This window comes from Pelobates fuscus, chromosome 2 (assembly GCF_036172605.1).
Source record: "Pelobates fuscus isolate aPelFus1 chromosome 2, aPelFus1.pri, whole genome shotgun sequence".
Classification (NCBI taxonomy): domain Eukaryota; kingdom Metazoa; phylum Chordata; class Amphibia; order Anura; family Pelobatidae; genus Pelobates; species Pelobates fuscus.
Genome location: NC_086318.1, coordinates 47,805,374 through 47,877,462, shown reverse-complemented (window position 1 = coordinate 47,877,462; position 72,089 = coordinate 47,805,374). Strand labels below are relative to the sequence as shown.

The window sequence follows — 72,089 nt, the reverse complement described above, 5'->3', positions numbered from 1 at the left end:
ACATCCTTCCCCAGAAGAAAATGAAAATGTGGACTTCAAAGCAATTGCCTTTAACGATCTCCTCAGCTGTAGGCAATACAGTGGATTGTGGGGTTTTGAAATCTTGAGCCTAAAAAAAGTCATGCAAAAAAGTCATGCAAGATTCGTGGGATATATAGAGCAACCATAACAACTGGACGACCAAGCTTGGACATCTGTACTATAAATTTTTCAAAAGGAATGTCACCTCTCTACGCAAAACACTTATATTTAATGTGGTTAGTTGTTCTGGGAGTTGAAACGAGAAGCAGACAGACATGGTCTCTGCTTGGCAACGAGCGTCTATAAATGTATCCGTTTTATACTGTATCTCAAGCTTCATTAACTGTACGATAGCTTCGCATTCCTTAGGGGGACATTGCCAAGACAGATGTGCAGAAACTGCATAGTCCAGGTATAGGAGTTTTAGGTCAGCGTTTATGTGGAAGTAGTAGTGGAGGTGATGAAAGAGGGTATGTGGGAGAGGCTGAATTGAGTGTGAAAGACACTACAACACAAGTCTTCACTTGTAGCATAGCGTGTTCCCTGTCCAAATCAAACAGCAGACATTACTGATGTCATCTGAATGTTATTAGCAATATTTGGTACAGCTCTTTCCTCCCCGTAAAAGTCCAAAGTAAACATTTCAGGTTTTTGGATGCCCTCGCTGTAAAAGAAAATCAGTGGATTATACGCACTTCAATAAAGAGAAAGCAAATGTCAAAATTTCTACAAAGTAAAAGATACAACGTATTTGACATGAAACATGCATCTCCGTGACTTAACAGCTTGCTTACTGAAACGTGGCACCTAAATTTTTTCCATTTTATTTTTGATCGGCTGTATCCAAATTTGGCCCTCTGGCTATTGTTGAACTTTAATTTCAATAATTCTCTATTGGCCAACATCTGGCAGAAATAATGGAAAGTTAATTCTGGTTCTGGAGAGAGCTCCACCAATTTGCGTACATGTTTCAGAAAGGTATAGACTGCAGATGATGTAAAGAACCATAACCCCTGCAGCGTTCAGTCATATTTTACAAAGATATTCACAGGTGACATGCCTGTATGATGTGTGGTGACCTTGGGGAGAATAGAAGACTAAAGCTCTCTTTGTAAGGTTGCCATAATTTTCCTTCAGCTTCACCCTGCACAGGACAGCACAGAGGTTTCTGGAAGATCCCGAGAGACCAAGGGGTCCTCCATAAAACCTTTTACATCATATGTAAGAATATGCCTTTTTCCACAGCCGTCACTTGCAACATCTGATGGAAATGGACAGCGTAAGCTCCACCTTTCTTCAGCTTTGGCCTTACCTTATAGACAAATAGACACACAATTCTTCTTATAATATTTCTTGCTTTTGCTGGAATTTCAAAGATATTTTTATGAAATACTCAGAAGTGACAGAGACACTTTAAACTGTGTGGGGGAAAAAAAATATTCTCAACACTCAAAGATACTGTCTTTACTGGAGATATAACAAGGAAGTGTCCTACCATCATCACTATCCTCAGATTATTTAGAAACCTCGAAGGGCTGCAGAAGGTTAAAGGAGCACTATAGTGCCAGGAAAACGCCCCCACCCTCCCTCTAGGCTTAAGGGGATAAGTGGGCAGTAGATATATGCAATATATGACTTTTCCCTAGTAATGTGCAGTTGGTACAATGTATGACTCTACCTTAACAACATGCAGTGTGAGTGTAGCAATATTGTACCGTGTGTATAGTGGGACACTATATTCACCTAAACAACATTAGCTTAACCCCTTAACGCCGTACTATGCCACCATGCATTTAGTGAGCTTAAACGTCGTTAGGGCAGCATAGTCCAACCTAACGATCGTTAGCTCCCCAGCCACAAGTTACTTACCTAGACAGGCGATCTGCGGCGATCCTAGTCCGGGGGGGGTGCCTCTCGAGAAAAGCAGCCTCCCTGCTTCCATTTCGGCCCTCCAGGGCCATGACAGACGTTGCAAAATGCACACAAAAATAAAGAATTACAAAAAAAAAAAATTACAAATCTAAATCAAACAGACTGTGTAATAAAGGAAGTGTAGATCTCTCTTTACAGGAAGTGTTTTTAGGAAGAATGCAAGTCACAAACAGGGAGGTGTGACTAGGGCATGGCTGCATAAATACAGTGGTTTACCTTCTTTATGACAGAGAATTGAGCAGTGAGACTACCTGGGCATGATTTACACACCAAAACGGCCTTATTAACCCCTTAAGGACACACGACGTGTGTGACACGTCATGATTCCCTTTTATTCCAGAAGTTTGGTCCTTAAGGGGTTAAGCTAAAGTTGTTTTGGAGACCATAGTGTCCCTTTAAGTATGAAACATTTCTTTATTTAAAAAAAAAAAAAAAAAAAAAAGTGGAAAAGGTAGTCTTTTCTCTTAAACATTCCTTGCATTTCTGTAACTTTACTATGTGTTTTTTAACAGTCCCTCAGTGTGTTTGTGAAATCTATCGACCATACAGCATTATATTAATAGTACTATGTATCTGTGATGTGGTCCACTCACAGTGTGCTCAATAATGTCCTAGACAACCTTGTCAAATGAGTTAATTTACTAGAATATCATCAAATGGTAAGCTGCCAAATATAAAATTAACATCGCTCAGTTAAGTTAAAAACCTGAGAATTTTTTTTAGTTAAAAGCCACATACCAAGGCATCCAATAACTCTTAAATGATCCATTTATATGCTTTATTCATCCAACTTGTATATTTTGAAAAGGCCACACTGAATTACTCAACCAGTACCATTCACATCAACAGTTTTATTAGGTAGGGAAATAAATATCACATTTCATTTTAATCACAGTGAAGAAAGGACCCGAATGCCCTGCAGAGGCCTATATCAGAATAAAGAATATATATTAGAACTATATACTGAACTCTTATTTACACATACTTATGGCAAAAGCACATCAAACTTAAACATGAATTACTCTACAGAATTTCTGTGCAAAACGTCTTTCGAAAAGTAGTGGTTTAAAGTCACTCCTTTCCATATTAAATGCATGCACGTAATCTTAGGCTAAAGACATGCTAAAATACGAACCTCTTAAACTATTTAGTAAGGAGCCTTCACTTTTCAAATTGCAGACTATATGAAATGTCCCCAAAACTATGTGGCATTGTAAACCCACCTCCTCCAAAATGAGTATTTCATAAAGATAAAGTCTTTCTGAAATACTTATATCTACTGTAATTCCAAAACAGTCAAAAGATATACTAAGACAAAGTACGGTTGTCAAAACTTGGCAAAACTACCTTTGTCTCGCATGCACGAGAGTCCAGTATTGATGTTGACACCTGGCACGTGATGAGCAGCGGCTGCTGCAAACGACAGGTTCATGTACGTATAACTCACGTTCCCCTGCGCTCACTTGATGGCTAGCAGAAAAGTCACAATCGAGAGTCTTTGCAAATTATACAAAGACCACAGATCGTGATAGAGCCACTTTAAAAAAAAAACAAAAAAAAACTGCATTAGAGGACACATACATTTTATTGGAAGAGTTTCAATAATTGTAGTGAAACTGCAGAGAGATTTCACACAAAACTATGTTTAAAGGAGATTGCTCACCCATCTCCAACCGCAAAGTTGCAGATAGCCGGACATGTTTTCAGCAGACTCGTATTATTGTTTAATGGGACACTCCAGGCATCCAGCTGTTTGGCGCCATTTATGGGTTAGGCTAAAGTAAGTCAGGCTTGGCGGGTTCTTTTATTAGTCTTCTTTAGTTTATTAGTCTTCTTTAGTTAATCCTATTCCTTTCTAACTTTCTATCATGCAGTATATCTTTTATTGTTTGCTCCAAATGTACGGCTGTACATGATGTCATGTTACAGGGTTCTGGTAATAACTTGTAGTTTGGTTGTTCGCTTTCTAGAGCAGAAAACTGACAATTGAACTTCAACTGAGTGGAATCCTTGCTGTGCCTTTATACTTTTGTGAATAACTCAAAAACGCTGAAGTGCATTTTTTTCTTTTTACCATTTTTCTTTTTTTTGTATATTTCTTTAATCATTACCTATGTAATACACAAAAATGTCTGAAGTGTCCCTTTAATTTTGAGTTCGAATACTAGGGGGGGAGGATCAATTATATATCTAAACATAAAAAGTGGAATTTAAAAATAAACAAGTACCGTATATACTCGAGTATAAGCCGACCCGAATATAAGCCGAGGCCCCTAATTTTACCCAAAAAAACTGGGAAAACTTATTGACTCGAGTATAAGACTAGGGTGGGAAATGCAGCAGCTACTGGTAAATTTCTAAATAAAATTAGATCCTAAAAAAAATATATTAATTGAATATTTATTTACAGTGTGTGTATAATGAATGCAGTGTGTGTGTATGAATGCAGCGTGTGTGTATGAGTGCAGCGTGTGTATGAATGCAGCGTGTGTATGAATGCAGCGTGTGTATGAGTGCAGCGTGTGTGTGTGTGTGCAGTGTGTGTATAAGTGCAGTGTGTGTGTGTATGAATGCAGTGTGTGTATGTGTGCAGTGTGTATGAGTGCAGTGTGTGTGTGTATGAGTGCAGTGTGTGTGTGTGTGTGTATGAGTGCAGTGTGTGTGTGTATGTGTGCAGTGTGTGTGTGTGTGCAGTGTGTGTGTATGTGTGCAGTGTGTGTGTGTGTTGCAGTGGTGGGGGGGTGGGCAATTTTATTATTTTATTTATTATTATTTTGTATTATTTTAATATATTTTTTTCCTTATTATTTTTTATTTAATTATTATTTTTTTTTCGTCCCCCCTCCCTGCTTGATACATGGCAGGGAGGGGGGCTCCTTCCCTAGTGGTCCAGCATTGGCAGTTCAGTGGGGGGGGTGAAGGGGGCTGGCAGAGATCTTACTTACCTCTCCTGCAGCTCCTGTCAGCTCCCTCCTCCTCCGCGCCGGTCCGTGCAGCTCCCTCTGTCAGCTCACAGTGTAAGTCTCGCGAGAGCCGCGGCTCTCGCGAGACTTACACTGGGAGCTGACCGAGGTGCTGAACGGACGGCGCGGAGGAGGAGAGAGCTGACAGGAGCTGCAGGAGAGGTAAGTAAGATCTCTGCCAGCCCCCTCTCCCTCAGTCTGTATTATGGCAATGCAAATTGCCATAATACAGACTATTGACTCGAGTATAAGCCGAGTTCCGGTTTTTCAGCACAAAAAATGTGCTGAAAAACTCGGCTTATACTCGAGTATATACGGTACTTTTGAGATGTCTATAAAATGGTTAAAAAAAAAACCTTTCCTTTATTAAAAAGCAAAGGTTTTTTTTTTTTTAAGCATTATCCTTAACATTGACAATTATATTTATAGAAAGACACCTGTTCACAGTGCCTCTGTTGTTGGTATGCTTTAATATGTGTGCCTCCACTTTAGTAGAATAGTTTAAATGTCTATCTTATAAGCCCAACCATAATTTCACTGATATCCCAGAGTTTTCGAGCTACTAAATCATCCATGGCTTTGGGCAGTAACTCCTCTTCTTTGCAATCACCAAAGTACTTCCCAGATACTCCCTCAACTTCTGGACTGGTAGCCAAATATATAGATGTCTGAGCACCTTCCTCTGGCGATTTAAAGAAGGCCCATGACACCACGCTAAACAAGGGCTTCATCAAAATAGGAATATTGATGTATCTCCCTAAATTAGTTCTGACAATCCCAGGATGCAGAGCATTGACTGTAACCCCCGTGCCTTCCAAACGTCTGGAGAGTTCTCTAGTGAACAAAATATTGGCCAATTTGCTGCGACTGTAGCCAAAACTTTTACTGTAACTCTTCTCACTGTTCAAGTCGTCAAAGTTGATTTCACCGTATTTGTAAAGTTTTGATGAAACAACCACAATCCGACTAGGAGCAGAACTTTTCAAGAGGCTCAGAAGCAAATGAGTGAGGAGAAAATGGCCCAAATGGTTGACACCAAACTGCATTTCAAATCCATCTTCTGTCTTCATGTAGGGACACTGAAAGATCCCAGCATTATTGATGAGGACATCCAAGTGAGGTTCTTCCTTAAATAAGAAAAGAAAGATTGGTTAACAGCCAGAACATATCCACAAATGGTTTTGAAATGCCAAGTTTTATCCACAATTCATCTCCATGCCAGCAGATACCACCGCTATGCTCATAAATAATGTTTATAAAGTGATCTACGAAGAATATTATGATTTTTGCTTTCTTTTATTACATTTTACTTCCAGAAAGCACCTTTTAATGAAAATCATTGGATTATAAACAAATACTTTAATAAGGTGCAACAGAAGCCTCATAAAATGACCAGTATGATCATAATGCCTAGTGGTCTCTGATGCTTGAAAATAAAATTTTACATGAAGTAACAAAAGAAAAAAAAAAAAAAAAATATATATATATATATATATATATATATATATATATATATAAAAAAATAATATGTAATAAATGAGGGCTTGCACTCACGATCTGTAGATAAGTAAAACAATTCTTGTTTATTTCAATTCGATTAAAACATGGTTGCTGCCATCAACGTTTCAGCCACTCCTGTGGCTTTCATCAGGATCAATTCAGCATGCTGAATGCTGAATTGATCCTGATGAAAGCCACAGGAGTGGCTGAAACGTTGATGGCAGCAACCATGTTTTAATCGAATTGAAATAAACAAGAATTGTTTTACTTATCTACAGACCGTGAGTGCAAGCCCTCATTTATTACATATTATAGTAGTTTTTGGCTATGGCTTTTATGCACCCGGCATTTTTTCATATTTTTGAGTGTGTGTGCTGGGTAACATTGGACACTATATATTATATATATATATATATATATATATATACACACATATATACACACACACACACACACACACGGGAGTCAAGCACATTAATTTGTAGATTATATATATTGGAGGGACATGCCAGGCATCCAACACTTTGGGCACGGTGTAGGCACGGTGTATACCGTATATACTCGTGTATAAGTCGATCTCATGTATAAGTCGCGTGCAGTTTTGTGACCAACAATTGTGAAATATGCTATGACTTGTGGATAAGGCGAGGGTAAAACTTGGGGCTATGAAATTCTGTGATTTTTATAATTATATACACACACACATACTCATACAAACACACTCTGCATTATATATGCACACTCTGTGTGTATATAATGCAGAGTGTGTGTGTGTGTGTGTTTGTATGAGTGTGTGTGTGTGTGTATATATAATGCAGAGAGTGTGTGTGTATATAATGCAGAGAGTGTGTGTGTGTGTATGAGTGTGTGTGAACTGGGTGGGGGGAGGGCATTTTTATTATTTTTTATTTTAAAATGTTTACAAAAATTATTTAAGTATTATTTTATTATTATTTTTTTTTTAATTATTTAATTTTATTTTCGTCCCCCCTCCCTGCTTGTTAGATGGCCAGGGAGGGGGGCTCTCATTCCCTGGTGGTCAAGTGGATGGGCTATGTAGGAGGGGGCTGGCAGAGAGCATTAACTTTCCTGCAGCTCCTGTCAGCTCCCTTCTCTCACCTCCGGTCCGGTCAGCTGCCACTATAAGTCTCGCGGTCTCTCGCGAGGAGAGAGAAGGGAGCTGACAGGAGCTGCAGGAAAGGTAAGTTACAGCTCTCTGCCAGCCCCCAACAGGACCGCCGGGCTTGTAATGAGCCTGGCGGTCCTGGTCTGTATTATGTCAAAGTAAGTTGCCATAATACAGACATTGACTCGAGTGGGGGGTTTTCAGCACAAAAAATGTGCTGAAAAACTCGACTTATACTCGAGTATATACGGTATTAGTTGGGAGGGTGGTTATTTTGTTTAACTTTAACAGATTTTGCTCCATAAACTCACCTTGTCTGCCCCATCCTATTTAAATGTGTATTAGACAAAAAATATATACTATTTATTTCTACAATAATGTTTTGAACAGAAACCCATAGAAATTATGAAAGCATGCAAGAAAGACTGTGGTGTTTTATTATTACTTATTACACCCTCTCTTTGGAGGCCCTCACTTCAAACTCAGATAAACTGTGTTCCTGCTAAAACACTTTCTCAACAAATCCCAAATAACTCCGCAATGCCAGGAATGGAAACGGAACAAATAGAATCCCTCACATTGTATATCAGTCATGAATTAATTTACTAGTTAGTAGTAATGTATTCAAAACGTGATTTATAAACGTAAAGGCTCATTTTCATAATTATCTTTAATATTTGCAACCAGTTGAAGATTTCATATTTGAAATAACTTTTATTGGCAGAACTGGAAGGTGAGAGTGGAGTGTAACCCTTTAAGAGCGACCAAGAGACAGGCATGTGAAATATGGACTCTGGGAGTCCATAAGATTTTCTGAAGAGATGGGTTTTGAGGGACTTCATAAAACAAGCATGTCAAACTGCGGCCCACAATGAATATCTTTGCAACCCAGTGAGCCACGAGTGACATGTTAAGGCAGAGTAGCCACCTGCTCTCTCCACTTTGCAGAAAATGACATTTTTCCAGCCCAGCATCACTAAACTGCGCGCGTGAGGGAGCAGTGAGGAGCAGGAAGGGAAACCTGCAGAGAGAAGATGGACCCCAAGGAGAGGCCCCACACCAGCTCCCAAAAGTAGGAAACAATAAAAATGATTTGTCAGTGTGTGCAAGAATGAGTAAATGTGTGCGTCTGTCAGAGTGTGTGTTGGCCAGTGTTGCGATGGCCACGGATGGACAGTGGAGGACCTGGAGGTGCATGGAGGCATGCAACGCCTTATTCAGACAGGACGTGCTCCACCATCATAGGGTTTCAAGGAGTATCAGGAGGATCCGCTTTGGCACAGGATGCGGACGGCGCCATTGAGGGTATAATACCAGAGGCTGGACTGCAGGGTCGCATAGTGGCAGTGGCAATGTGAGTGGAGTCTGCTTGTTGGCTAATATTGTGTTTTTTTTTTTTTTTTTAAGGTGGGGGACCAGGATTTAGTTTAGAGGGGGATGCTGGATTTTTTTTTTTTTTTTTAACTGGATTTTTCTAAATAAACATACATTTCTATGAAAGTTTGTTTTTGAAGCCCACAAACTTAAACCTGGTTTATTTGGCCCGTGCTAGCATTGGGGTTTAGCATGCTTGTCTTAAATAATTGCAGACTAGGGAAGAGTCTGATGGGGGCAGGCAGGTTGTTCAAAGGGAAAGGATCCACCCGCGAGAAGTTCTGCACGTTGAGTCATCAGTAAGGGGTGTGAGCAGCAGACAGGAGAAGGTCATCAGCAGAGCGGAGAGACCGGGAATGGGCATATCTACAAATTATTGAAGAAATGTAACAGGGGCAAGGGTTGTTAAGAGGTTTATATGTAAGGGTTAGTATTTTGAATTGACTCCTATAGGCTACAGGAAGCCGATGTGAGGATTGACAGAAGGGCGAGGTTTGAAAGAAGCGACAGGAAAATCAGTCTAACAGCAGCATTCATTACAGACTATAGCAAGGCAGTACGGCTTCTGATTGCCGTAATCAATGCGAGAAATATCCATTGGTCCATGGTTGGATGCAGGCAACATTTTCAAGGTGGAATTGACAAGTTTTAGCCACAGATTGGATGTTAAGTGTGTTCAGTTTTAGAGAGATTGAGTTTCAAAATTAGGGAAAACATCTAGTCAGAGATGGAAGAAAGGCAAGCAGTGACACATTGTAGGACGGCGGGGGAGATATATATCTGGGTGTTGTCAGCATACAGGTGGTAGAGGAATCAATGTTTGCCAAAAGAAGTAACGCGAAAACAGAAGAAGACCAAGAACAGAAGTCAAGATGCATTTTCAGTAGAATTTGGGGAAACCACTAGAAGCATTTGTTGTGCTGAAACATTTAAATTGCTTTTGTTTGGTTTGTTCATTGCAAACAGCTAAAAGTCTGTAACATTAACAAACCTGATTTTCCGTGGGGGTTGAATAATTTTGATTACAAATGTACTCTTTACAGGAAGCATTAAGGAAGGCTGTGCTAGTCACATGCAGAGAGGTGCGACTAGGGATGTACTGTATAAGCAAAGTGATTTAACTCCTAAATGGCAGAGAATTGAGCAGTGAGACTGCAGGGGCATGATCTACACACCAAATCTGCTTCATTATGTTTTTCTGGTTAGATTAATGGAATTTACCAAACATGTAAACATTGAATGAATATAGAGCCTCATACTACATAATTAACTTATCCCTTTCAGGACCAGGCTTCATTTGCCTGTTTTTTTTCCACCTCAGGACCACAGAAATGTGTGCGTGTGTGTGTAACAGCAAATTCCATCTTTTTTAATTATTTCACCAACACATATTATATACCATTTTTAAAGGACACAAATATCTTTATTTGATGTGACATACATAAATTCTCATTTATTATAAAAACAAAAGAACAAAAAAACATTTCATGTTTTACAGTTATTTTGATTAATGGATTTAATGGGACCATCTCTCATTCTGAGGCATTATAGCAATAGGATTGTTCGTATTACCCTACAAATGCCAACCATTTGTAAAAGTAGACACTCCAGAGTATCATATGGTGTCTATTATGCCTTAACGTGCCAACATTATTTCACCAGTTAATCTCAAAGTTTGCAGAAAATGTTTTATTTTGCATTTATTTACATGCTCGTATTATGCTCAGCTACATCTTTTAAGTACAATACCCCTGATGTGTGCCTATATTGTGAAATTACACCGCCATATAAGAGAATATATATATATATATATATATATATATATATATATATATATATATATATATATTACAGTTAAAGTGCAGAAATCAGTTAATCTGCAGATTAACTAGGGCGATCAGTTAAAGTGCAGAAAATTATTTCTTTTCTCAAATATTTCTCACATTACCTAGGTAATCTGCACATTACCTACCAGGCACTCGTTAAAGTGCAAAAAAAACCAAAAAACCTCCGGCCATCTCTGAGGGGCTCACAGCTCTGGAGGACACCATGGTGTGCACAGGCTGCTGTTCTGTTCTTGTCTGGACCACATAGTCACATACCTCTTCAAACAGTTATCCCGAACTGGTAAGAAACGAGGAGCCTCCACCACCACAAGAGAGCGAGCGCTTCCTGCACATTATGCAGCAACAACCTGAAATGATCTCAGCAGATGCTCTCCACTGTTCGCGATGATATATATTTGAAGACTGTGGTCCAATCAGTGGTCCATGAGCAGACCTCTTCTTGGTTTCATTCTCCCCAATGAGAGAAGTATTTCTCGGACTTACAGAGCAGCATTGTTAGTAGCCAGCCCCCCCCCCCCTTTCTGAGAAGCAACAAGCCATGCGTCTATGCTTTGAGAATTTGATGGTGGAGGGCATTGAAAGGAACATGCTCACAAAAAGAAATTGAGACAGGTTCACACAGAATCTTTCTGCCTTCAGACGAGAAGTGAACGACTCTGCAGAGACTGCACTGAAAGGGGTGAAACAGGTTCTGCAAGGACGTTTTTGTAATAAATAATTTCCTCTTTACCGAGGGAAAGAAACAAACATTTTGCACTTTAACTAGACGGAAGCAGTTAATGTGCACATTACTTAGGTAAATTGTGGAAAACTCTTGATTCCGCACTTTAACTGAGCAAATCAGTTAATTTGCAGATTAACTAGTTAATGTGCACATTAACTGATTTCACACTTTAACTGTAACATACACACACACACACACACACACACAAGCATTTCCACTTATTTTCATAGATGGATTTAATTGAGCTATGTCCCATTTTGGAGCATTCCTGCACGTTCAAACTACCTCACAAAGGCCAGTTATATGTGAACGCGTAAAGCAGGGGTCCTCTAGATCTTTGAGTTCAGCTCATGAAAAATGGGGGCAAAAACAAAAAAGTGTTGAGTTTATAATTTTGGTGTGTGTGTGCGTGCGTATGTTTTTTGCTTTAATTTAACCCCTTAAGACCGCAGGACGTACTATGCCGTCCTTATTTTGGTGGCTCTAAAAGCCGCAGGACGGCATAGTACGTCCTGCGATCTTATGTACTTACCCGGTCGCCGGCGATTGCGGTATGGGGGACTTACCTGGGAGCCCAGGGAGTCCCCCTGCGTCCTCTTCAGCCGCCCAGGGCCATGTGATCGCGAGGTCCTTGCGAGGACCCCGCGATCACATGGACGGCATAGCCGTCCAAGGCATTGCCAGCAGGGGGAGTGCCTGTAATGACAGGTACTCCCCCTGCTGTCTGAAAAAAAATAAAAAAATGTTAAAACAGTGTAAAAATAAATTATATATACTTCGATCATATATATATTTATTATATATATGATCTAAGTATATATATACACATATACACACACACACACACACACACAAATATGCATACACTGTCTACGTGTATTTTAATATTAATATATACATAATTATATATATATATATATATATCAAAATACACGTACAATGATATTGATTAAATATATATAATTTTCATTATATATATATATATATATATATATATATATATATATATATATATATATATATATATATATATATATATGAAAATTGAAAATCCCCCGCACTCACGCTTAGTTGTGTGTCCAATTTGCCGGGTGCCTGGCATGAACTCCCATAGAAAGATATTTGCCAAAAAACTGCCGCTCACCGGTCTTGTAAAAGTCCAAAATAGTCCAAAAGTCCAAAAAGTCCAAAATATATAAATACGTTAAAAAAATAAATAAAAAAAATAAAAAAATAGATAAAAAATATATAAACATGCGTAATTTCGTTCTAACTGTATTTTAAAATTAATATATATATATAGATATCAAAATACATGTAGAACGAAATAATATATATATCTATATACATAAGTATATACGTATATATCACTATGTATATACCTATATATAAATAAAAATAATTTTAAAAAATTATATACATATATACACACACACACACACACACACATACATACATACATATATAATAATTCTACGCATATATTTATGTAATAATTTTACATAATTAGGTCATTTTATTAATTACAATTTGCAGGACCTGCCTGCCAACCCAGGCCAAAAGTTCAGGGAATTACATTGTCTAGCACTATATTTAACTCTGTAACTTTCCAAGACACCATGAAACCTGTACATGGGGGGTACTGTTTTACTCGGAAGACTTCGCTGAACACAAATATTAGTGTTTCAAAACAGTAAAATATATTACAACGACGATATCGACAGTGACATTTTTTGCATTTTTCACACACAAATGGCACTTACACTGACGATATAAATTGTTGTGATACGTTTTACTGTTTTGAAACACTAATATTTGTGTTCAGCGAAGTCTCCTGAGTATAACAGTACCCCTCATGTACAGGTTTTATGGTGTTTTCAAAAGTTACAGAGTCAAATATAAGGTTTGCGTTTCAGTTTTTTCACATTAAAATTTGCCAGGTTGCCTTTGAGACCGTATGGTAGCCCAGGAATGAAAATTATCCCCATGATGGCATACCATTTGCAATAGTAGACAACCCAGGGTATTGCAAATAGGGTATGTTCAGTTTTTTTAGTAGCCACTTAGTCACAAACACTGGCCAAAATTTGCGTTCAAATTCGTTTTTTGCATTTTCAAATATTAACACTAACTTTGGCCAGTGTTTGTGACCAAGTGGCTACTAAAAAAGACTGGACATACTCAATTTGCAATACCTTAGGTTGTCTACTTTTGCAAATGGTATGCCATCATGGGGGTAATTCTTATTTCTGGGCTACCATATGGTCTCAAAGGCAACGTAACCAATCTGGCGAATTTCAATGTAAAAAAACTGAAATATGTAACACGCTATATTTGACCCTGTAACTTCCCAAAACACCATAAAACCTGTACATAGGGGGTACTGTTTTACACGCGAGACATCGCTGAATACAAATATGTGTATTGTATTGCAGTAAAAGCAAACAGTATTATGACATTCACAGTTAGAATGTCACGTAGAACTAAAAAAATTTAAAAAATTCTTATTTTCTCCCATTTTTTTAATATTGTTTTCATATTAAATTATGTTCCATACCTAAATATTTGATGTTAAACGAAAGCCCCGTTTCCCCTGAATAAAATGATATATAATAATGGGGGGTGCATTTAATATGAAAGAGGTGAATTATGGTTGGACAGACATATAGCGCAAATGCCAGGTTTTGTTTACGTTTTTTTGGATCACAACTTGTACATTTGGCTGCGGTCTTAAGGGGTTAAACTTGTTTTGTTGTTTGTTTGTTTTTTTTTACATCTAACGCAACAGAAAATTTCCCAATTTCCCACTAACTTCCACCCAACCCTGCTAAATCACCAATAAAAAATAAAATAAAAATATTATCCATTGATGGTAAAAAAAAAAAAAAAAAAAAAAAAAATCACAGTAAAGTACGTACTGTGATCTGTATTCTGATCACTGCAACCAATGATCAAAGGGCAAAATTTGGATTTACAGGGCTAAAAGGAGTTTTAATATTACTGAATATGTAATCACTAGCAGCGCACAAATAACTGAGATCAGTTTCTCCCCACTTCACAACGAGATGGGAGGTGGATCAGATATCCCAGCAGCACTGTGATCGCAGTGACTGGATGTCACATTGATCACGTGCTTGGACAGCACCATTTGCTGTTGCTGATCTGCCTCCGACCTCGAGGCACCCAGCAATAGCATTAAACCCACGATTGTCGCAATTGTGGTGATCTACGTTATTTTGAACTATTCTGCGATGGGTCATGTACATTATGTCAAGCATTTGGTTTATGGGAGTTGTATTCTAGCTGTAAGCTTTCTACAGCAGACAGCTGAAGATTAAAATTAACATGTAATTGTCTAACTAAAATCCCATCGTCGGTACTACATCAAGCAGCGCAATCCTCCCACTGCCACCACATTGATCAGAGTGACAATACTCCGTTCCTATATTTCTCTACCGCAGAAGTCATCACAGCACAAGCTGCGCATTGGTGACGGAGAACCACCTGTATGAGGGTTCTCCTGCTCTCTAATATCAGTTAATGACATATAGATCTATGTTGACTAAACTGTAGAACTGATTGACCTGTGGAGGAAGGACATTTTAAATAGTTTTTTTTCTTTCAATGTATATATTTTCTATATATTGTACAAGCACAATGTATTGATGGAATTTACTTCAAGATTAAAAACAACTTGTGTGTAAAATGATAGTTATAGTCTGAAACTCGCCAACACCCTAAGCTTTGCCTGTTAAAGGACAACGGTCATCAAATTTCCACTTCTCGTTTATTTAAAAGCTCATTGTATTTAATGTTTCAACTCAGACTGCTGCGCAACCTAACTTGTCTGGTTAGGCTAATGGAATCTGACCAAAGGCAGGTGCTCACGTTAAAAATGCTCTTAAAAAAATAAAAGTCATTAAATATAAAAAACATTTAAAAAGAAAGAATTGAAATTTAAGAGAAGAAAAAGAAAAATCAACAAAAGCATAGAAAACATCTATAAGTCACTTCCTGGTTTTGCAAGGGCGCACTGTGACTCATGCACAGTATGGAGTTGTTGGTTTTTAAAGGAAAGGAATCTTTATTTTAAAATGTAATGGTTCTTTCATTAAATAGGTCAAATCATGCGTGTAGTGATAGTTCATTATTCTACCTCCGTAAACGCTATTTCAGCATTTTCTGGGGTGAATAATGTACTTACCTTCCACTGCACTGTCTACCCCATCTCATGATGTATCTAAAAGAAATTCTGGTGACACAGCACTGCAAAAGTTAACTGGGCCTTCGCTGGCAAAGTATGTAAAAATGTAAAGATAGAAATGTCATTTAAAAAGCAGCTTTTAATCAGCTATACGGTTGTGTTAAAATCAGCCATGTGACAGTAATCTATCGTTTTGGCCTACATATACCAAAGGCTTGCTGTGACTAGAAGGTGCGATAGAGATACCCCATCATTAATACTTGCCAACAGTAGGCCAGTGCAATAGGATGTCATAGAAGAGCATGTAACTGCAATGATGCAGTAAAGTTCGTAAATAAAATGCTCTGTTAGTAAATAAAAAGTTCTGCCTGCCCAGCTATGTGTGCGTTGGGTAGGATATAAATAACAGGCTGAAATTAACACTGATTACAGCCCTCTAAGGGTCAGGTGTTAGCAACCTTCAACGCTCCAGATGTTGTGGACTACACCTCCCATGATGCTCTTACAGCCATAATACAGACAAAGAATTCTGACATGACGAGAAGTATAGCACTTTGGTAAATACTGGGAAATAAAGCGCGGATGCAAGACCTCTTAATGGTTAACTTCCTATAACTGGCTAAGATTGATAGGACTTGTAGTCATCAATACTAATCATCAAATGGTTGTCAAAAAGGAACAGTGTCATTATTATTGGGGTTTTTTCTATAGGAAAAGGGGTCCCTAAGCTGAAGCTGTGGAGAGAGCTACAGTAAACCAACAGCTGGCTGTGATTGATAGGACTTGTCGTTATAAACTTTATTCAACAGATGTTATTAAAGAAGAATAGTGTCATTATCATTGGTTGTATTTACTTTATATAGGTAAATGGTGGCTACGCTGAAACTACAAAGAACTACGGCAACCAGCTGGCTGAGATTGATAGGACTTTCATTCCAAGCAACTGGCACGCTTTGAAGAACCCACACCCCCAGTGAGCAGCCTGGCTGAGCTGGACTAGCACCCCCAGCCTGGCTGAGCTGGACTAGCACCCCCAGCCTGGCTGAGCTGGACTAGCACCCCCAGCCTGGCTGAGCTGGACTAGCACCCCCAGCCTGGCTGAGCTGGACTAGCACCCCCAGCCTGGCTGAGCTGGACTAGCACCCCCAGCCTGGCTGAGCTGGACTAGCACCCCCAGCCTGGCTGAGCTGGACTAGCACCCCCAGCCTGGCTGAGCTGGACTAGCACCCCCAGCCTGGCTGAGCTGGACTAGCACCCCCAGCCTGGCTGAGCTGGACTAGCACCCCCAGCCTGGCTGAGCTGGACTAGCACCCCCAGCCTGGCTGAGCTGGACTAGCACCCCCAGCCTGGCTGAGCTGGACTAGCACCCCCAGCCTGGCTGAGCTGGACTAGCACCCCCAGCCTGGCTGAGCTGGACTAGCACTCCCAGCCTGGCTGAGCTGGACTAGCACTCCCAGCCTGGCTGAGCTGGACTAGCACTCCCAGCAGTGGCAGCCTGGCTGAGCTGGACTAGCACTCCCAGCAGTGGCAGCCTGGCTGAGCTGGACTAGCACTCCCAGCAGTGGCTGCCTAGCTGAGCTGGACTAGCACTCCCAGCAGTGGCTGCCTGGCTGAGCTGGACTAGCACTCCCAGCAGTGGCTGCCTGGCTGAGCTGGACTAGCACTCCCAGCAGTGGCTGCCTGGCTGAGCTGGACTAGCACTCCCAGCAGTGGCTGCCTGGCTGAGCTGGACTAGCACTCCCAGCAGTGGCTGCCTGGCTGAGCTGGACTAGCACTCCCAGTGGCTGGCTGGCTGAGCTGGACTAGCACTCCCAGTGATCAGGCTGAGTGAGCTGGCTGGCTGAGCTGGACTAGCACTCCCAGTGGCTGGCTGGCTGAGCTGGACTAGCACTCCCAGTGGCTGGCTGAGCTGGACTAGCACTCCCAGTGGCTGGCTGAGAGTCTTTACCTTGACCACCTCCTGGCAGAACCTGCGGACGGATCGCAGTGAGCTGAGGTCCAGCTCTTTGATGACCACCTCCCCGGGTCCCTCCAGCCACAGCTCCCGGGCCGCCTCCTCCGCCCGGCCCCGGTCTCTGCATGCCAGGATCACCCGGGCCTGCTCCCGGACCAGCTCGGCCGCCGTGGCTCGCCCGATGCCGCTGTTAGCCCCGGTGATGATCACCGTCTTCCCCCGCATGAGCCCGGAGCCGGCCGCTCGAGCACCGCTGCTGCTCATTAGCCTGCGAGCCACCAACACTAGCCCGCCGCCCAGAGCCACGGCCGCAGCCACCATCAGGGCAGAGGAGGAAGAAGCCGCCATCACAGTCAAGGGCAAGAGGCGGCGTCACGGATCACGTGACACTGCGCAGGCAGGACAGAGCGCTCAGACGTGGGCGAGGGCGTGTGGTGTGAGATCGCTGAGCATGCCGGGAAATGTAGTCTCCGGCAACACGTGCGCATGCGCAGTAATAGTAGTACCTAATGTTTAGGTCCTTTGACCCACTCAAACACATATCACATGACTAGGGCTCTTTAAAGGGAAAGTGTCACTTTCAGGAGTTATTAATTATTGGTTATTTATCCTTATATTTAATAAATGTATATTTATGGCACATGGAAAAATAAACGTAAAAATCCACACATGTTTACCCTGCAGACTGGATGCCTCCATCTTAACTCCCGCCATTGGTTGTTATAAACTCTTGTCTTTGACAGCATTGAGAAAACATACTGAGAAGAGGAGAAATTAAACAAGGTTTTGTGTTTTTCTCGCCATTTGATGCTCTAGCTACGGAGTTTCTCTAAGCTTTTGTCCTCGTATTCTCTGTTTCTGTTGCAATGCAGCAACTTAGCTCTCCCCAAGTTAAAAGGGTAATCCAGATGTGGACCCCGTGCTCACTGCTTAGAGGGGTATCAGCTACACCTCACTGATGAGGCCCAAAAAAGGTAAAAACTATCGTCTGGTACCTCTTGTGCAGAGAGAACTGGCATTTCACTTCGGGACTCACTTAAAGGGGTATCTGCCTGATATGCTTCAAAATATATTTTGTCTGTAATGGCACAAGTGAGCAAAAACCATTTTGAGACTTACCAAAGGGGAAGCTTTTGTGTTCTTCTAAGCTAGTCTTACAACCAGAGTTTAGGCTCCCCTTGGAACTCTTTAAAAAAGTTTTTAAACTTACCTGTATTCCAGCATTGCATGGCTAAATCCTATCCCTGCTCTGCCTCCCTGGTTGAGATCATCAAAACCTTTTGGAAAATTGTTGTTGGTTGTATCGTGACTTTTACCCAGCTGAGGAAGCCGACAGAAGCTTGTCGAAACGCGTCCTGGTGACTTTCATACTATCACCTTTATGCCCTTATTTTGATATTATTTTTTAATATATTTTAATGTTTTTGATTTTATGTAATATTCTAATTGGCCATTAGAATTTTATATTTACGATTACCTTAATAAAGTATTTTAATTTGATCCATTGGGCTTTTGGTTCCTGCTATATAAGAGTGTAGTCCTTAACTACACAACGTGATAACAACGAGCCTTATTAGTGGCTCCATCCTTGTGAGTACAATATACTTTTATTACTTATTGAAATACTGGTTCCAGACTATATTGCACCATATGTTACTTTGTTTGAGCCCTAGCTAACATCGTGGGGAACTACCTAATTTGAAGAAGGGGAAGGTTGCCTTTACGGATCTGAGACCGTTTATCCCTGAGCTTGGTTGATAGCTCAGAAATATGTGAGTGATATAGAGTGATATTGTGTATATTTGACTACAGTTTCACACTATGAGAATTTAACTTCTCTTTCAGATTATTTTTCATATTCCATCAGCACTGTGGCTTTTTTGGAGTTACACTCATTCAGATTCTGGACGAACTAATATTTGTATGTAGCGCTACACCTTCTTTTGTATTTGGTTTTATGTGATTAGTGTATGAGGAAAGATTACACTTGGTGTTACAGCAGCTATTGTATTTATTTTTGTATATAACATTGTTAATTTCGTGTTAAAATTGAGCGCCAGTATATATTTCTACTATTGCTTAGTTCCTATCCCCGCTCCGCCTCCCTGGTTGAGATCATCAAAACGAACGATCTCAGCCAAACCTTTTGGAAAATTGGAAAGCATTTTAAGGCTTTTGCGCATACACGTCAAAATGCCACGCTGTGTCAATCAGCACCTCTTCATAAAAATGCATTAAATCAGTGCATCTCTATAAGGAACGTTCAGCGTTATGCAACACTGACACAGGAAACATCTGTAGTGGCCGTCTGAGTGACTGCCACTAATGGTGTTCCTAGGCTGTAATGCAAACACTGCCTTTTCTCTAAAGGGACATATTACACAGACCGGAAGAACTACATTAGGCTGTAGTTGTTCTGGTGATTATATTGTCCCTTTATTGTGCAACTTGTCTCAACCGCTCTTGTTTATACCTCACCGTGCTGTCTTTTGTGAGCTCTCTTTTGTGTCCCCCTCTTCAAACCACAGTTTTAAGTGGCCTAAAATTGCACAATTATGTATTTGATGTAGAATTATTTAAAAACCTTCAGCACTTTGGTTAATCTACCTTTCCACAAACAGGAAGTTGCATGGCATTGGTTTATAAAAAGCATATTTTCTACAAAACATAATTTATGACGGTTCCTGTAATATGTATATGAAGGGGTTGCCTGCACTCACCTAAACATGCTTAAATAGGGTGCTGCTGGGGGTCAATAAGTACAGTAAAAATTAAAATCTAGCGCACTCCCTTATCTACTAAACAGCTTGTTTTTTTAAAAAACACCTAATCTAGACAAAAAATAATATTGGGGTTTAGTAACGTTATATGATCATACATTGCATAAGCCTGCCACAACGTAAATGTACCCCATCTATGGGCATCTTATACTGACACGGTTTATGTATCTTACATCCAATCACGGCGCTCATGTTAGTGGGAGTGTAGGGACACAGCTGCTGATGATAATTCCGGTATCGTGACGTCATCACGCACGACGGCTCGTGCGTGTGACGTCACACGCGGAAGTGAAACCTCTTGTGTGCGTCCGTCCCACAATACTGATAAGTCCGAGGAGTGTTGTAGCTCCTCCAAATGTCCGAAGATGTCTCCTCCTGCTTCCTATCGTGACGTAGGCGTGTCGATCCGCACGATAGGAGTCGGCCATTTTTCTTGAGGGCAATGTGCTGGAAGTCAATGTTCATATGTAGTCCAGTATAAATCCAATATTAAAACATGTTGTTTTAATATGGTGAATTCTCAGAGGACATAGTCATAATAAGAGAGGAGAGATAAAAAGAAAAAAAGAGAAAAAGAGAAAAAAAGAAGAAAGGAGTTGGTGTTTTATCCAAAGTAAGGGAATACAACAATAGAGAATACCTTCTCATATACATATCCCCACTGTGTAAATATATATCATAGTGACATCATTACAGAAGTGCATAGTGTGGAACTAGAATGGTGACTTCATACATTTAAAGGCATATACAAGTAAAAAAATATATATATTAAAAATATATAAAAAAATATATATATTAAAAAAATATATATATTAAAAAAATGTATATAGAAGTTAAAAATCACTATTAATATGAATAAATAAAATTATAAAAAGTGACAAATCTCAAAGTCATCATTCAGTCCGTGGGGTTGCATGGTATCCAAATTAAATATCCATTTCATCTCTGTTTGTCCTATGGTCTTAATTAAATCACCCCCTCTCCAGTTTGTGGAAACCCTTTGAATACCCATGAATTCCATATGGCTGGGGTCACAATTGTGTCTCTCTTTAAAATGCATAGAGACACTATGTTTTTCAAAACCGTTCTTTATGTTATACTGACACGGTTCATGTAATATGGTATCTTATACTGACACGGTTCATGTAATATGGTATCTTATACTAACACGGTTCATGTAATATGGTATCTTATACTGACACGGTTCATGTAATACGGGCATCTTATACTGACACGGTTCATGTAATACGGGATCTTATACTGACACGATTCATGTAATATGGGATCTTATACTGACACGGTTCATGTAATACGGGATCTTATACTGACACGATTCATGTAATATGGGATCTTATACTGACACGGTTCATGTAATACGGGATCTTATACTGATACGGTTCATGTAATATGGTATCTTATACTGACACGGTTCATGTAATATGGGATCTTATACTGACACGGTTCATGTAATATGGGATCCTATACTGACACGGTTCATGTAATATGGGATCTTATACTGACATGGTTCATGTAATACGGGATCTTATACTGACACGGTTCATGTAATATGGGATCTTATACTGACATGGTTCATGTAATACGGGATCTTATACTGACACGGTTCATGTAATATGGGATCTTATACTGACACGATTCATGTAATATGGGATCTTATACTGACACGGTTCATGTAATACGGGATCTTATACTGACACGATTCATGTAATATGGGATCTTATACTGACACGGTTCATGTAATACGGGATCTTATACTGATACGGTTCATGTAATATGGTATCTTATACTGACACGGTTCATGTAATATGGGATCTTATACTGACACGGTTCATGTAATATGGGATCCTATACTGACACGGTTCATGTAATATGGGATCTTATACTGACATGGTTCATGTAATACGGGATCTTATACTGACACGGTTCATGTAATATGGGATCTTATACTGACATGGTTCATGTAATACGGGATCTTATACTGACACGGTTCATGTAATATGGGATCTTATACTGACACGATTCATGTAATATGGGATCTTATACTGACACGGTTCATGTAATATGGGATCTTATACTGACACGGTTCATGTAATATGGGATCTTATACTGACACAGTTCATGTAATACGGGATCTTATACTGACACGGTTCATGTAATATGGGATCTTATACTGATACGGTTCATGTAATATGGGATCTTATACTGACACGGTTCATGTAATATGGGATCTTATACTGACATGGTTCATGTAATACGGGATCTTATACTGACACGGTTCATGTAATACGGGATCTTATACTGATACGGTTCATGTAACATGGGATCTTATACTGATACGGTTCATGTAACATGGGATCTTATACTGATACGGTTCATGTAATACAGGATCTTATACTGACACGATTCATGTAATACGGGATCTTTTACTGACTTTCCCTGCACTACTTCTAATACCATTCATTGCAGGTCTGTACCACCCTACTCCATGAAACAGGTGTTTTCTTTATAAATTTCCTTTATATGGTCACAGTAAATACTTATTGTTTTTACTTTGTTCTTAAAGGGATACTATAGTCACCTGAACAACTTTAGCTTAATGAAGCAGTTTTGGTGTATAGAACATGCCCCTGTAGCCTCACTGCTCAATCCTCTGCCATTTAGGAGTTAAATCCCTTTGTTTATGAACCCTAGTCACACCTCCCTGCATGTGACTTGCACAGCCTTCCATAAACACTTCCTGTAAAGAGAGCCCTATTTAGGCTTTCTTTATTGCAAGTTCTGTTTAATTAAGATTTTCTTATCCCCTGCTATGTTAATACACTGCAAGAGCCTCCTGTATGTGATTAAAGTTCAATTTACAGATTGAGATACAATTATTTAAGGTAAATTACATCTGTTTGAAAGTGAAACCAGTTTTTTTTTCATGCAGGCTCTGTCAATCATAGCCAGGGGAGGTGTGGCTAGAGCTGCATAAACAGAAACAAATTGATTTAACTCCTAAATGACAGTGAATTGAGCAGTGAAATTGCAGGGGAATGATCTATACACTAAAACGGCTTTATTTAGCTAAAGTAATTTAGGTGACTATAGTGTTCCTTTAACCAGGGGCATCCTATTTAAATATTCAAATAAAACATAATTCACACTTTCTTTCTATCTTGCATTCTTTTACTTTCCCATTTTTATTTTTTGTTCTTTTGCCAGTATAACACATATATACACACCAATATGAAAGTTATTTCAGCAACATTGTACTGTGATCATATCTATATATTTAGTGATATTTTCTACCTATTAAAATTCAGCTTAACAGTTCACTTATTCCTCCATCCTGTGTAAAAGAACCCGTCCCTATCGACCCATATTGGTTACATTTAGACATCTTAACTTTTGCCTGGTCTGATCTTATATTCGATTTTATCCAAAGCTGAGAAAGATCATCTTGGCACGTCCGGTGAAATTATATCAATGGAAGCTAAAGTGAAACATTACCTTCCTTTTCTTGTGATGTTTGGTGCCAGAATTAGCGCCTTCATCTTGACTCCTGCTGGAGGGACTTTTATTGAAAACTTCTAAGAGAATCGTGCTTGGAAAAAGTGTGATAAAGGATATCTCTTTTCAACTGCAGGACCTGTATGCATGCGCTTATTCAGATTATCACACATATTGTTTGTATGTAAGACTGAATAACAAGTATCTTTGTGGTATGAACTGTTAACATCTGGTTGTATGTAGTGGTTACACTAGTCCATGGAAGACCTCATTAACAGTACAATGCTACGTCTGGCAGAGTCGAATATCGCAACAGGAGATTATTTTTTAAAGTATAAAATTAACTAAACTTAACCACATTTACTCCTCAATGTCATTCCAATTCATTTTATGTCATGCTCAAATCTTTTTCCACTTTCAAATCAATTTTGTTCTCCTCCACCTCACTCCTCATTGTGTCCACTATTCTCTATTATTATCCCATCTTTTACCCTTTTTCCTCAGCTATTTTACCCTTACTCTATCCATAAGTATATGTTTTGTGTCATGGCAGGTTCCTTCCTCACCATTTTCTGTTCACCTATTATCCCTAGCAGTATTAGTTAAAATAAAATATTAAAAGATGAGAAAAATGTAAACATCTGTTTGTCTTGTTATACATATCATACAGCGCTGTGGAATATGCTGGTGCTACATAATAATTGTAATTGTATAATTGTATTTGTCTTCCTAATTGGATGAATGGAGCGTACGTACTCAGCTCATCAACCACAAGCTTTATTTTAATTACAGTTATTTGAAAAACACTTACTTTATCAGAACTGGTGGACAATTGCCATAGTTAATCCTGGGTCATAGTACAAGTTTATGTTTATATTTGTCAGCCTTTACAAATACTTGTTGCTTCCACTGTAATTAGAATGACCTTTCCTTGCATATAATTATATTATGTTTCCAGATAGCAAATTCAAATCCGAATGGGAAAAAGGACACTCCAGGTACCCAGACCTCTTCTGCCCATTCGAGTGGTCTGGGTGCCAACTCCCATCACCCTTAACCCTGCAAGTGTAATCTTTGCAGTTTTTATAAACTGCAATAATTACCTTGCAGGGTTAAGTCCTTCTTTAGTGGCTGTCTATCAGACAGCAACTAGAGGGACTTCCGAGCTCTTAAAACCTGAAAAGTGTTTTAAACAACGATGGACGTCCTCACACTATGCATGAGGACCGCCAGCGTCGTCGGAATCCCCATATAAAAGCATTGAATTATGCTTTCCTATGGGGAGGTCTAATGCGCGCGCGGCCATTGCCACACATGCGCATTAGGTCTCCCCCGCCGGAACCTGACCCAGCGCCGAGAGACATCGGCGCTCGATTCAGGTAAGTCACTGAAGGGGTTTTAACACCTTCAGTAACATGGGTTGGGGGGTGGGAGCGAGGGTGGTACTGCAGTGCCAGGGAAACGGATATGTTTTCCTGGCACTGGAGAGTCCTTTTAAGGGGGAAAAAAAGCTGATATTAAAAATGTTCCTCCTCCAAGAATCTGTGATGTTTAAAAAGAATACCCTTCATATTGTTCATCAGTTATTCACAATCATGTCTTTGTTATTTTTTTGGGGAACAGCTGATACACACCGTCACATGTTTTATATAATGGAATCAAATGAAACAAAAAAAAATCATTTTAAATGACTCAATTTTGTTTATCGTGCTCAAAAATAGAACGTTTGTCAGAGAAATAGCTTTCAAAACAAAAATAAAGTCCAAATCTTACAGAACTATCATAGAAATCTAAATTCCTTATTACTGATCTGAATAAATAAAAAAAACAAAACAAAAAACACAGTCTGTATGCATTGCCAAGTACTGCATCAATTTAGCATGTTTTAGAAACATTTTTTCATTAACCCCTTAAGGACCAACATTCTGGAATAAAAGGGAATCATGACATGTCACACATGTCATGTGTCCTTAAGGGGTTAAAGTTTTTGGAGTGAAGAAAGAAGTATAGAATTTTCTCACAGTTCATGAATACTTTGTGTCTGGGTTTTTATGTTTTTTTTTTCCCCCATAGATAATAGAGCTTAACTGGTCTGCTTGGTGTTTGCTGATTCTCGTTAGATGTATATATATATTAACAGATGTAACAGATGTAAGGCCAAATATGTTTATTTTAAACTGACATCCAAAATATTTTTAATGTGTGTTTATGAGGTGGTTAGTATTATTAAATAATATTTCAAATGCTTTAAATTCCTTTTCCCTCCTTTTTTTTCCCCCCTAAACATTTTATTAAGTAGAATAGTGTTGATTAGTCTATGATACAATACGTATAAGTATGCAATAGAAGGCTTTGGATTCATTATCCAGATTTTAATAGGTAAAGCGGGATATGTGATAGACATGACGGTTTTTGGAAAAATATAAACATAAATATAAATGGAAACAAAATAGGCCAATACGGAGATATAATTCACCTCATGTTTTAATGTAGTTTAGTTTGAATAATTACATCCAGGTGTTATTGGAAGAAATCTCAATGTAATTCCACAGGAAAATGCAGAAATTAATTTCCCTAACCTGCATTTTCTGTTCTGTATAAGTTTTCTCTTAGTTGCTGGTACAACTCGTTAATTATTTATGTCTCTGATTCCCAGTTCTCATTATGAACAAGGCTTTATAGTTTAGCCTATTTTATTGCCATTTGCCATACTATTTTTAGGTTGACTTTATTAATATTTACTGTACCACTTCCTTCAATTAATGCCACAATTCATTTCCTCTGTGTGAAATTCTTCCACTTGATTCCAATTGATTTCTCACTTCCACTTGTTATTTACTTAAAGGGACACTATAGTCACCTCAACAACTACAGCTTAATGTATTTGTTCAAGTGAGATCTATAGCTCCCTGCAGGCAATCTAATGTAAACACTGTATTTTCAGAGAAAATACAGTGTTTACATTGATTGACAGGAATACCTCCAGTGGCCGTCACTCAGACGGCCAGCAGAGGGACTTCCTATCGAGTATGGCCCTAAAAGGGCCATGTACACGTCAGGCGTATTAAAATACGTCTGACGTGTGCAGGAGAGAGAAGGCACTGTGTGTGCGCCTTCTCTCTCCAGCCTGTCAGCAGAGGAGAGGGGGCGGGCAAAGACCGCGAGCTGAGCTGTCAGTCAGCTCAGCTTGCGGCCACGCACACCGCGCGTATGCGCTGTAGTGCGCTCAGGACTTCATAGGGCGGCATCCTGGTCCCGTCTCCATGGCTGAGATCTAGATGATCTCAGCCAATGTAATGCTTTCCCACAAGAAAGCATTGGGAGGCAATTGCGCATGCTCGGCCAAACACTCTGTAGCACTGAACTAGGAAGCACCTCCAGTGGCTGTCTGAGTGATCGCCACTAGAAGTGTTCCTAGACAGCAATATAAACTCAGCCTTTTCTCTGAAAATAAATGTCAAGCACCATAATCACACTATAGCACTTATCATTGTAAGTAATCAATTCATTCTAGAATGCTTGATTACTTACCCTCACAATGCTTAGCTTACTTTATTAATATTACATTGTATTCAACAATTAGATAACTGAAATTATAACGTATTTGGGATACAAAGCTTCTTTGAATATATATTAGAAAATTAAATAAAATCTGCAACCACATAATGTTTTGGTAAATAACATATGAGATCAGGGAAATTTACTCCGAAGGTAATCTCCAATGAACACTTCGACAATCAGTGTCTGTAAAACAAGGCATACATTGACAGATAGGCTTGCATGTTATCATTTTGGTTGTTTTTTTTTTTTAAGTATTTTTAGATTACATCCAAAATTTTGATTAGGAATTGGATGACCATTGTGTAACAAATTTGGAAATGTAATTAGCAGTCTGGAGAACATTTCACTGAACGTGCGTCATAGAATTTGCAAGTACCTGTTACTAATCCGGCCAATTTCTTACACACAATGTTCACATTCTCCAGCCAAATAAAACAAGGGCTCTTGGCTAAGCAGTGGACATCGGTCCATTTTGTTTCTATTTTGGTGGTTCTCATTGCACTGACACTCTACGTGTCTGGCACACTACGTAGACAACCTACCACCTGTAAAACACTTGGAACACTTTTTCATATTTTTTGTTCAGTTTTGGTTTTCAGAAATACTTAATGTATTTTATTAGGCAGTACACTGTACATATACATTTTATAATAAAAGTCAAGAAGGGCTCAGCTGCCTCAGTTACGGTGTAGCAAAACAATTGAATTACTGTTCACTTAGATGAACCTATGTAGACAGCTGGGGGAAAGAAGTGGGTCATATACAATACACAAGGAGGTGTCAGTGTACATCCGTATCGTGAGCAATGAATCATTTATTTCTAAATCCTCATATTTTGTGGTTTTATCTGGCCTTTCAGGATTTATAGCTTGTGTAGAATGGAAGTGCACCTTTTATGTGTTAGTTTTAAGCATTTCAGGAGCACTTAAAGGACCACTATAGTGCCAGGAAAACAAACTTGTTTTCCTGGCACTATATTATTAATAGGTCCCCCCCACCTGCCGGGCTGAAGTGAGAGGAATGGGTTAATCCCTATACCTTTCTCCAGCGCCAGGCTCCCTCGGTGCTGGGGACTCTCCTCCTCCTTTGGACGTCAGCGTCTGAATGCGCATGCGCGGCCTGAGCTGCAGGCGCATTCAGCCAGTCCATAGGCGTCTTCTCACTGTGAGCGCAGACGCGCCTCTAGCGGCTGTCAATGAGACAGCCACTAGAGGCTGGATTAACACATATGTAAACATAGCAGTTTCTCTGAAACTGAGGGACCTGGCACCCATTGAGCTGAAGTGGTCTGGGTGCCTATAGTGGTCCTTTAACTATTCTAGTATTTGCTAAAGCACAAAATTGATAATTATAAAGGAGGATGAGGATGCACTAATACCTAGTGGAAATTATAACAATACTTTCGATCATTGAGGTGAATAATAGGCCCTGAAAAAGGTATTATCATTTACATATTTGTTTCTAGAATAGACAACCGTCAATTTATAAAATATAGGCAACCATATGAAATGGTATTTGGTATAAGGACTGTGAAATACTCTATAAAGATTAGTAAGGAATATGTGGCAACACAAAACACTGCACCTCACATGTGAATTATTGTCTCTTGCATGTGACATTATATATTATTCCGATTTGTTGAAAGTCAGGATAGGGCATCATGAAAATTAGTTAGAGCTGCTCACTTAGATGTAAAATGCAATTTGTGAAAATGCAAATATTGGTATCTAGCTGTATGTACCCAGTAAGTTCCCAACAAAAGCACATTCCATCGTGTTTAGTAAGTGGTTAAGGGACAGGTGTTAGGTACAAACAGAAGATTATATACGATTGTGCTTGGTAGAACATCACCAAAACTGACCATAAAACCAATACACGAACAAATCAATTACTTAAAGTGGCTGTCATCTGAAAATATTTTATGCACCATCATATAGCTTTTTAAAATCTGTCTATGCCAAGTGTAAATCAGTTCAGTATTTTTAAATAGAGATGAAATAGAAGATTTGAAACTTACCGGACCATATTGGTTACAGACCATGATTGGCTGATGACAATATGTATTCTCTGGTTCTAATGGTTCAGCAAATGTGATGCAACGAAAATTGCTGCCACCATACAAACATGTGACAAATCTTTAAAAACCATATATACTCATGAATAAGTCAAGAAATTTTAGTCCTAATCTTCATTTTAAAACACAGAGTCGACTTATCCACGGGTCAGTGCTAGTTTCGATAGAATTTTGCAGATTGAATGTCTACTCCTGAACGCCGTTCTCCTAGCTGGTCGGGAAGTCGAACGGGCAGGGGTACAAGTTTCAGCGAGGTTTGCGTGCTTGTGTAGCCGACTCAGAGATCCATGCTGTTGACGACCATGTACCGCTGCTTGCGTTCGGGAGACAAACACGTGCGTATATACGAATGGCGGCCACACAAGGGAATGCTTGTTTGTGGTTAACAGCCAGGGGTGGTCGGTGGTTACGAAGTGTTAACAAGGGGCACCACACCGAGTCTGTTCGGTAACCGAACAAAAGGGGAACAATTCAATTTGAAAGTCATACCCATTACTTATCCACGAGTCAGAGCATATGTCACAATTGATGGTCAAAAAATAGACGAGTATATACGGTAGTATTTCCAGCTCAACATACTATAGCATAGTTGCATGAAAATAATATTAATCTATTCACATTATAGGAAACATCTAGGCCAAGACACGTACATTTTTTGATGCATATAATAAAAAAAATGCATTGACAGATATTTGCAGATATTTCCTTGGCCCTAAAAATATTACATTTCATTAGTTATAGAAACGGCCTCTTTAGTTATTTACGATCCAACCACTTTTTGTCAAGAAACTTACTTTCTTGTTAATACTGGGCATTGTCCAATCAAGTGTTTTCTCATAGAAGCGTTAAGCACAAATATTAAATCCAAAGCTGCTCAAAGAGCGGTAGTTTTATTGAAATTTAATGTTTTTTTTAATTTTCAAAAAATTCATTCTTTAGGGCTGTATTCATTCTGTTTTTAATTATTTTTCTGCTCAGTAAAATTGTGATTTTTATATAAAACCATTGTGGATTAAAATTGTCATCAAGCTAAATTAATCACTGGATGAGGTTGATTGGAGTTATACTCCACATGAGCTGTTCAGCAGTTGATTGACTCACTATTGTATTTAAGCAGGTGTATCTTAAATTATCGGTATACCTTTACAGCAAGAGTGTACACTGGATCAGAAAAGACATTTTTGAATAATAAATACTATTATTAATATAAAAAAAAATACATGAAACATTTTGGCAACTTTTTTTTTAATGAAAGTAAGAAAACAGATGTACATTGTATAAAGCCATTTTGACTTTCAGAAGTAAAAATATTCTGTAAAAATTATTTTTTTATTTTTTAAAACATTACATGTCGGCTACAATTGTGTAGTACTACAAGAATACAAAAACAGAACCAATTTCAGCAACAGATATATATATTTTTTTTAATTAAGAAAACAGACTTATATAATTTTTTTTCAGTACACTTGACATTAAGAATAAAAATATTCAGTAAAATCGAATTAGACAAACGTTGATTCTTGCAAATATTACACTTGGTATCCATTTGTAAACATCACTTGTGGCCAACATTACTAAATTGTGTTGTAGTTCAAGACTTCAGTGCAATTCTAAAAGGTGTTAAAATAGCTGCGTGTATTATTTGCTAAACAGTGTGTTTTATCCAGTTGACAATCGCCTGGCAAAATATAGTATAAAAGAGTCAAGTTAGAAAAAAATAATAATCAAATTAGCCGAGATGGAGATTTCTTTTTTCAGTTCTGCTATTTTACAATAAACTTTGAAAGCAAGCTATTAACTTACTACAACTCACATTTAGTGAAAAAAAAAAACCCCACCAAAGCCATCATTGTGAATTAGCACTGAGCAGAAAACCAGGTCCCCAGTATTACATTTCATTAACACAAGTGTACATTTTGTTTAGTTAAGAATACCTAGAAAGACAAATAAGGTCTCTTTCCTTATAGATATAATCTATGCTATTCTAAAAGGCAAATACACAATTCACCTCTTAGTCCCTCTAAGTCGTGAAGTGCTTTCGTATTGATAGAAATGTTAAGAGTTTGCTTAACATACCGATGAGATTTAATGCAGGACAAATTTATAAATTTATATGTAAGTTGCTTTATACCACCAACAAATATTTAAAAGTAGACTCCGGCCACCAATACTACATCATTTGGTTTTGGGACACTATAATTACCCGAGCCACTACAGCTTAAAGGACCACTATAGTGCCAGCAAAACAAGTTTGTTTGCCCTATAGTATTAATAGGTCCCCCCCCACCCTCATGGCCCCCCCTCACACCGGGCTGAAGGGGGAGAAAGGGGTTAATTCCTTACCTTTCTCCAGCGCCGGCTCCCTCTGCGCTGGGGACTCTCCTCCTTTCGACGTCATCGGCTGAATGCGCGTGCGCGGCAAGAGCCGCGCGCGCAGTCAGTCCATAGGAAAGCATTCTCAATGCTTTCCTATGGACACTGGCGTCTTCTCACTGTGAAAATCTCAGTGAGAATCGCGGAAGCGCCTCTAGCGGCTGTCAAATAGACAGCCACTAGAGGCTGGATTAACCCATATGTAAACATAACAGTTTCTCTGAAACTGCTATGTTTTTAGCTGCAAGGTTAACACTAGAGGGACCTGGCACCCAGACCACTTCATTAAGCTTTAATGTAGTAGTTCTAGTGTCTGTAGTCTGTCCCTGTAGGCTTTTTAATGTAGATTCTGGATTTTCAGAGAAAAGGCAGTGTTTACATTACAGCCTAGGAACATCCTCTAGTAGCAGTCACCCAGACGGCCACTAGATGGGCTTCCAGGGTCACAGTATGCAGCACCTATGCTCAGCGTCTCAATGCAGAACGTTCCCCATGATTCAATGCATCTCTATAAGGAGATGCTGGCTGGTAAAGCCTGGTATTTTTTGACTGCCATGCGCAATAGCCTCCCAGCGCATTATTATAGGATGGCATTGGATTGGCTGAGATCATCCAACCTGATGATCTCCACCCTGGAGACACGGGCAGCTGCGGTGAGGGAGAAAAAAAAAAAAAAAGTAAAAACACCTTTCCCATGTGATGCAAGAGGGGCCGGTCACCTAAATAGTTAAACACTTATGTTAGGTTACAGGTTTCTGTTCTTGACACTATAGTGTTCATTTAATATGCTGTATTAATGTTTTGCCAAATGTTGCATCAAAAGCCAGTCGCTTTAGACACACACCCTCCTCACTTACGATGCAGCATTCTGCAAAACGTTTATACATTTTGTGCAAAAGCTATAAAGATTTGAGCATGCAAAAAAATACAGCATATTAATAAGGCCAAAATCTATCAAATGCATTAAAGTTGCATTGGTGCTCAGAGTCTCCCTTTAACGTCATGCGCTTATCCCCACCACCAGAAACCCTATTTTCCTTACTCCTACCTCCAGCAACATTTCCGCACAAGACGCATCAGAGATCCGGACTCAAAACGGTAATACATAGTACAATAGCCAAGCGATAAACATGGAGATAGGGGTCGGTGACTGCCACTGACAACGATTATTGACTATAGTTCAACTCAGAAAAGGCACTAGACTTATTTACAGCAAACTGGTTCATAAGCAGCATGGCAGACTCCCTACATGTCTGGCAACAATGACAGGCACTTTATGGGTGTCCAAAACTGTGGATTCTCACATTCATTTGAAAGTACGGTATTAAATAGTACAGTAGGGATAAACCAACTATTAACACAGGAACACACACACACACACACACAATATATATATATATATATATATATATATATGAGAAGCACAAAACAAGCTTTTTGGTTTCCAAGTATCAATAATTTTTTGGTAATTACATACTGTAACCTGAGTATATACACTGTATTGTGTATATATTATATACATACAATATCTTTTTTTTTAGGAATGTCCTTTGGTTTTAATTTTGCCAACTGTTCAATTCTGGTGTGTGTATTTATATCACAGCTGTGCCGTCATGTTATTTGAAGAGAGAATGTGTTGGTTTATTTATTTATTTATTTTTTTAATAAGATCTGAAGTTACGGGTTAACTGCCTAATGTGTTCTGTTTAAGTAGAAAAGCGAACTAGTAAAAATCGGTGTCATAAGGGCCTTTTCTATTGTGTGGGTGTTCATTTCAAATTACCCTATATGTCGCAGATGCTGGGGACCAAAAAAGTCTGTTTTTGGCTGTCATTATTAGAAAGCCAACGGGTGGTTTTATATAAAAATCTTGGGTTAAAAGCCAAGGCATTTGGCAGTAACATGAGTGTATTCAGTTTACATAGGTCAACTGCCTTGAGGGCATGGACAAATTTATGACTTTTTTCTGTAAAATATGCCCTTCGCACTAAAAACCTTTTGTTTTATTTATTTTTGTTAATTTAACGCTGTTACGTGTTTGATTAATGTATTCCTACCCCATTTTCTTACCCAAATAACCAAAGGTTTCTTTATTTTTGTGTTTAGAACATAAGGCACTAATGTTGCTTTGGGCCATTTTTATCCTGTGTTGCTAGCTACAGTACAGATCTCCAAATTCACCAGTTCAAAGACAACAGAATGTTTCCTGCACCAATTGAAAGGCAGCCTGAAGTACAAACTTTTAGGTACAGCATCTATATGGAAGCCTTAGCTGGAATACTTCCATGACAAGCACACAGTACTTCTACTTTTTGGCCTCCTCCTTTAAGGCCGACTTGTTGTACTTTTGGCCGATTCCATAAGGAACGTGAGCTGCAATTGTACCCAGCTCTTGAGCACCCTCAATGTGGAACATCTGATCATCAAAAAACAGATGAGGACGGATCTTTTCCAAGATGGGACCTTTTGGAGCACCTGCGAGAAACAGTGCCTCATCGATCTCCAAACCCCAACTACGTAGGGTTTTCAGTACTCTGGCTCCGGAACTGGCCGCACTCCTGGCCGTTACCAGATATGTCCTTATTGGGCAAGTCATACGTGCACCTTTGGCATAGAACTTCTTCTGCAGCTTACCCAAGGATACCAAAAAGCATTTCAAAGGTCCCTGGTCAACAAGGGAAAAAATAAATAAATAAAATAAAGTAAGTTGTAGCAAGTTGTTAGTTACTAAACCATACATACACGGTAACTTAATTTTTTCTAAAGCAAACCTATGAAAAAGTAAATCTTAAAATGAATCATATTACATGTCATGTCAATGTCATGTTTGTTGACACAACCCATTTATATTTCAGTACATTGACTGCGCAATCATTCTTGGCACGGTCATTCTAGCGAGTTTAAAATCCATAACATTTTTTCTCTGGTGTTTTGAGAATGCTCAATAACCAAAATAGCACTATTTTGGAGAAAGTCAGCCACGTTATACATGCTGTGCTAAATGCAATCAGGATGTTGTGAACACAGAACATGGATTAAGTGGTTTAAGCATGAAAAGTTAAAAGCCAATTGCTTTATTTGTTCAGATGCACAATGGCTGACAGCCTGACACTGTGCTGTCATTCAAACACGCCTGTGTTATTGTACATGGAACACAAAGGGGGCTGTGTGCTGGTTCCAGAGAAAACCCATTACTCCGTGTATGAGCACAAGTAGCATCCAGTAGAGAATGTATTAACGTTAACCCTCTATGGCCCAGAGAGTTGGAAAAAAAAAATGCAACCTTTAAGTAATTTTGTAGTTAAAACTGAACATTTATGAGTTCTAAAAGTTTAGACCGAGATTGTACCCTTAGGGTTATTCATTCAATTTAAGGTCAAAACATTCAAACTGAAAACATTTGCACAGTCTGTTATATCTGCAGTTCGGCTACTTTGGTCGTAAATTTGGACCTTAAGTGAATAACCCCCCTTTTTTATTAAATTCTTTATTTTCAATGACAGAGGTGACATAGTATCAACAGTAGTATGGCTTTTGCAAACGCCAAAGTATGGTTCAGACCAATTTGGCTGTTTGTTACAGAAAGAAGACAATATTGAGTTAACGCATGTCCTAGAACTTGCTGTGGTACTGTGGCTTATATGCATTCTGCCATGGTTTTTGACCTTTTCTTGAGAACGTAATTAGATCAAAGACCCTCTCGAGCTGTTAGAGTTGTTCACGTGCATCTGTGTCTGTGTGCGCCTCTTTTGGCTCTTCGAATCGAACCTTTCAGTGTCCCCGTCCCATTGTCCACCACTGGTCCCCACCGGGCAACTAGCCGAGGCTCCTTTCTTGGCTCCCGAGGGGCTATAACCTCGGCCAGGGTGCAACCAGTGAGAGCCTTGCCATGGCATAAGCTGCCGGTGGACTGCCCCTCCTCGGAATTCTGGGTCACACGGCTACGTGTTGTTGTGCCCTGTGGGTGCACTGTTCGGCCTAAATCACGGTGCTTGAGAGGTAAGTTAGAGGAATAATTGTGAAAGAGAGGCATAGAAACGGAAAGGTGGAAAAATATCGTCCCCCACTCATAGTGAGGTTTCTTTATACTCCAGCCAGGGTTCCCATATTTTAAAAAAAGCCAGTACAGTGCGTCTCACCCTCTCCCATTATGTAGTGGTGGTCAATTTTTGTAACCGCGTCCATCTAGGACGGTGCTTCCATCCTCAGCCATGCAGCTGCCAACACTCTTTTGGCTGCCAGTGTTATCATGTTCAGCAAGTTTTTGTTCGGGAGGCCCTCTATCGGGCATGACAACAGGAACGTCAAGGGGGATAGCTCAAAATGGGCCTCTGGAGAACTCCAGCTGCCAGGTCTTGGACCTTCCAGTAACTGTGTAATTTGGGGCAGTCCCACCACATATGGATGTTTGTGCCTCTGTGTCCACAGAGCCTCCAGCAGAGGTCCGTCAGATTGCGACCTATCCTACTTAGGAATACTGGAGTGACATGCCAGCGGAACATGGTTTTGTACCTTTGTTCCTGAGAGAGGACACAGAGGGAGATCTTTGATGCGGCTAAATGTCCTGCCACTAATCCCCTTCCAGGGTCTCCCCAAGGTCTGATTCCCAGTGTTCTATATAGTTTAGCTCCCCCCATACCGAGGGCTGTTTTTGCTGAAGTGAGCATAGAGGAGCGATATTAAAACCTTTTTTGTATTCCCCTTCATTACACAAATGTTCGAATGTGGTACGGGTGGCTACTGCCGCCTCCTTAATGCCCGGCTGGAGCGCGAAGTTGTGTATTTGTAGGTATCTGTAGAAGTCTGAGGCTGTTCGGTGGGTCCCCTCCTGCAGACTGGCAAATGTTATCACCGAGTCCCCCTGCCATAGATGGTGTATTCTTTGTAGTTCCGCGGTTTCAAGGTTTTTGAAGGCTTGCGGTCCCATGTCTGGGGGAGAACTGTCTTGTGTAGGATTGGCGTCATTGGGGACTGGGCTCTGGCCAGGGAGTATTTGTTGCGCAGGCGGTCCCAGATATCCAAGGAGTTTAGGATCGATGGGCAGTGAATAATCCTTTTTAAATAATATTTTTTTGTAAAATAAAATGGGGTACGTGGAAGTTATAGTAATGACTCACGACTGTATAACAAAAAGTTATAGAGAACACTGAGAAAGGATAAAACCTCATTAGCTGGCCTTCAATTAGTCCTGACTCGGGTTTTAAACACATTTTAGCTCCCCTTTGTAATGGCACATCAGACAGACCTCATTATAAGAACAGACCAGAACTGAATGCCAGGCAGACAACCCCTGCCAAAAACACACAGCAGCCCCAGACAGTAATTTCAGCTCTCTTTGGATCTTATCAGTTAGGTGCAGCCAATACCCATATAGGCACAGTAAGCAAAGAGCTTCACATTTGAATCAGGGATGGAGAATAAAGTGGTTCAACAAAGAAGGACGATAAAAAGGTATTATGTAAGATCACACTGTCCATGCACAGACTGAAGAGAGGCGCTCACAGGCAGCTGACAAACTTCAGGAATGCAGAACTATAACTAATACAACCAGAGTGGTTTCTGCTAGCTCATGGCTCTGCACTGCAGCAATATTAGCCTCTCACCACGCACAGAAAATCACCTGCCTCAGATTCACACAGCAGAACGAACCGTACACAAAACATGAATGAACACTCCCCCTTGCAGCTGACTGGAATACAATTTACCAGCACTCCAAAAATAAGAGGGGCGGGGAGAGGGGGGATTGAAAAGTACACAAAATGAAATGTATACTCATCTATGAAAATAAACTTATATTGCCTAAAAGGGACTCCACTGCTCCAAAAACAAAAAAGCAAATCACTGTTTAGTAGATATACCCTCAATAAAACAATGCATGTAATTATACGTTTTGTTGTCATTGGCGTTATATCTAAAAACAGCTTGCGAATCTAGTCTGTAGCCTTTGCATAAACTCCACTTCTAAACTCGCCCAAACTTTCTGTGGCTGTCCAAGCACTGACATTCCAATACAGTTGAATGCATGCAAGGCAGGTGCTCTGGGCAATTGCTGCCTCTCAAGTTTAACTCCACTGAACAAACCAAACCAGGAAGTAACAGAACAGTTGTCTGATTCATAATCGGTGGGGTGGTGGGGGGGGAATGGTGGTAACAAACATGGTTAATTTATAAAAGTGCTAATTTATTGAAATCTGCATGGTTTGCAAAATGAAAAATAAAAGTGGACACACTCTTCACACATAAAACACTTCAAAAAGTTGAATTGCTCTAGGGGTCTGGAGTGTCCCTTTAAGTCAGCTAGACTTTAAGTCAGGGCTTGACAAATTTGTTTGAAATCTAGGAGCCAGCTAAAAAAAGTCAGGAGCCAGTCATTTTCAACGAGAAAATGCAAATTTTAAAGGGACACTATAGTCACCAGAACCACTACAGCTAGATGTAGTTGTTCTGGTGTCTATAGTCTGTCTGTCCCTGCAGGCATTTCAGTGTAAACACTTTACATTGCTGCTTAGTAACACTTCTAGTGACAGTCACTCAAACGGCCACTAGAGTCTCCTGGGTCACTGCTGCACCATGTGCAGCACCCAGGTTCAGTGTCTCCAAGCTCTGCATGTTCCTCATAGAGATTAACTTAATGCATCTCTATAAGGGGATGCGGATTTGAACATTTGCTGCGCGTGCACAAAATCCTCCCAATGCTTTCCTAAGTGAAAGCATTGGTTTAGCAGAGATCAAAGCTTGATAATCTCAGCCATGGCAAAACTGGCACTGAGTGGGAAATGGAAAAAAAAGGGGGAGTTAATACACCTTCCTCATGAGATAGGAGGGGGCAGGTACCTAAATGCGCACACACACACACTTACGCTGACAACAGGCTCGCGCACACACACACTGACAGACTCACACGCAAACTGACAGGCGCTTACACACACATTTTTGTTTTAATTGAAACCTTTGGGAGAGCTGAGTGGGTATTTTCCTGGGGTCCACTGGGCTGCTCTAGCTGTGTGCGAAGGAGCAGTACTCTGCCTGTAGCTCCCTCGCGCTTTGTAATGAGGCCAGGGCCGGAATGACGTCATATTCCGGCTCCCCGCATCATTAGACAGCGCAATGGAGCAGAGAGCAGGCAGAGTACAAATTCTGGATTTGTTTATAACTATGATCACTAACGTGTCATTTGTTCACTATGGTTCCTATGAACAGTGAAAAGGGCAAGTGGTTTAGGGGTTGTGATGTTATCTACACAATGTCCTGCATTCATTAATAGTGTTACCATGAGAGGCAGAATACTTAAAAAAATATTGTAAAAAGAAATGTGATTGCAAAATAACACTACAAAGAAGGCCCTGTGTCCTCTAATCACTGCAAATACAATAAGAAAAACCAACCAGCATCCGTAATTAAAACAGTTTTTATGAACATAAACCCTGTAATTTTCACAGAAAGAAATAGTTTGTCTATGTAAATTGCAGGTTAAATTGTTACTTACAATTCCTTTTTGAAAGGAGAGGGCCACTGGATGACTGAAATCGTTAGATTAGTCAGCAGTCACTCATGCTGAGCTTGTGAAAAGATTCTTTTGGAGCTGAAACCTTGCTGAACTCTGATCAATAACAAAGTCTGCCAATTTGTTTGTTATGGAGAGCAAAGATACGGACATAGTTACTCCCAATGACGATAGGTAGCTGAATAAGGTCGATAAATAGATAAGCAGACAGTGGGAGACCCTAATATGGCAAACAGTCCTATATAGACAGAGATTAAAAAGTTTGGACACTGAGGAAGGGACAACGATAGACACCACTGGATTGGACACACAAGGAACCAAAAATGGAGCACCCTGGTCAAAAGAGCTTACAGTCTATTGGAAATATAATTACTGTGATCTCTTTACCTGTGCCAGTGGTTTATTCTCAAATGTCTTCTCATGTTCGAAAAAGGAGTCCAAGCCCCTTTCTTTGACAATTATTTCTGATTCATCGGAAAAAAGTACAGCGTCCCCATCAAATGCCACTCTTAGCTCCTTGTCTGGGAGAATCAGGTTTTTCTTTCCCATGAACATAGTGGCCGCTGCAATACCTGCAATTTACAAATAAATACATTTTTGTAGCTCAATGTAAATACTGAGGGAATGGATATCGAGAGTGACTAGAGAGAGGTAGCAATACAGAGGAAATGGGAGAGAAAATCAGAACACAAGAACACACAACTTGGAAGTTAGAGAATATTTTTTTTTAAAAGATGGGGGTCTGGGAAATCTTTGGGTCCAGGGACTGCATCCTCCAGTCTTTAAAGGGATACTATAGGCATTAAAACAACTTTAGCTCAATGAAGCAGTTTTGATGTATAGATCATGCCTCTGCAGTCTCACTGCTCATCTGTCATTTAGGAGTTAAATCACTTTATTGTTTATGCAGCAATGTAAAAGGTTCCATTGTAGATTTTACACACATCTTTGGTGGCTGTCTTCCTGACGGCCATTAGGGGCACTTCCCAGTAAGAACCATATCAGATTCCTAGAGCACCATTTGAGGCATTTGAGGCGCATGTTCACTAGCCTCCTTATATAGGGCAGTGAGCATGCACAGCAATCTCCGCGCCATTAAGCATCTCCTCATAAACATGCATCGACTTATGGGAAACATTCAGCGTCTCCATGCAGAATTTGGAAACACCAAACATCGCTCTAGCAATAGCATTTTCTTCTTTCAATTAGCTAGTTTCTATTGCATGTCATATTTTATTACTCGTATTATAAAACGGTCATTCAAGTTAAAAAATAACCTTTGTAGAAGAAAATACTTTTTAAATGCCCTTTGGATTTTAAAAAGAATAGGGCTGTATGATGTAGAGTCTGCTTTCTCACTTGACTTGAGCCTATCAGCAAAAAGCAAAGAAGATCGGCTAGTGTTTTTCCTACAAATCTTGCAGTGAGATTTAATTCTGATTGGAAATTCGAGCTTTAATTGTTAGATCAAAACACAGGTTTCCATGATCTGCTACTGCTTTTATCACAATGAACGTAATCTGTCTCTACTGATACCGACCACCACTTACGGTTTACCATTATGCATATTGGACAAAAAGGTGCATTTTCCAATTACAAGCTAAGGCAACCCCAGCAGGAAACTATAAAAGTTTTGCTCAGCACCTGTTATAGTCTACACAAATTGCTCTTTAGGTTTTATTCACTAAACAGTGAATGTCAGGCTTTTTTTTTATTGCTATTTGGTTTTCTATTAACTACACGTCTAATTAACATACAATGCACTATGCATAGGATGAGGTAGAGGCACACAATATGCCTGCACAGTCTTAATATAAAAAACAAATTGATTAAACCTGAGCTGCAGAGGCTCCCACCATTTTCCAGTGTAGAAAGAAATGGAGTTCTGCGCAGTCAGTCAGTTTGTGCACACCCAGGTGCTACTACAGTTTGAGGACACAATTCAAACAAACGTTTTTGGCCAATGTCCTTTAGAATTGAAAAAGGGCTTGTTCCTGAAATGTTTGTTTGAATTGTGTCCTCAAATAAACTGTAGTAGAACGTGCGTGTGCACAAACTGACTGGATGCACAGAACTCAATTTCTTTCTCTGTTTGCTAACATACAATACAATTCTCTCATCTATGGTACTGAAAGGTGAAATAATATAAAGAAATATATTATAGAATATATATATCCGCATGTGATAAGAAAGAGACAATCAGCTCTTTCTTTTAAAAAAGAACCACAATATTATCAGGAGAGGCCTGTGTAGCATGTGAGGAGTTGGAAGGTAGGGGAACCACAAGTGGTCCAAACCCCTTTCTTCACTATAAGGGCAGACGGGTGAAGATTTATGAAGGGTATATAGGGTCAGAAGTTGACCATCTTCCTGGTCCTCCCCAAGATATCCACAATGGGCCAGGAGATGCCAAGTCTCATAGTAATTATTAACAGGAAAGTCTTACGGAAATCGAGACTTGCCCATCAGAGACCTGACCATTAGATGGCTTCAAAGCCAAGCAATCACAGCACAGTTACTGAGCATTCAAGGTAGTAGAGGCCTATGTAAAAAGGTCTTAGCGGTCAAAGGTCAGTCTGTTCAGAGCTCAAAAGTCAGTCAAGCTGCAAGGTGATGACATTTTTTGTCGCAAAATAAATTTTTTCCGCTCATTTCTTTTGTGATCTGGCTTCTATTTCTTATATTTGGTTTTGAAGTATTAGAATATTATAGATTTTATTTGGTCTTCAATCAAACTTGCATTATTTTTTTTTTACATCACCTGGTCCTATTGGTTTTAACCCTTTGAGAGCCTGAGCATCTTGTGGGGAGGGGGGGAACAGTAACTCATTAGTGCGTAGATTTTTAGGTGCTACGTACTATGCACGGTCACTGTGGATGCATAGTTGGTTATTTGAGACAGGGGACTTACCTTCATGAATAGCTTCCTGAACTTTCTCAGAGTCTGCCGATAGGTACAGATTAGTTAGATAGGCTTTCAAGTAACCAATTGGACTTTTACCTCCCGTCATGCAGAAGCGCTCAATATTCAAACCTAAGACAAGAGTAATATCGGTAAATGTTGAGCAGTAAATTCATTTCAGAGAACTTTTGAACATTTAATGGCAAAGCATCTATGGCAAAGAAATTCACTAGTTACCCCCACATATCTAATCTGCGCAAAGATGAACATCAAGTGCCCTATTTGCTTTTAGATCTGTGCAGTTAGAAGGTTGACAGTTCAGACTCCACCGAGTAGATTGAGAGGCTTCTGATTGGCTGCAGTACTTCCCAGCATATTAAAATGCTCAAAGCTTTTGATGCAATCATTTTTTTTACATTTATTTTTATGTGCATTATCCATTCTGTACAATGCATTAATGGGTAATTTTCTGCTCGGAGTGTCCTTTTAATCTTTCTTTTTTACTTCAAGTTGGTATTTTGTATGAAGATTTCAAAATATTTACATAGTCTGGATATAAACATCACAGAATTGTAAATTTACGGTTTAAAGGGGAATCATCACATCTCTGGAAATTACACCACTGAATGAAACACTCTAGCTTGAGATAATCGAAAGGTCTGTCTTCATATTGATGCACAATAAAACGGAAAGCCTCACTTCCCAGGATTACTTTTTTTTTTTTTTTTACTTATTCTGTACATATTGAAAAAATGCATATGTGAGGTGTGAAAAATTTTATGTAGAAAAGCACATCTCTTTGTTCTGCAACTGGGCGCCTCCATCTTATCTCCCCGTCAGCCTTTGTTATAATCTCTATTCTTTGAACTGGACAAACAGCATAGAGAAGAAATGACGTAATGTTATCCCAAGCTCTGTCTTTTAACAAATCTTAAATAAAAAAAATATAAACAAATGTTAACGTAAGTTATAGGTGATTTTTAATGTTTTATTAAAAGTTATAAAAGCTTAAATTGGGCTGCTCTTTCTATAAGAACACGTAGAATGTACCTAATCACAATATTTATACAATATTTAGAACCATTATACTGTAATGAGGTACATGTTCTTATAGGAAACACGTTCCAATTTAAGCTTTTAAAACTATTTAATGGACAGGTTGAAGGTTTTTCTTCTCGGAGACTGCTGCTCCTATTCATTTATATCTTTGTATTGTTTAAATAAATAATTTATTTAGACACAGGTTCACAAAACCTAATTTTTTTTTGCCTCTTTGCACTCCACCCTGCTTTTGAAATTCCAGAAACAGTTCCCCTTTACCATTTGACAATCACAATCCAGTTTAGACCTGGCACGGTTTCTTCTTTCCTTATACTGACTGCCAGGCGCAAATGGCAGAGAATACACACACACATTATATATACACACACACATACATACACATACACACACAGCTTGCTAAACCTGCAGATCTCTAGTCTGCAGCCTTTGGAAGCCCTCCCCTTCTAACCCGCCCAGACTTTCTGTGGCTGTCCAATCACAGACTTCCCAATGCAGCTCAATTCGAATTCATGCAAGGCAGGAGCTCTGGGCAATTGCTGCCTCTTGAATTTAGCTCCACTGAGCTATCAAAACCAGGAAGTAACAGGACCTGTAGTCTAATCGACAGCCAGAGGGGCGTAATCAGGCTTATTTATAAAAGTGTCAATTTCTATTAAACTTCACTTTTTGTAAAATGGGAAAAAAAAACAACAACAACAAAAAATAAAAAATGGAGGGCACACTCTTCATTCACACATAAAGCTCTTCAGCAAGCTAAAGTGCTTTAAGGGGCTGGAGTGACTTTAAATATTGGGAATCAGTAAATAATATTACAAATTCTGGGGGCCTGAGCTTCATGGCGGCTGGACGTGCCTCGTGCGAGCTCCGAGCCTAATCTCCATTCCGAGCCGGAATAATTGCACTCCAGCCAGCCAGGACTCGCACAAACATATTGCACCTACCTCAGGAGCCAGCCGAGGTGCCCCGGGTCTGCCGCCCACAGGTGCACGGAGCGTTCACAGAGGGTGCCGGGAGTGAGGCCTAGCAGTGGCGCCGGACGAGGAGGCGGCCGATCCCCCGTTCTGTGCGACCTAGTGCCCTCCCAAGCCTGTAAGAAGTGCCCTGTTTCCCCCCCCCCTGGACCGGTGGGGGGTCATCCCGGTCCACCTAATCCGCACCTGGAACCAAGCGACACATGATAATCTGCCCTGACTAGCCGAGCTATCGGAGCATATACGAAATGGCCGCCCAGCACGAGCCAAAAAGAGGGACCACAGACGGCCACCCACACTCTCACCCCCTGGAGCATTTGAACCGACTTTGCCTAAGCTTCTGCAAGGCTCTTCATAACAGGGGTTTGACCTACTCTCACGCAGCCAGGGTGGTCGCCTCGTGGATCCGTCCAGCGACACGCCGCCGCCATTACGGAATCCCGTTGCAAGCCTTCAGGGTGGCCAGCCTGCCAAACAAAAGCCGACAACCTGGACAGCGGAACAAGGTCCCGAGCAAACTTGGCGCACACTCCCAACCTCATCCACGCAGGTATGAGACCGCCGGGCAATTCCACGGGCCCAACCACGCACCCAAACATGGCATCTCAGACCAGCAAGTCAATCGGTCCCTATCCGGGGCTTCAGCAAAGCACCACGCCACAGCACCAAAGAACATGGGGAGAAAACAAACCGGAGAGGGACTCACACCCAGTGCAATCAAGATCGCTTTACTGAACCCCCATGTTCCAGGTCTCGGTTTCCCAGACTTGGGAATTGGCTGACTGAACGCAGATCATGGATCAGTGCAGTCCCTGCTAAGCTAGTGACTTTAATGTCCATGATTTTAATGCCGGTTTTATACAGTATCACTACTCTGTGTATGCATGATTTGCTCTCATGCTTACTCCTTATATACATTTATGTTGCCGCTCATAGACACTATAAATTGAATGTTGATTTTCTCACTGAGATGGGAGCACTATATGTTCACCTACTACAACTGTATTCTCACAGCTTGCATCTTACCACATAGTTTAAAGCATAGCTGGCGGAGGCCAGGGTTGAACATAAACAATGCATTTTCGCTATTTGATATTATAGAGCTAAGCATGCTTACTGACAGTCCATTCTGGGCGTCATAGATGGTCTAACCGCTTAAACGAACACACTAGTAACGCTAAGCGAAGCTCAAAAGTTAACCTTAAACGTGCCGCACAATCTAGATCAAAACTCCAGCAGGTCTACTGCTAGCAGTGACTGCCTCGCCTCTTTGATCGATGCTAACTCATAACTATCCTAGCTAAGAGGCGTATTAACCATGAACACTAGCATGACTATCAACACATTTAACTTGTTAAGGCTTATTAAACATGAACACAAGCACGATTATTATTACGTTAAACTTGTTCAGGCATATTAAACTTGAACACAAGCATGATTATTATCACATTTAACTTGTTAAGGCATATTGAACAGGAACACAAGTATGATCATTATTACATTAAACTTGTTATTAATCTTCTGTACCGCTTAATTTAAAAAAAATAAAAAACCGAGGCTGTTATACGAAGGAGATGTTGTATCACTATGCTCCCAACCTGTATGAGAACGTACATCCCTTTTTCTTCATTCTGTACCCCCCATAATTCATGCCTCAATAAAAGAAAGATTGACAAAAAAAAAAAAAAAAATATTACAAATTCTGGGAAAAGACCGTTGATTCGGTCTAAAATTTAAGTGGGGAATTTGGAATCAGATTACAGAATGACATGATAAAAAAAAACAACAAAAAAAAACGCTCTGAATTCAATTGTTCAAAAAGATCTGCAAATATTCTTTAAAAAAAAAAAGTTTTATATTATAAACAGCAATCTATGGAAACATCTGCCCAAAATATCTGCGTTGCAATTAATAAAGTTGTTTTTTAAGTCCCACTGCAATGCAATGATTCCCCTATGGCCCGATAAATGAAAAGAATATATTTTTCATAATATACTGCAAACCTGTGTAATGGAACCCCACGGTATTGTGTTTTACATACTCCATTTAACATAAAATCAAAAATTTTGTTTTGCAACAAATTAATATAAATACTATATTCATGGTAGGCTGTTGAATAGTTATATTGTTATGTGTTTTTGCTGTACATACGCACATCCACAGATAACTTTATGAAGAAAGAAAAATTATAACCAATATTCCGTCCTTCCAACATTACACAATAATAAAAGAGAAAAATCATTTGAATCCTCCATATGCCATTAGGCCTCATTGAAAAGGCTGTAGTTTATTCTATCTTTAACTTGAAATGGAAACATTTGTGCTTTTTATTCTCAGAGACTTGACATAGGTGTCATGATGAAAGTCTTTCGCAAGACCACCCTGGGGGCAGCTGAATATCCAGATTACCCCCTCCCATAGCGCTGTTGACCTTAAACTAAAGGAGAGATTGCTTCACAGCTGCCCCTCATTGGTGAGAATTTGCTTTTAACTTCCAACACGTCCTGCTGGCAAGAAACAGGAGGGGGGCGTCAGTGATCATTACTCACAGCCTTAAATATCTTAGCTTAATCCCCCTGTTAGACAACTTTATCATGAGAGATTCTGAATGGGGGCTTGTGACATGAGTGGGATGCATGCAGAAGAGAGGCCTGTCATTCCGCTGTGATTCTAATATGACAAGTTAAGTCTACTGCTATGGGATCATGCATTTGTTGAAAGGTGAAAAATTTGCGTTGTCACCCACACTCTGACATAAGCAAATAAACACAGCCACATTAAAAGGAGCTGTCCGAAGCAGGGTTAGACTGAATAAATGCTTCCTTTACCCCATAGTAGCGAGTATCCACAGAGCGCTCTGTTTATTTTACTTACCATAGTGATTGATGCTGTTTATGAGCCTTACGCCAACTTGGGCATGATTATTTGTCATCAGAACAATATCAAAGAGTTCTTCGCTATCAGGGTACAGTTCTCTAAGCTGTTTGTTAACCTCTTCCACTGCCTGTAAGAAAAAAAAAAAAAGACATAAAAAGGTTTGGGTGATGGGTAATGGCTGTTCACAAAGCAGGTCAATTAGATATATTAAAAGAGGACTGTAATGTATCCAAATGTGCTTTTTTAATGAGTTTTTTGGTGCTGTGTTTGTGTGTACACTCTCAACACCATAACCACAGTTTATTGTGCTTAGAGGGAATAGGTACTTTGGTCTTTGAGGTGTGACTACAATCGGGGGATTCCACAGCACTCAAAAATATTATATGTGAAAGTTTATGCCTTCCTCATTATGAGTCAAAAATATCCGTAGACAGGATTCAGTCATGCCGAATGTGATTAACCCTTTCAGCACCACCAAATTAACAAGCGTCAAATGTTATCGTAATGTATGTACATCCTGCCTAAGCGATAACTATGGAATGGGGAAATAATGAGCAGAGGAAAATAGAACGGTTTATTGGATCCTTGTAAATTGTGAAATACACACAAACTGGAGCAGGGATTAGTGACATGTTGACAAGCAAACGGCAAGATTGAGGCTACGAGAAGTTGTTCGACATAATTATGTCTAATGATAATTTTTCTTTCTTTCTTATTTTTACCAAAATAAATATTTTGGACTGAATTTTAATATTTGATGTATTCAATATTTGATCATCAACACACAACATACTTTTTAGCGAATAGACCCCAAACATAATTTTTCACAATAGAATATATTTAAAGGGACACTATAGTCACCAGAACAACTACAGCTTAATGTAGTTGTTCTGGTGAGTATAATAGCTCTCTTCAGGCATTTTCATGTAAACACTGTCTTTTCAGAGAAAAGGCAGTGTTTAAATTGCCCCTAGGGACACCTCCAAGTGGCCACTGGAGGGGCTTCCTGGCTCAGGGCTGCACAGTAAGCAGCCCTGCCATTCAGCGTCTCTACGTCTGATTCAATGCATCTCTACAAGGAGGTCCTGATTGGCCCCGCCCCAAGCCGATTTTAGCCAATCCAATGCTTTCCCTATGGGCTAAAAATCGGTCATTTTGGGGGGCGGAGCCTAGCTTCTAAGCTGCGTGAACGTGCTGCAACCAAGCTCCCGCTCAAGCTACCTGTATTTGGGGGTGAACACCCCAATAATCGGCACGGGTCCACTCTGAAGGGTTAGAACCGCACGGGGGGACACCCAGACACAGCTTTGGACACCCCACTCACTATTTTGAACAACCGGGGAGCCAACCTGCGGTAACAGAGGCCTACAGGACGGCATGCAGAGGAGAGACGGCCGCACTCCTCTCTTCCTGTCTGCTACAGGACCACCTCGACCCTCAAGCCTTCGAACCCCCCTCCCCCCCTTGGAACCAGCGGGGGATATCCCCGTCCTCGCTGTGAGCCCAGAGTGACCCATTCAAAACGTGAACTAACCTATCTACAAACTCCAGGGCCAGCGACACACGAGGCACAGACAAAATGGCGGCGGAGTGCCAAACACGGCAGTGGAATCAAGCCACAACCCCAAAGCTCAGCACTGCTAATAGCAATGACCTCGAGAAGCGCCTTAATGATTTATTCCAAGCATTATGGGAGAACCTACAGAACCGTGCTCTGAGAGCAGCGACTGGGTGGCAAAACCGTGTGGGAGCGGGTGAGAGGGGCCACAGGCGACAGCAAGAGGGGGAGCCAGGTTCGAGCATAGCACCGAACTACCTGCTGACACACACACCCTGGCCCACCACAACCGCCCGGGGACTCACCCCTGCAACAGAGTCGGGTCTCAACGCGCAACAAGAAATCAAGCCTCCAGGGGAAACAGGGCCAGTTACTGAACCGCAACTCCCCGAGACAGGCTGCCGCCGCGGCCCCCACTCGACGCCATGGCAAACAGAAGAAGGGCAAACGCCACTCACCTGCGTGGATCTCTCGGCACCCACAGGCTCGACCAGAGGCTATGGTGACCCGGTGGAGAAGACCCTGGCGCCGCGGACAGCAACAAAGCCATCTTGAGCCGGCTGCCGGCTGCCAAGAGACCCGCACTGGCACAACAGGGAATGGTAACTGAGGGCAGCGTTCGGGAGGCCGAGGGATTGAGCACTCAAGAGAACACTCAGAAACTGTTGCAGCACCCGACCGACCCAGCGCACTGCAGGGCTGCCATGGAGGACACTCTTCTAACAACCATTGGCGTGGGCTAAGTTACTTTGCAGGACTCAATGCCTACCTGACCTGCCCAGACCGACTGCAGACCAACACCTAATACACATCCACATGACCTGAAGATCTACACACAACTACACAGGTAGACATGACATGCATCCAGACGTCTTATAGCCCACCTACATCACACTGCCAACTAACCCAACAAACAATGTGCCTATGTGTATAGCTAACTGTTTACTCGTGACTTTTCTTGTTTAATATTTAATTTTACTGTTTTACTCTTATACTCGAAATTCCAGCTTGAAACAATACTTGTATAGAACCACTCACATGTCCAACCGACCCACTTAGGCAACACAACCTGCCACACGTAACGTTATATCAGGACATGAACGACCAGCCTGCTACCTTATTGATAAATTAAAAAAATGTGCACGACTGTCAAATATATTTTTATTATTTTATACAAAGAAAAAATATAAAGAAATATTTCTCAAGTTTAACATTTCTTGCAGAGAAGAGCTGTGTGGAGTATAATTTATATATTGTAAACAAATAAACACAAAGCAATGAACTAATTATCAATTAAAGCCTATCTCATCATTAAAACAACTTAAAAATAATAAATGTTTTATCTAATTTCCCAGACTTTAGATAAAATTCACGCAAAACGCCTTGCAAGACCGATATTATATATAAAATATATATTATAACTATATGATATACATAATCATAAAATATATAAACACTAAATGCAGTAAAATACCATAACATGGAAAAAACAAAAAAAACAAAAAAAAAACGGTCATTTTGATGATGTCACAAAGAGGGCAGAGCCGGCAGACTCACACTGTGCTGCAAATAAGGTGAGTTTTAAACTTTTATAGGGGGCTAAGCCATCTAAATGGCAGGTTTAGCACTATAGGGTCAGTAATACATGTTTGTGTCCCTGACCCTATAGTGATCCTTTAACAATACTAAACCAGGCTGACCACATTTGAACCATAGCCAGGGACTCTTGCTGTGGTTCTAATTGTTCCTCTGCCGAGGGCAAATTGAAATTCGCTAAAGAAATACAAAAAGGAAGCAACAGATGCTATTTTCTTCAGCCCTTATGCACTGGCAAAGCCAGCATAAAAGTGTCCTTTAAGACGGGCACCACGCTTGTCGATGAATGACTTATAAGGAGTTTGTACATTGTTCCTGCACACACTGTGCTCACCAGATCACAGAAGTGTGCACACAGTGGCAGCAATTACACAAAGTATGAAGAAAGATAGGGACCTCCCTACACCACAACCTACAGAAAGAGCACAGACGTTATAGAGCTTGGAGAATTCTCATTATCCCATAAATAGAAGGCTGTAATTATTCACTTAATCGAAAGTTTGGATCTCAGGTTTCATAAAAGGTGGAGAATGCGTTACATTTCTTTTTTACTTACCAAACCTTGTTTAATTAAAGCTGACATAACTTAAAGTTATTCAAACCAGAAATGTTTCATCCCAAGTGGGTGCACATACTTAAAAAGGGTTTCAAGATTTCAGGTTAAAAAAAATATTTTATATATATATAATGCTTAAAAAAAAAATCTAAAATTTAAACGGTTTTTTTTTTTTCTTAAAGGAAAACCATAAACATTGTAACCACTATATCCGTTTTTGTTTATGGAGCCAAATTATTCTGTTAAAATAACACTATAGCGTTCGTGTCCTAGTCTCTCCCTATTTAGATTTAGGGACAACTTTGGGAAAAAGGGTAAAAAAAAAATAAAAAAAAATTGATTTGTATTTACTTCTTCTCCAGCGCCGAGACTCACTCAGTGACTCTGTCCGCTCCTTCTCCCGCAATGTGATCACGGAGGCATTCCTGCCCCAATGATTGTCCAATTCATTGCTACTCATAGAGAACCATTGTGGACGAGATGTGGCGAGCACACGCCCAATCTAATGCTTTTAATCGGGAAGTATCGAGTCAAATGTATCCCTACGAGCAGCAGTTTATGATGTTCGACATCCCCAGGGACGGTGAATGTCACACTACCAAGTAAAATTCCTTTATTGCAGTGTAAGCATCTTTAGTAGCTGTCAGGAAGACAACTATTAGAGGCATGTTTAACCCTTCAATCAAAACATTGCCGTATTTACTTAACCCCTTAAGGACTGAGCCAAATGTACACGTTGTGAACAGAACAAAACGTAAACAAAACCTGGCATTTGCGCTATATGTCTGTCCTACTAATTCACCTCTTTCATATTAAATGCACCCCCCATTATTATATATATCATTTTATTCAGGGGAAACAGGGCTTTCATTTAATATCAAATATTTAGCTATGAAACATAATTTAATATGAAAAAAAATGGGAGAAAATAAGAAATGTTATTTTTTTAGTTCTACATGACATTTTAACTGTCAATGTCATAATACTGTTTGCTTTCACTGCAATAAAATACACATATTTGTATTCAGCAAAGTCTCACGTGTAAAACATTACCCCCATGTACAGGTTTTATGGTGTTTTGGGAAGTTACAGGGTCAAATATAGCGTGTTACATTTTAAATTGAAATTCGCCCGATTGGTTACGTTGCCTTTGAGACTGTATAGTAGCCCAGGAATTCAATTTACACCCATAATGGCATACCATTTGCAATAGTAGACAACCCAATGTATTGCAAATGGGGTATGTCCAGTCTTTTTTAGTAGCCATTTGGTCACAAACACTGGCCAAAGTTAGCGTTAGTATTTGTTTGTGTGTGAAAAATGCAAAAAACACCAATTTTGGCCAGTGTTTGTGACTAAGTGGCTACTAAAAAAGACTGGACATACCCCATTTGCAATACATTGGGTTGTCTACTATTGCAAATGGTATGCCATCATAGGGGTAATTTTCATTCTTGGGCTACCATAGGGTCACAAAGGCAACGTAAGCAATCTGGCAAATTTTAATGTGAAAAAAATGAAACACAAGCCTTATATTTGACGCTGTAACTTTTGAAAACACCATAAAACCTGTACATGAGGGGTACTGTTGTACTCGGGAGACTTCGCTGAACACAAATATTTGTGTTTCAAAACAGTAAAAAGTATCACAGCAATAATATCTTCCGTGTAAGTGCTGTTTGTGCGGGAAAAATGCAAAAAACTTTTACTGGCGATATCATCGTTGTAATACATTTTACTGTTTTGAAACACTAATATTTGTGTTCAGCGAAGTCTCCCGAGTAAAACAGTACACCCCATGTACAGGTTTTATGGTGTCTTGGAAAGTTAGAGGGTTAAATATAGTGCTAGCAAATTAAATTCCCTATACTTTCGGCATAGGTTGTCAGGCAGGTCCCGCTAATTGTAATTAATTAGGATACCATATATATATATATATATATATATATATATATATATATATATATATATATATATATATATATATTAGGTATCCTAATTAATTACAATTAGCGGGACCTGCCTATATATAATTTTTTTTAAATATTTTTATTAATATATATATTAATATCAAAATACAGTTAGAACGAAATAACACACATCTATATATTTTGTAATAATTTATTTTAATTTTTTTTTTACGTATTTACATATTTGTTTATGATATATATATATATATATATATATATATATAAATAATTATATATATATTTAATCAGCATCAGTCTACGTGTAATTTGATATTAATATAATCTAAGTATATATTTATTTTTTTTACACTTATTTTAATTTAATTTTATCTGATTTCCAGCCAGCAGGGGGACTAACTGTCATTACAGTTAGTCCCCCTGCTGGCAATGCAGCAGCCAGCTATCCCGGCCATGTGATTGTGAGGTCCTCGCAAGGACCTCACTCTCACATGGCCAGGGGGCTCCCAGGAGGACGGACGTGTTGCGGGGGGCTCCCTGGGAGTCCCCCCAACCGCGATCGCTGGCGTGGGATCGCCGGCGACCGGGTAAGTAAGAAAAGACCGGAGGGCGTACAATTACGCCCGGCGGCGTTTAGAGCAGCTTAAAATAGGGAGTAATTTTACGCCCTCCGGTCTTCAAGGGTTAATAGCGATGTACTATATTGAAGAGCTAAAATGACTAGGCTACTGCACCCAGACCACTTCATTGATTTGAAATTGTTTGGATGCCTGTAGTGGTCCTTTAGTGGTCAGGCCATTATGTGGAATTCCCCTCTTGCAGTATCAGCAGTGATGTTGCTAGGTGAGTAAGCCCCTGGGGCTTTAGCCCAAAAATATATTTGATAGCCCCTTAAGACCCCCCAATTTCCACCGTAAAAATACATACATACATAGAGAATAAATATATATATATATATATATATATATATATATATATATATATATATATATATTTTTTTTTTTTTTTTTTTAATGGCACACATGGTTACACAAACAATGTTACAGACACAAACACATAATGTAACACACACTGTGGCCTGCAGCATCTGGTTACCTTTTCCCAGTGGTCCAGTGTAGTGCCCTTCACCTCCGCCAGATGCAATCAATGTAGTTTTCTCCTACAAGCACCGGCATTCAGAGTGTTGCCATGGTCTGTTCTTGGCCCAGATACCCTGCCCCCTCCTCTCCCATTTTTTGTCCCCCAGCATTTTACCATTTATTACTGATAGCCCCCCGAGTCCCCTGTTTTGGCCTGGCACATAGTAACAGATTGTAAATTTTAGACTGGGGTTTTTCAGGGACCCACTTTCAGTGCTGAAACAATGCATCTCTATGAGGAGATGCCGAAGGGCACAGTCCAGCGTTTTGCCTTGCATGCACAATAGCCTCCAATCTTTGGATGATCTCAGCTATGAAGTATAGATAAGTAAAATACCTTCTATCTCCTTACTGAGGGAGGCTAGACAGCTAAATACCGTATATACTCGAGCATAAGTTGACCCGAATATAAGTCGAGACCCCTAATTTTACCCCCCAAAAATGGGAAAACGTATTGACTCGAGTATAAGACTAGGGTGGGAAACGCAGCAGCTACTGGTAAATTTCTAAATAAAATTAGATCCCCCCAAAATTATATTAATTAAATATTTATTTACAGTGTGTATGTAATGAGTGCAGTGCGTGCGTGTGTGTGTAATAAGTGCAGTGCGTGCGTAATGAGTGCAGTGCGTGCGTAATTAGTGCAGTGCATGTGCTTTCCTGCAGCTCCTGTCAGCTCCCTTCTCTCTCCTGCGTTCCGGTCAGCTCCCTCTGCAAGTCTTGCGGAGCTCTGACCCCGCGGCTCTTGCGAGACTTGCAGTAGGAGCTGACCGGAACGCAGGAGAGAGAAGGGAGCTGACATGAGCTGCAGGAAAGGTAAGTAACAGCTCTCTGCCAGCCCCCAGTCTGTATTATGGCAATGTAAGTTGCCATAATACAGACACTCACTCGAGTATAAGACAAGTGAGGGTTTTTCAGCACAAAAAAATGTGCTGAAAAACTCGTCTTATACTCGAGTATATACGGTAGGTAGTCAAGCGCTATAGTATTAGGAATACTATAGTGTCCCTTTAAATTTGAAATTCACTTTGAATCCTCACTTTAGTAAACAACCTTATTAGCAATAGGGATTGGGTCTGAGCTCAGCAACAAACATTAATTGTAGCTTGGCAAAAGCCTGCTAATTTAATTGAACGTTAATCAAACCCAATATTGAATTTGACAGGTTACTGATGATTCTGGCAGTGTATTTTTGAATTCAAGATAGGCTTTTATTCAAAACATTTTGCATACATAAACAGTGGGCTTGTTTCAATATAAGCTGTTGTACAATAATATTGCAGCATTACAGTGCAGTAAAGTCAGTCGTGATAGCAATAATATAATTACAAGTCTGGAAACCAACCCAGACATCAAGAGTACTACAGGTGTCATATCTGTATACCGGCGTTTATAATAAAGGGTGCGAATGTAATGCAGTTAAATATGACATACTGTGACATTGCCAACAGATATTACAAAATAAGTGGGCATTTTTATGAAGATGTGCTTAATGAACTCAAGAGTAACGAGTATATTATATATGCAAGTCTATCAGTGCTAACTTTAAGTATTTAAATTAATACTAATATAAGTACAGCAGGCTTAGTAGCGCATGTCTTACAAACATAACTAATAGTCGGTATGGGGAAGTATGTAGGAAAATCGCATGGTTGCAACTGTGCATCAGGCCCACCTGCTATCCAAGTTGTATGAGCTATGTGAGTTTTCAGCCTAACCTTTAAAGGCGAGTGTCAGCCCACAGTGTTTCGCTTATGTATGTCTGATTGTTCATTTTCCTTTGCTCTTTCCTATTTCCTGTGTGTTTTCCTGCAATTATAAATGGTATATTTCAAAAAAACTAAATCAATTTACAGGGTTACAGTTATGAACGTGCGGGAAGAAGAATGCAGCGAAGAAGAAGCAGCTCTTCTGTTTATCGCCACCTGGGAGCCCCTGGGTTCTTATGATTTATCTTGTGGCAAAAACGGTATCATTAACTATGGCATATGGCCTACTCCATTCTACTGTTAGGCTTATGTAGCCATAGCCCAGACTCCATATTAGGTTTGTACCAAGTATAACTCCCTCTAGCGCTCCAGGTAATCATTAGGGGATAGAATAAGAGAAGGGGAAATAAAAAAGATGGGAAGGGTGCCCTCGGGATTGTGGAGGGACCTGTGGGATAGGGCCCTACGTGAAGATCCCCGGTTAGGTCCTCTTGTGAACCCCAGGGATCTTGGTCCAAGCACGAGCGGCCAGGTTATATAAATAAAAAAATAAAAAACACAAGTACGGTAAGTAATTAAGGAAATAAAATTTAAGTAAGTAAAAATAACTTCCTGCTTTAGGTGGGAGCTATCCCTGCCTGAGTGTGTCACATGTGAGGTGTAGTATGAAGCCTCTGCAGGGCCCTGCCCAGTGCATCAACATCAGGCACCCATGGGTGCCAACGTATACATTAACACCCGGCTCCAGGTAAAGCCCCCCCCCCCCCATGAGCTTCTCGGTATAGCAGGCCCTCAAGGTACCCCCAGTCCATGAGACCCACCTCTCCTAGAGTCCACTAACTGGGCGTCCTCTGCACCTCCACTGTCCCGGTGGAGTCTCAATAAGTAAGACAGGGTGCCTCCGTGGGCCCCCTCCATCGCCGGCCACTGCTCCTAAGCTTAGGCCCCGCGGCTACCGGTCCACCGCAGCCCCCCACAGACCAGCCCGGCCGGGCTCGCAGCAACAGGAAGCAACATTCTCCAGGTCTCAGGATCTCCTAGAGATGGAGGTCACTCCTGTCTGACCCGAGACAGTCCGGTAGTCATGATGCCACTGCATGTCGGCAGTCCTCTCGGCGCTCCTGAGTGATTTCTGGGCGGACTCCTGGGTGAGTGTGTTAGGAGTCGTTTAATCCGTTCCGTGACAAGGCAAGTAGGGGGCTCCAAAATGTATGTCTTGTCTCCCCTGTAGTGGCTGAGTACAGAACTGGCGTTGGCCCATATGGCAGATCATATGGGTGGGGCAAATTTTTGTTTGCCTAGGGTGGCAAAAATCCTTTCACTGGCCCTAAGTCAACATATAGGTTTGACAAAACTTACATTGATAAAGGGGAAGTGTAAAATCCATAATATCAATGCAGCTGAAGAAAGGGGGGTGGTCAGGAAGGGGCTTAGTTGATGTAAAACTGATACTTCAGTATCTTACATGAATCTGGTGTATGGCACCAAGACACTCAAAGCAACATAACCAACACACTGAACTGTAATGGTTGTATTGCTTAGAATGTCCCTTTAAAAGGAACACTGCAAACATGTATTCCTGACCCTATTATGTTAAAGACACCATCAAGCCTCCCTGCCCCCCTTTAAATATAGCAAAATCTTACTTATATTGCAGGCTCCTGCTGTTTATGTTCCTAATCTGCCTGCTTGGATTATCAGAAGTGGTCTGAGCCAATCACAATGCTTTCCCATAGGATTGGCTGAGACTGACAAAGAGGCAGATCAGGGGCAGAGCCAACACAATCCAAACACAGCCCTGGCCAATCAGCATCTCCTCATAGAGATACACTGAATCAATGAATCTCCATCAGGAAAGTTCAGTGTCTCCCTGCAGAGGGAGGAGATACTGAATGGCAGTACTGTCCCAGGTAGCAACTCTAGTAGCCATCTGAGGAGTGGCCATTGGTGGTATCTCTAGGCTGTAATGTAAACACTGCATTTTCTCTCAAAAGACAGTGTTTACAGCAAAATGCCTGAAGGGATGATTCTACTAAACAGAACAAATCCAACAAGCTGTAGTTGTTGTTCTGGTGACTATAGTGTCCCTTTAAGCCAGGAGACATTATGTCTTCATAGATGTATGTAATTCAAAATCGCTATTGGGGGAATTGATATTTTATTTCAAGACTCAGAGGATCCTATAATTTTTAAACCCTCTCTTTACTGTCCAACAGCAACAAAGAAAAAAAAAAAAAAGAAACTGATAGTTTCAGGTCCAAGTGGTCACAAATGAGTCATGCTAAGCAAAATATTGTTTATATTTTTAAGTAGAAGAGTTGTATTAATTGTAATAACGTGGAACATTATAAGAGTTGGAGCAAGTGTTTGGTGCATTATTTCTGCTCACAAATACCAGTGTCAGATTAACATTAGGACATGTAGACACACGCCAAGGCCTTGCAGCAATTAAATACCTGCCGCCCAGGTAAAATATCACAAGGCTTCTAAGAGTCTCCACAGCTCTACATAAAAGTGCATTTCTTGCTGCACATTTGGTGTACACGTGTACATTCAAACAACTAAGCAGGGGTGACCGGTTTACTAGACATGTCGCCTTGTACTAGTGGGCCCCTGAGGTGGGCTTTCCAGCTTTGTAATCTTAAAGTTGCTACATAAGAAAAAAAAAATAAAAAATGAAATCTGTGTCCTGTAGTTTCATTTCAAAGAGTCAGTAAGCAGTTTTCCCAAGTAAAATAAATCACATTACACAGCAGTGAACACCACTCTTTACTAGAATTAACTTACCCTGGTCTCTATTAATAATAATTGCACTGTTAATGGGATGTCACTTCTCTGAAAAGTATTTCAAAACGATCTCTACCCTGTGTTAACCTTACTTAAACGTAATTCTTTATATTAAAAAGTGACAGTCTAGGGACCATAAGCATTACAGTCTGCTGTAGTGGTTATGGTGCCAGGAGTACCCTGGCGCAGTTCCATGGTAAATAGTTAAAACAGGTTTCCAACATTAATGGAGCTGTTCCTACTTTTGCATTAGTATTAGTGACATTGATTCTGCCCATGTTCAGATGGAATTCATTGGCTGAGATACATTTTATCCAAACAGGGATGAAAATTACTTATTTACTGCAGAAGAAAAACTTTTACTTAAAAAAAAAAACTAAACCAGACCAGAATTACTTGGGGTACAAAGGTAAGTGATCTGGAGGGGGTCCCTAGCAACCTCCATATCAGACAGACTTACTGGCAAGCCCCAGGACCATACAGAGTGCATGTAAGGTAAATATATAGCAGTTGAGGTCAGTGTTTTAATTTCCAGTTCTTGATTTAGCACCCATGATCCTCTGGGAGATACGGTACCTAAAATGCAATTAAAAAACAAAACCTAGCACTCTATCTGCAAATGCAGTACAGAATACCAGATTACAAAAACTCTATAAAAAGTGTCTGACCTGGGGGCGGAGCATGCCGGAGACCAGCAAAGACGCATGGAGAAGAGCTCCGTACTGAAAACTGAGAAAAACGCACGAAAATGGCGGAATTTGTGTGCCCATCTTACTCAAACCTCACCCACCGATCGAGGAAGAGACAAGGGCAAGAAAAATAAAAACCGGACAAACCGCCTTCCAGCCGCGACATCGGCGAACTCCTTGCGGAACTCGCAGAAGGCCGCATGGGAGAAAATGGCGCTGGGGGAAGACACATACTCTGCCTCTTCGGGTGACTTCTACCCAGACCTGGGTGAGGGCGCATCAATGAACCACCCCCCAGGGCCCACGCTGCAAGCACCCCTGGTGGAAGAACCAGCCACAGCGGCCCTGCTAACTAAAATGTTTACCGAACTCAGGCAGGACCTGGCAGCAGACCGGGCAAGCTTTAAAGAGGCCATAGAGGGGGCCCACCACAAGCACCCAGGATAAGCGCCTACATAACCTGGAACGGAAAATGGATGACCTCCACAGACAACAGCTGAGCACAATAGAGAAAGTGGAGGCCTTAGAAGATCATGGGAGAAGAAATAACGAGAAGATTAGGGGAATACCCGATGACATAGGGCTAACTGACCTCCCACACTATGTGAGACGCCTAATTGCCACACTTCTGCAACCCAAACAAGCCAAACTCGTAAAGATTGACGAAGTGTTCAGACTGCCCAAGCCGAAAAAATGTGACTGCAAACGCCACGGCCGATGTCATCATCAAATTTCAGGCCCACCAGGACAAGTCAGCTCTCTTAGCAGCGACTAGGGGAAAAAAACCCTTACCATTTGAGGGCTCACAAATACTGTTATTCCCTGACCTCACAAGAACCACTCTAAGCTGGCGTAAAACGCTCCAACCTAGCCTACAACTACTGAGAACAAATAACATCCTGTACCGCTGGGGCACACCACGGATGCTCACGTTCAGCGCCAACGGAACTGTCTACAGAGTAAAAAGCCCGCAGGATCTGGACACTTACCTGGGCCATCTGGGCCTGAAGACCCCGCACGCGGAACCCACGACCACCTCCACTGGACTGAATCCTACCACCGCCAAGGAGTTCGTACCCAGGTCAGCCAGACACACCACATCGGCAGGCGATGCGACCTGAGAACACCAAACTCATTGAAGGACTCTCCACCCTATTGGAGGCCACAAAACCCGCCACTGGAATATGTGACTATAACCACTATAAGTTTTTCTGTTTTTGTTTTCTACTATTTTTCTTGTTTATTGGAATGCCACTATAAAGCATTGCCGTGGAGAACGTAACTCCGAACATTGTACCCGTGGGACATGGACTCACTGTAGGGGATTGTTCTCTCATCTTCATTTGAGTACCTTGCTTCTGTTTTCATATTACATGCCTTTTCTACTCTCCCCTTCTCTACTTTTTTCAATGGCAAACCTTTAGACAACTCGAGGGGAGAAAATAGATGAGGGACGCACTCTTAGGACAGCACAGCCCACCCAGGCACCAACCGCGCCTCTCCCATATGGTCCTACAGGCCCACCCAGGCACCACCCCCGCCCCCCCTCCCATATATTGCTGTATCCAACAGATAAAAGTGTTAATTCCTGTAGGAACCCCGGGGGGGGGGGGGGGGGGTTTCTCCTCCCCCTAGAGCACTAATGCCTAGGAACCCTGATACATCTTTGATCTACAAATACCCGGGCGCTCAGGGGTCCACCTTACTCTTCTTGTGGCATTAAACCGCTGTTAGACATGCCACTAAGATTCATAATCCACTCAGCACAAGACCGCACAGTAGATAGCTAAGATGCCTCTTTTCCTATATAAAGAACATATGGGCTATGGCCCTTCCTGTTGTCTCCTTGCCGACGGCATTGCTATACTAATTTGATGAGGGAGTAAAAATTTTAGTTACAGTTTTCACTTTACTTTAAAAGTTTATGTTGCCTAGAATCGAACCAACCTAGAGTCTTTCAGTTTGCTAAGACTGAATTCCCACAATCCGGTGATATTTTAGATAACACTCACCGATCTCATCTAATGCTCATAATATATTACTACGTCTTATTGCTATGTTTCCTTCTATATGCAGTATGCCTGTCAAAAAAAAATGTGCAGTATTCCATGTACAACTGTTTGAACTTGACAAACTTTTTCTCTGTTATATTTGTATATTGTGCAATCTTTGAATTTACACGTACACAACAAAAATAAAGAATAAAAAATAAAATAAAAAAGGGGTGTCTGACCTGATGGAGTTATTAAAAATCTCAGATTTTTGCAGAAATGGCCAACTGTAGGCCAACATTGCATTAGAAAAATCCCCTAATTCAACAATTCTTCCAGCTCAGATAATATGGGCAAACATTTTTTGCATTTTAGTGGAAAAACCACATGAGTCTCTCAAATGGGTCTAAAATTGTATTTATACCTTATTCTAGGGAAACTTGCAGGTATACAGTTATTATTCTGAATGGAATTCATGTGTTCAGAACACACAGGTAAATAAGATTAGAAACCTCTATCAATTCCCTAAAAAAAAAAAAAAAAAAAACTGTGCTGCAATGAAAGACTGATATTACTTACAGAGTTATATAATTTATCAGGAGCAAGCTGCCTCTTAGATAATAAGGTGTTGACTGCCGAAGCGGTCAGCATACATTATCTATAATTAAACACTGGCCTAATTTCAGCATTAGAAACTCAAAGTAGACTGGCCCCTGAAAGCCGTCTCACAGGGCTCCTTGCCATCTGGCAGAACTGGGACACGTCACACACATCTCAGTTTGCCCAAGGTTAGTGGGAGTTACACTCCCGTACAGTATCCGAAGTCCCTATTTAAAAAGGGACACCACTCCAGCCACCAAGAGAAAATTAATGCATTTGATAGGTTTTGGCCTCATGAATATGCTATATATTTTTTGCATGATCAAATCTTTATAGTTTTTGCACATAACAAAATAAAGTTTTTTTTAGTTTTTTTTTTCCCATGCTCAAATCGTTATAGTTTTTGAATAAAATAAATGTTTTGCAGAATTCTGCACCATAACACCCCCCTCTTGAGCCACAACCCCTCATATCAGAACCACTTCCTCATCAAAACATATGCACAAAGTCTCAGTCCCAATAGCACTGACTGAACTGCTATTAATTCACTACCGGGAGACAAAAAAAAAAAATCAGAGAAACTATAAAACAGGTAGTTTGTGTGATATAATTATCTATGTGCCTCCCTGGGCGTCCTCTCCTACTAATGCAGGTTGCTTTGTAATTCAAGTCCACTTTTGGAATAAGGGTGTGTGGCTAAACATACAGGCTTATGGTGCAGCATTCTGCAAAACATTTTATGCAAAAACTATAAAGATTTAAGCATGCAAAAAAAAATAAAAAAAAAAAATTATCAAATGCATTAAAGTATAGGTGCCCGCAGTGTCCCTTTAATGACAGCAGCTGAAATAGCAGCCATGCGACACTAACCCCCAATAACCTCAGGCAGCACTGGACCATGTAGATGTAATCACTTACTAAGAATCCTTTGAATTGTAAGTGATTTTGAAATTCTAGATTACAATATAGCTGTACTGGGAATCCTCACAATAACCATGTTTTCATTTTAGCAATCTTGGCCTAGAATGTTGGATTACTACAGTCAAGACTTTTGTAAAAAAAAGTCCTGCAATACTTCCACCTCTCTGCCATCTCTGGGTGTTGACATTTACAGCCCAGGCCAGGCCTAGCTTCCTTTTATGATCTGTCTAACTAATGAAGTATCTGTTCACAGACACACCCTTGCAAATACCTGAAGCATGACATGTCAGATATGAGGAAGAGACCCAGAGTGAAACCATATCCCACTCCCCAGCAGGCACAGCTAGGCATGCAGCTGATCACTCCCATCATGCTCAGCCAGCCCATAGCCAATTATTGAACTCTCAGAGTTTGTGTGTTTCTTGTACTATGTATCTTATTGTAAACTTGTTTAGACAGAATATTTACCATCACAAAGGGGTATGCAGGCCCTGTCTGTAAGGGCACCTCTTCTTGGTCCTGTTGTAGCTGTACATATTTCTCCACCCCTTCCTCCTCATACACTTTCCTATCCTCAGACATGTTAAACAGGGTCCTGGAGGAGACTGCGATGGTCACAGCGTTCTGGGGCTTTGGCTGAAAATAAATACATAATAAATGTGTATAATAGACAGAGCTGGAAAACAAAGATCAATTAATGTAAATCTTGGAGAGAGAATCACTTTTCAGTCTAGAGTTGAAGTATAATAAAAGTATCAGCCAGGGATGTTAACCCTCTCAGTGCTGGGGTGGGAGCCAGGAGTGTTAGAATCCAGGGATAGTTAACCCTCTCAGTGCTGGAGTGTTAGAATCCAGGGATAGTTAACCCTCTCAGTGTTGGAGTGTTAGAATTCAGGGATAGTTAACCCTCTCAGTGTTGGAGTGTTAGAATTCAGGGATAGTTAACCCTCTCAGTGCTGGAGTGTGAGAATTCAGGGATAGTTAACCCCCTGGGTGCCATTATTGGGGGTCCCCTGGCACTCAGAGGGTTACAGACCCTGGGGGCAGGCAGTGGACCCTACGTACCAGTCTGGGTTTCTTTTTGGGGGCCAGGCTGTCATAGAAGGCCTTGGCTGCGGCGGGGTCCTCGCTGTGATGGGGGGTCTCTGCCGGGGGGTCCGGGGCCCCTGGCTGGCCGTTGGCCGGGGGGTCGGTGGTGGGGGTCTTGGCTTTGCTCATGTCGCCGGGTGCTGCCGCTCGGGTTTCGGGTGAGTTTGATGTCTCCGGCGACTCTGGGTGTGTCGGAGTGTGGGAGGAGGATCCGGCTCCAGGGGCGGGCGGGCCGGCTGTGTACTGCGCTACTGCTACTGGGGAGTGCTGCCTGGGATCCCTCCCTGCAATCATATATCTGTATCAAAACATGGGGTATCCCTGCTCTAACAACACATGGGGTATCCCTGCAATAATATATGAAATATATATGTATCAAAACAAGGGGTATCCCTGCTCTAACAACACATGGGGTATCCCTGCAATAATATATGAAATATATATGTATCAAAACAAGGGGTATCCCTGCTCTAACAACACATGGGGTATCCCTGCAATAATATATGAAATATATCTGTATCAAAACAAGGGGTATCCCTGCTCTAACAACTCATGGGGTATCCCTGCAATAATATATGAAATATATCTTTATCAAAACAAGGGGTATCCCTGCCTTAATACATGAGGTTATATCCCTGCCTTAATAGATATCCCTGCATTAACATATGGAGTGTCGCTGTCTCAATGAATGAGGTATCATTATGGTGTATCACTGCTTTAACACATGGGTTGTTACTGGCTCACTAAATGAGTTATCCCTGCATCAACAAATAGGGTATTATTGTTTAACAAACGGGATGTCAATGGCTCAACAAATAGAGTATCACTGGTTTAACAAATGGGGTATAACTGGCTTTTATAATAAGTGGCATTGTGCTCAGTCTGTGCTCCTCTGTTGGGGTGTCCCTGGCTCCCCCAGTGGGGTATTCCAATGCACCTGTAATGGGCTGTCCCTGGCTCCTCCAGTGGGGTATTCCTATGCTCCTGGAATGGGGAATCCCTGGCTCCCCCAGTGGGGTATTCCGATGCTCCTGTAATGGGGTATCCCTGGCTCCCCCAGTGGGGTATTCCTATGCTCCTGTAATGGGGTATCCCTGATTCCCCCAGTGGGGTATTCCTATGCTCCTGTAATGGGGTATCCCTGGCTCCTCCAGTGGGGTATTCCTATGCTCCTGGAATGGGGTATCCCTGGCTCCCCCAGTGGGGTATTCCGATGCTCCTGTAATGGGGTATCCCTGGCTCCCCCAGTGGGGTATTCCTATGCTCCTGTAATGGGGTATCCCTGATTCCCCCAGTGGGGTATTCCTATGCTCCTGTAATGGGGTATCCCTGATTCCCCCAGTGGGGTATTCCTATGCTCCTGTAATGGGGTATCCCTGGCTCCCCCATTGTGGTATTCCTATGCTCCTGTAATGGGGTATTCTGGCTCTCTGATGCTGGTATATCTAGATTATTATGGCCAGGTATCCCTAACTCCTCTAATAGGGTATTTTTAAGCTCCAGTGCTGGGGTATTCTTATTTATCATCTGGATCTATGGCTGACATGTTTTCTCTGACTAAAATGCAAATCTACAGCTGAATGTGTCTCTGTCCCTTCCCAGCACTGTCACTTAGTCTGCTCTCTGTTATGCAAGGGGAAGTGGGAGGGTGACAGTTTGTAACCTGCTCAATTACCTAACTGGGTGAATAGGCAAAACAGCTCTTAATTCTGTATTTACTGTTGGACTACAACTCCCATCACCTTGACCTAAAATCCTATGAGTTGTAGCACAGTATTAGATGGGGTGAAGCAACCAGTTGCCAACTCCTTATTTATAATACCCCAATTTATTTTATTAAGAGAACACTGACAACATTAATCTTTGTCCATCTGTTTAAAGTCATATGTTACATGATGATAGTGAGTGCTGACATCTTATATATAGTGCTGACATCATATATAATATAATATAAATGTATATTGCATTACTCGGGAATTCAGCTCTATACAACCATCTGGATCTTAAAAGGTTTATATCTTTTATTATTACCATTTATTGTTGTAAAATGTGTATATGTTTTTTCTTAACAGCACTGTTTTCTTATTATTAGTAACATTTGTAATAAGGTATTTTTAGCCACGTTTAGATGAAAGGAGGTGCCTGTTTTTGTAGATTTGCACTATATATAAAAATGAGGAAAAAGAACTGTCTGATTGACATAGTACTGTATTTAGAATGGCTGAGTGTTTCAACGGAATCTAATTTTTAGCCTTTTTAAATTCCACTATTTAAAATAAATAATAAATACAATTATATATGAGCACACACAGACACGCGCGCGATAAAGGTATCTAGAATATTAGTTATTAGTATCAGGGGAGTAGGAATTTATGGTTAGTGGAAAGGTGACCTTAATTTGGTGTAGGGGGAATGTTTGCGGAATAGAAGGGACAGGGTAATTTTTCCCCAGAATTCCCTGCTTTCAACTTTAAAACCAACTGTATCCTTTTTGGGTTCTATGCCATCCCCTCAGGGCAGCAGTCATGCTCTCCCCTCCCTATTCGCTCTGGGGTTTGACCTTTCTCAAGGCTTCTATTGAAAATGGATTCACAAAAAGATCTACAGCATATTTTAGTGAGCTGATAACAACTAAATAAATTGCACAGAAGACAGCCAAGGACTCTGTACTGAGAAAAATACATGTTGTGTTTGCATGGGTTAGCCACTAAAGACCCCAATACATCTCAAGTCATTCCAAACAAGGGCTCAGGAGTTATCAATTTGAGATGGCTGTTTAATCTGGTGAGAAAGGGTTGTTATCCCTTTTGTGTTAAAACAACAGATTGTTAACATTTTACATGCAGGTCATCCTGGCATAGTCCACATGAATCAGAAGGCAAGAGGTCATGTATGGTGGACAGCCATTGATGAGGATATTGCACTGGCTGTGTTATGTTGCACTGGCTGTGCACAAGCTCAGCGTGGCTTGCCACATGGTGCCAACCTTGGACCTGTCCTCGATCACCATGGCAACCATGGCAGATAATTCACATAGACTTTGCTGGACCAGTGGGAAAAAAAAGTATCTGATTGTGGTAGATGCATATTCTTAATGGCCAGAAGTTCTATTCAAGACACCTCCCTGGACTGACAAGGAAGGGGGGACATGACTGATGCTAGGCTAAGGAGTCTTGAAGGATAAGCAGAGGGGAGGGGTGTAGATGGATACAAAGTGGCCAAAATGGTAGGACAGTTATAAGGACAGTTAGGGGAGGGGACTTACCAGTCAGCTCTTGGAAGTGCAGGGATCCTGACTTTCCCGCCCTCCCGCCCCTCGGACAATTGGGTACTGAAGGAATTTGGGTCTGTTTCTTGAGCTTGTTGTTGGTTTCTTTTTCTTGTTTTGTCACAGCACGCGGGAGTCCTGGCCAGCGCAGGCAGAAGTGAAGAAGTTGCCGAGGAGGCTTGGGGAGTCGCAGCCTGCTGGGAGCTGATGGCGGAGGCAGGCTGCTCTGGACTCATGGTTTGTTGGGATAGACCTGTCTGTTGGGCAATCACCCCAACAGCTGACAGTATGGTTTGTTGCTGGCATGTAAGAATTAATAAAGCTGTGGCCGTTGCCCTTACCCAACTTAATATGGTCTCTTGTGTGTCATTGGGGAAGGGGGCAGCGGGTTGGTTGGGCATTACATCTAGACAGCAGTCATGTCACAGACCACTGCAGAAGCTACTGTTAAAGGCTTACAGAAACTATTTGCAACATTTGGCCTGCCCAGAGTGCTTGTTTCAGATAATGGGTCACAGTTTGTTTCTGAAAAATTCCAGGCTTTTCTCAAGTAAAACGGTATTCGGCATCATTGAACAGCACCGTATTATCCTCCTACTAATGGTTAAGTAGAGCGTTTTTTTCAAATGCTAAAGGGTTTTCTGAGATGTATGAAAGCAGAATAAAAGAGGCGTGATCAACATGTCGTTGTTACACGATAGGGGATTTTGCTTGGATTTATGTATATGTTAAAGAGAATCGTTGGCAAGAAGCGGCGATAAAGGAAGTTCTGGGGCCAGCACACTATTAAGTTTTAACCTCTGATGGATGTTGCACATGAAGACATACAAATCAACTTCGACCACGTATAACAGACAGCCTATCAAAGCCGGCACAGTCACTCATGCAGCCGGACACTAATATCTGGCATGGAGTTTGGCATGATAATGTTTCTGAAGTCTGCAATATAGCTGCTCTTGAGGCTCAAGGTGGAGATAATCTTCAAGATATCATAAGAGATGATTTAGAGGTAATACCTCATGAAACTCAAGAACCAGAAGTTCCAAGCCACAGTACAAGTAACCAAGAAGGCTGTGGTCAAGAAAATACTGGCCGTTCAACAAGAGAAAGAAGGGCCACAAACCGCTGGCAACCGCAAAATCCATTAAGGGACTATAGTCGGAGAAACTCCACCGTGTGAAGGCGTAAAATGGTATCTTAGTTGGAGTAGAATAAACTATCCTTTAAAAAAAAAGACTTTGAATCTAGAAGATGATGGACAAAATGATATAGATTAACCCCTTAAATCCGGAGGACGTACTATTACGCCCTGCAGGAACCGGCTCTAAACGCCGGCGGGCGTAATAGTACGTCCTCGCCATAATGGCCGCCCACGTGGCCGGCGCTAATCGCCCGCTGCAGATCGCGGTCGGGGGGGATGCCTGCCCCCCCAGGCAACCCCCCCTGTGGCCGGTGACCGCGATCTGCAGTCTCTGATCGCAGTGACAGGCTGTCACTGCGACCAGTATTAAGCATGTGTCAGCCGATTTCAAATCGGCTGACACATGCGGCCGGCGGCTTTCCCCTTCTGCAGATCGCGGTCGGGGGACTTACCTGGCCCCCCAGGCAGTCCCCCTGGGGTCAGTGACCACGATCTGCTAGGTCTGAGATCGCAGTGACAGGCTGTCACTGCGATCTCAGAGCTCTCTGATCGCAGTGACAGCCTGTCACTGCGATCAGTGTTACATGTGTCAGCCTATTGGCTGACACATGTAACTGGCACAGTGATCCCCCTGCAGATTGGAAGGGGGGAGTGCTTGTACCACCCAGGCACTCCCCCTGTGGTCAATTACCCAATCTGCAGGAGGTGATCACAGTGACAGGCAGTCACTGTGATCACTGATCCTGTGTGTCAGCCAGTGATGTGACATCACTGGCTGACACTGTCTCTGCCCCCTGTCCTGTAAAAAAAATAAAATATTAGTTAAAAAAAGAAATAAAAAAAATGACAGTTACAAATAAAATATACTTAGATCATATATATTATATATATATGATCTAAGTATATATATATATATATACACATACACACACATTTACACATACACGACGTGTATTTAAATATTAATATATATATATATATATATATTAATATCAAATTACACGTAGACTGATACTGATTAAATATATATATAATTATTGTTATATATATATTTATAAATAATATAAAAAAAATAAATATGTAAATACGTAAAAAAATAAAATAAAATAAATAATTAAAAATAAAATATTAAAAAATATATAGATGTGTTTTATTTCGTTCTAACTGTATTGTGATATTAATATATATATATTTATATCAAAATACACGTAGAACGAAATAATATATATATCTATATACATAAATATATACGTATATATCACTATATATATACCTATATATAAATAAAAATATTAAAAAAAATATATATATATATATACGTATATATACACATATGTATATATATACATATATTAATTCTACACATATATTTATGTAATAATTTTACATAATTAGGTATCCTAATTAATTACAATTAGCGGGACCTGCCTGACCACCCATGCCGAAAGTATAGGTAATTTAATTTGCTAGCACTATATTTAACCCTATAACTTTCCAAGACACCATAAAACCTGTACATGGGGGGTACTGTTTTACTCGGGAGACTTCGCTGAACACAAATATTAGTGTTTCAAAACAGTAAAATGTATTACAACCATGATATCGCCAGTAAAAGTGACGTTTTTTGCATTTTTCACGCACAAACAGCACTTACAGGGACGATATTATTGCTGCAATACTTTTTACTGTTTTGAAACACAAATATTTGTGTTCAGCGAAGTCTCCTGAGTACAACAGTACCCCTCATGTACAGGTTTTATGGTGTTTTCAAAAATTACAGCGTCAAATATAATGCTTGTGTTTAATTTTTTTCACATTAAAATTCGCCAGATTGCTTACGTTGCCTTTATGACCCTATGGTAGCCCAAGAATGAAAATTACCCCTATGATGGCATACCATTTGCAATAGTAGACAACCAAAGGTATTGCAAATGGGGTATGTCCAGTCTTTTTTAGTAGCCACTTAGTCACAAACACTGGCCAAAATTGGCGTTTTTTGCATTTTTCACACACAAACAAATACGAACGCTAACTTTGGCCAGTGTTTGTGACCAAATGGCTACTAAAAAAGACTGGACATCGCTTATTTGCAATACCTTGGGTCGTCTACTATTGCAAATGGTATGCCATTATGGGTGTACATTTATTTCCTGGGCTACTATACAGTCTCAAAGGCAACGTAACCAATCTGGCGAATTTCAATTTCAAATGTAACACGCTATATTTGACCCTGTAACTTCCCAAAACACCATAAAACCTGTACATAGGGGGTACTGTTTTACACGTGAGACTTTGCTGAATACAAATATGTGTATTTTATTGCAGTAAAAGCAAACAGTATTATGACATTAACAGTTAAAATGTCATGTAGAACGAAAAAAATCAAAAAAAATCTTATTTTCTCCCATTTTTTTCATATTAAATTATGTTTCATAGCTAAATATTTGATATTAAATGAAAGCCCTGTTTCCCCTGAATAAAATGATATATAATAAGGGGGGGTGCATTTAATATGAAAGAGGTGAATTACGGTTGGACAGACATATAGCGCAAATGCCAGGTTTTGTTTACGTTTTGTTTCGTTCACAACTTGTACATTTGGCTGCGGTGTTAAGGGGTTAAGGAACCCTATTTAAAATGTTCATTTATTATTGTTGACTTTTTACTATTTATTTTTTTTGGTTTTGTTGAGAAGGGAAGGAGATGTGATGTATGGACTATTGGGATGTGTATGAGCGTGAGTGCATGGGTTTGTGTATTGTGATGTATGGCCAGTTGGGCTGTTGTTGACTTTGGATGATGCACCTCTGTCTCATAGATAATACAATAATCAAATAAGAGTAAAAGTATAGAAAATAATGAGGAAAAGAAAAGTTAGTAAAAAAATAAAAAAAAATTGATGAGTAAAAGTACAAAACTCATTGTACGTTTACTCATCAATTTAAAAAAAATATATTTTTTACACTTTTACTCATACATTTCTCATCGGATTATTGTATTATCTATGAGACTGAGTCATCACATGACAGGGAGAGAGCACTTCTAATCTTTTGTATTTTTAATTATAGGTTTATAGGTTCCCTATTCCTCTCTACCCATTTAAGCAGTAAACTCTCTCCCTATTTTTTCTACTTTTGCTCCACTTAACTCTTTTAATATGAGGTACCTGTTGTATGGGTATTAATAAAGTGAGTACTTAGTTATACAGGAATAATTGACTGGTGTGTGTGCAAAACATCACAGAAGAGGTATGCAAGTTTTGGCTAGGGAACACATAGAATAGGTGTATGGTGCGGCTATGTTTTTTGTGTGTTTGGTGACAATCTCTCCAACAGGTTATAAATATCCATTGAGAGAAAAATATTGAATTTTGTTGGGAGCTGTTCAGATCCCTGTGGATGGAACACACTCCACTCCTTTAAGGCTTTAATGACTGCTAACAGTTCCCTTTCCCCGATGTCATATCTGCTCTCAGGCCCAGAAAATTTCTTAGAGAAGAAACCACAAGGGTGTAACGGTTTATCCACCCCTAACCTTTGAGACAGAACAGCCCCAACTGCTGTCTCAGAGGCATCGACCTCGAGCAAGAAAGGCAGAGTCGTATCAGGATGGACTAGAATGGGAGCCGAGGCAAAAAGTTCCTTGAGAGTCTTGAAAGCACCAAGAGCTTCCTTAGACCAGAACTTAGTATCAGCCCCTTGTTTGGTCATATTGGTAATAGGCGCAATGATAGAGGAGTATCCTTTAATGAAGCGCCTATAGTAGTTGGAAAAACCAATAAACCTTTGGATAGCCTTGAGTCCTTTGGGCAAAGGGCCAGTCTAAAATAGATTGGAGTTTTACAGGATCCATTTTAAA

General features: G+C 40.5%; 2 protein-coding genes across 2 annotated transcripts; both read right to left on the bottom strand.

The window, feature by feature from the left end:
• Nucleotides 1-5,239: 5,239 nt before the first annotated feature.
• On the bottom strand, nt 5,240-18,038 carry RDH14 (retinol dehydrogenase 14). Its single transcript, XM_063442128.1, has 2 exons — nt 17,640-18,038; nt 5,240-6,043 (listed from the first exon to the last, which is right to left on the bottom strand). The coding sequence occupies exons 1-2, from the start codon at nt 17,991-17,993 to the stop codon at nt 5,426-5,428; spliced, it is 972 nt and encodes a 323-aa protein (XP_063298198.1). The 5' UTR covers nt 17,994-18,038; the 3' UTR covers nt 5,240-5,425.
• A 15,549-nt stretch (nt 18,039-33,587) lies between these two features.
• Nucleotides 33,588-64,018, bottom strand: NT5C1B (5'-nucleotidase, cytosolic IB). The gene is made up of 6 exons (XM_063442127.1): nt 63,799-64,018; nt 63,202-63,369; nt 47,257-47,386; nt 42,359-42,481; nt 39,835-40,019; nt 33,588-34,608 (listed from the first exon to the last, which is right to left on the bottom strand). Exons 1-6 carry the CDS (start codon nt 63,949-63,951, stop codon nt 34,249-34,251), a joined length of 1,119 nt encoding a protein of 372 aa, XP_063298197.1. The 5' UTR covers nt 63,952-64,018; the 3' UTR covers nt 33,588-34,248.
• Between the last annotated feature and the right edge of the window lie 8,071 nt (nt 64,019-72,089).

Bases quoted from the DNA above. Each gene is read 5' to 3' on its own strand.
- NT5C1B (XM_063442127.1), bottom strand. From the start codon at position 63,951: ATGAGCAAAGCCAAGACCCCCACCACCGACCCCCCGGCCAACGGCCAG. The intron at 42,482-47,256 runs GTAAGTAAAATA...CTCTTGTCTTAG, and splicing joins AAACAGCATCAATCACTATG to GTTTGAATATTGAGCGCTTC. The intron at 34,609-39,834 runs GTAAAGAGATCA...CTTGTTGACCAG, and splicing joins AGAATAAACCACTGGCACAG to GGACCTTTGAAATGCTTTTT.
- RDH14 (XM_063442128.1), bottom strand. From the start codon at position 17,993: ATGGCGGCTTCTTCCTCCTCTGCCCTGATGGTGGCTGCGGCCGTGGCT. The intron at 6,044-17,639 runs GTAAAGACTCTC...TTCTTATTTAAG, and splicing joins TCTGCCAGGAGGTGGTCAAG to GAAGAACCTCACTTGGATGT.